The 60,948-nt window shown below is 45.4% G+C and overlaps 1 protein-coding gene across 1 annotated transcript; it reads right to left on the reverse strand.

Annotated features, from left to right (window-relative positions):
- Positions 1-14,565: 14,565 nt before the first annotated feature.
- Positions 14,566-46,616, reverse strand: LOC142314248 (uncharacterized). The gene is made up of 4 exons (XM_075352455.1): positions 46,509-46,616; positions 42,428-43,315; positions 30,810-30,893; positions 14,566-26,759 (listed from the first exon to the last, which is right to left on the reverse strand). Exons 2-4 carry the CDS (start codon positions 43,305-43,307, stop codon positions 21,532-21,534), a joined length of 6,192 nt encoding a protein of 2,063 aa, XP_075208570.1. The 5' UTR covers positions 43,308-43,315; positions 46,509-46,616; the 3' UTR covers positions 14,566-21,531.
- Positions 46,617-60,948: the final 14,332 nt, after the last annotated feature.

Consider the following 60,948-nt stretch of genomic DNA (forward strand, 5'->3'; position numbering starts at 1 on the left):
GGAACGTGCGCACCTTAGGAAGTCGTGCTAGACGCTTCTGAAAAAAGACGGATAGCGCCGAGACTTGCCCTTTAAGGGAGCCGAGCGACAAACCTTTTTCTAACCCAGATTGGAGGAAAGAAAGAAGGGTAGGTAATGCAAATGGCCAGGGAGACACTCTCTGAGCAGAGCACCAGGATAAGAATATCCTCCACGTTCTGTGGTAGATCTTAGCAGACGTGGGCTTCCTAGCCTGTCTCATGGTGGCAACGACCCCTTGGGATAAGCCTGAAGACGCTAGGATCCAGGACTCAATGGCCACGCAGTCAGGTTGAGGGCCGCAGAATTCCGATGGAAAAACGGCCCTTGGGACAGTAAGTCTGGTCGGTCTGGTAGTGCCCACGGTTGGCCGACCGTGAGATGCCACAGATCCGGATACCACGCCCTCCTCGGCCAGTCTGGAGCGACGAGTATGACGCGGCTGCATTCGGATCTGATCTTGCGTAGCACTCTGGGCAAGAGTGCCAGAGGTGGAAACACATAAGGGAGCCGGAACTGCGACCAATCTTGCACTAGGGCGTCTGCCGCCAGCGCTCTTTGATCGCGAGACCGTGCCATGAATGTTGGGACCTTGTTGTTGTGCCGGGACGCCATTAGATCGACGTCCGGCCTTCCCCATCGGTGACAGATTTCCTGAAACACGTCCGGGTGAAGGGACCATTCCCCTGCGTCCATGCCCTGGCGACTGAGGAAGTCTGCTTCCCAGTTTTCTACGCCGGGGATGTGAACTGCGGATATGGTGGAGGCCGTGGCTTCCACCCACATCATAATGCGCCGGACTTCCTGGAAGGCTTGCCGACTGCGAGTCCCTCCTTGGTGATTGATGTATGCCACCGCTGTGGAGTTGTCCGATTGAATTCGGATCTGCTTCCCTTCCAGCCACTGCTGGAAGGCTAGTAGGGCAAGAAACACTGCTCTGATTTCCAGAACATTGATCTGAAGGCTGGACTCCTGCTGAGTCCACGTACCCTGAGCCCTGTGGTGGAGAAACACTGCTCCCCACCCTGACAGACTCGCGTCTGTCGTGACCACCGCCCAGGACGGTGGTAGGAAGGATCTTCCCTGTGATAACGAGGTGGAAAGGAGCCACCACTGCAGAGAGTCCTTGGCCGTCTGGGAAAGGGAGACTTTCCTGTCCAGGGATGTCGACTTCCCGTCCCATTGGCGGAGAATGTCCCATTGAAGTGGACGCAGATGAAACTGCGCAAACGGAACCGCCTCTATTGCCGCCACCATCTTCCCGAGGAAGTGCATGAGGCGTCTTAAGGAGTGCGACTGACCTTGAAGGAGAGCCTGCACCCCTGTCTGTAGTGACCGCTGCTTGCTCAGCGGAAGCTTCACTATCGCTGAGAGAGTATGAAACTCCATGCCAAGATACGTTAGTGATTGGGTCGGTGACAGATTTGACTTTGGGAAGTTGATGATCCACCCGAACGCCTGGAGAGTCTCCAGTGCAAAATTCAGGCTGAGTTGGCATGCCTCCTGAGAGGGTGCCTTGACCAGTAGATCGTCCAAGTAAGGGATCACAGAGTGTCCGTGAGAGTGCAAGACTGCTACCACTGCTGCCATGATCTTGGTGAACACCCGGGGGGCTGTCGCCAGACCAAATGGCAGAGCCACGAACTGAAGATGTTCGTCTCCTATCACGAAGCGCAGAAAGCGTTGGTGCTCCGTAGCAATCGGCACGTGGAGATAAGCATCTTTGATGTCTATTGATGCTAGGAAATCTCCTTGGGACATTGAGGCAATGACTGAGCGGAGGGATTCCATCCGGAACCGCCTGGCGTTCACATGCTTGTTGAGCAGTTTTAGGTCCAGAACAGGACGGAAGGAGCCGTCCTTTTTTGGAACCACAAAGAGATTGGAGTAAAATCCTCGCCCCCGTTCCAGAGGGGGAACAGGGATCACGACTCCTTCTGCTCTTAGAGAGTCCACCGCCTGCAGCAGGGCATCTGCTCGGTTGGGGTGTGGGGAGGTTCTGAAGAACCGAAGTGGAGGCCGAGAACTGAACTCGATTCTGTACCCGCGAGACAAAATGTCTGTTACCCACCGGTCTTTGACCTGTGACAGCCAAATGTCGCAAAAGCGGGAGAGCCTGCCACCGACCGAGGATGCGGAGGGAGGAGGCCGAAAGTCATGAGGTAGCCGCCTTGGAAGCGGTTCCTCCATTTGCCTTCCTGGGGCGTGAGTGAGCCCGCCAGGAATCTGAGCTCCCTTGTCCTTTCTGAGTCCCTTTGGACGAGGAGAATTGGGGTTTGCCCGAGCCTCGAAAGGACCGAAACCTCGACTGCCACTTTTTCTGTTGAGGTTTACTTGCTCTGGGCTGTGGCAAGGAAGAGTCCTTACCCTTGGACTGTTTTATGATTTCAGCCAATGGCTCACCAAACAGTCTGTCCCTAGATAATGGCAAGCTGGTTAAGCATTTTTTGGAACCAGCATCTGCTTTCCAGTCCTTTAACCATAAGGCTCTGCGCAAAACCACAGAATTGGCGGCCGCCATAGAGGTACGGCTCGTAGATTCTAGGACAGCATTGATAGCATAGGTCGCAAACGCAGACATTTGCGAGGTTAGGGACGCCACCTGCGGCACTGCTGGATGCATGATAGCATCCACCTGTGCTAAACCAGCTGAAATAGCTTGTAGTGCCCACACGGCCGCGAATGCTGGAGCAAAGGACGCGCCGATAGCTTCATAGACAGATTTCAACCAAAGGTCCATCTGTCTGTCGTTGGCATCTTTAAGTGAAGCGCCATCCTCTACTGCGACTATGGATCTAGCCGCAAGCTTGGAAATTGGGGGATCCACCTTTGGGCACTGGGTCCAGCGTTTGGGTATGTGCACACGTTGCTTTTTTTTCCGCGCGGAAAAAACCGCACCCTCTGGCAGAGGGGAGAATTGTAAACAATGCTTTTTGAGAAACAACGCATCGAAAACGCATGCGTTTTTCATGCGTTTTTCATGCGTTTTTCATGCGTTTTTTTAGGTGCGTTTTTTAAGACTTGTCAGTGATAATAAAGTTGGTTGAACACAGACCTTTGGAAAAAAAAACCTGTGATGTCATTTCCTTCTCCACATTCTGTTTGGATAAATGGGAGGGCTTGGAATGGAAGGAGCACCATTTGAATTTTGGAAAAGTTGAAATAAACTTCGCGCACCAAGCCCCTTAGGTACCTATACGTCAGAAAACCCCCACAAGTGACCCCATTTTGGAATCTGCACCCCTCAAGGATTTTATTCAGGAGTATATTAAGCATTTTGAATCCACAGCTACTTCACCCAAAATGTTGCTGTAGCAACAATATTCTCACTTTTAGGCCCGCTTCACATGTCAGTGAAAAACACTGACGTTTTTCACTGGCGTGTAAAACACGCACATGTCCCTCCGTGTGCCGTGAATCACGGCACACGTGGGTTGTCTAAGTGCAATCCGGGCTCCGTTCTCCGTGGCCCGTGATTGCACTTAGAGATTAACTCACCTGCACCCGCTCCCGCTCTCCATGGTGCTGATCGCTCCCGCGGTGCAGCATCCGGCCGGCGCTGACCCCCGCAGCAGCTGCTTCCGGGTCGGCTGTGTCGTGCATCATGAATATGCGCGACAATAATGAGCCGGCACAGAAGGAACAGGGAGGACGGGCTGCAGAGGACATCGCTGGAGCCGGGTGAGTTAAAATGTTTTTTATTTTAAAAGCACGTTTTTTTCTGGCACGTGTTTCACGGATCACACCACTGCGTGGTCCGTGGGACATCAGTGATGCCAGAAAAAAATGGACATGTCTCCGTGCGGCAATCACGCACACGCGGGTACGCCGCATGGAGACACGTGCAGTGAAAAATCACTGACGTGTGAGCAGACCCATTCATTATAATGGGTCTGCGTATGTCAGTGATCCTGGTACGTTTAAAAAAAAGCACAAACGTCCCAGAATCACTGACGTGTGAAAGAGGCCTAAGGCTGTGTGGCCATGATCCAGCGACACGGCGTCTAGTACACCGTGTCAGCCTTCCTGCAGCTGCCCATGCCCACGATTTGGGTTCAGGCTGCTGTGGAGCTCTATTCTACCTGCAGAGAACACTCTCGTCTCCGCAGCATAAATTGACATGCTGAGGCTCGGGAAGCCACGCTACCGGTCAGTTTATGCTGCGGAGAAAAGAAGCACAGTGGGCATGGGATCTCCAAAAATCCTTCCACTGTGCTTCTACTGCACAACGCAGCGTTATGGACGCAGGGAAAACACTCAGCGCCCATAACGCTGCAAACCCTGATTGTGGACACACAGCCTAAAAAGCGTCAATGGATGAAGGGATGTCAAATATATAGAACGTCCTACCCCCGCCTGCATATTCTAAGCTGGCACCTTTAGTACCTTTCATGTGGCACTAAAGGGTGCCTAGCTTAGTATTTATCCAATAAAAAAAAAAAAAAAAAATGAAAAAAATGGCGTGGGGTCCCCCCTATTTTTGATAGCCAGTCAGGGTAAAGCAGACAGCTGTAGCCTGCAAACCACAGCTGGCAGCTTCATCTTGGCTGGTGATCAATTTGGAGGGCTCCCCATGTTTTTTTTTTTATTTTTAAATAAAGAATAAAAAAAAAAATAACGTGGGGTCCCCCCAAATTAGATCACCAGCCAAGGTGAAGCTGACAGCTGGGGTCTGGTATTCTCAGGGTGGGAAGAGCCATGGTTATTGGACTCTTCCCAGCCTAAAAATAGCAGGCCGCAGCCGCCCCAGAAGTGGCGCATCCATTAGATGCGCCAATCCTGGCGCTTCGCCCCAACTCATCCCGCGCCCTGGTGCGTTGGCTAACGGGGTAATAAATGGGGTTGATACCAGATGTGTAATGTCACCTGGCATCAAGCCCAGCAATTAGTGATGTCACGGCGTCTATCAGACACCCGACATAACTAATTGACAGTAAACAAAAGCAAAAAAAGACAACAAAAAATGTTTTATTAGAAAAAACACTCCCCAAATCATTCCCTTGTTCTCCAATTTAATAAAAAAAAATGGGTCCGCAGAAATCCATATGGATGTCCCACGTCGCCTCTAGACCTTCTAGAATATGGGGGACACGTTCAGGGAACGTATCCCCCATTTTCTAGGAGGGCAGACCCTCCATTTGAGGAGAGTGGGTGCAAAAATCTGCACCCACTCTCCCCGGGTCACAGCTGCAGAGTGCGAGCAGCCAGCACAGCTCTCTGAACACTGTGCTGGCTGTCAGCTGCTCTGCACATGTGACCGGCCAGCGTGCACTGAAGGAGGAGGAGGAGGGGGCCGCGGGGGATCAGCGCTGAGACCGGACAGGTATGTATGACACCGGGGGGGAATAGGGGGTGAACGGGCAGGGCCTGGGGAACAGTTTTCTGTCGCATGTGTTATTGCACATGCGACAGAAATCATAGGAGCAGGGCGGCCGGTGCGCTACTGTGCGCGCGGCCATGTTGGATTTTCGGGAGGGGGGTCGGGGGTCAGGGCGGGCACTTTGGCGACACCGGGGGCTTTGCCAGGAAGTGAGGTCAACAGGAAACCTCTTGACCTCACTTCCAGGTAAATGCCTGCGTTCTGGCGTGCCGACAAAGGCCGCGGACCGCAACAAAAAAGCAGGTCCATGCGTTGTGGCTGCGTTCTGACCCCACATCATTGATTTCAATGGGGGAGAGAACGCAGCCACAACGCACAAAAGAAGTGACATGCTGCTTTTCTTTCCGCACCGATTTTTGGCATCCAAAACGCTGCGGAAAGAAACGCAGCATGTGCACTGATTTTTCAGCTTTCCCATACACTTTGCTGGGAAAGCTGAACGCATGCAATTTGCCACTGAAACGCTGCGGTTCAAAACGCAGCGTTTCCGCGGTAAAAAACGCATCGTGTGCACACAGCCTTTGGCCACCTCAGAGGGAAAAGGATAACGGGTATCCTTAGAACGTTTAGAGAAACGCTTGTCTGGATGAGCGTCGTGTTTCTGGATTGATTCTCTGAAGTCTGAGTGGTCCAAAAAAGCACTTAATTTACGCTTGGGATACAGGAAATGGAACTTCTCCTGCTGTGCAGCTGCCTCCTCTGCAGAAGGGGCTGGGGGAGAAATATCCAACAGCCTATTAATCTCCGATATAAGGTCATTAACCATGGCGTCACCATCAGGGGCATCCAGATTGAGAGGGGCCTCAGGATTAGAATCCTGATCACCGTCCTCAGTCTCATCACAGAGAGATTCTTCTCGCTGAGACCCTGAGCAGTGTGATGACGTCGAGGGTCTTTCCCAGCGAGCTCGCTTAGGCTGCCTGGGACTGTCATCTGAGTCAGAGACTTCAGCTTGTGATGCTTGAGACCCCCTTGAAGTACGGACTAGTTCCAACTGAGGGGGACCAGAGAGCATAGCCACAGCAGTGTCCATGGTCTGAGGAACTGGCCTGGCCTGCAAGGTCTCCAGGATTTTTGTCATAGCCTCAGACATTTTATCAGCAAACACTGCAAAGTCTGTCCCCGTCACCGGGGCAGGGTTCACAGGCGTCTCTGCCTGGGCTACCACCACCATAGGCTCTGGCTGACGAAGTGCCACTGGGACTGAACATTGCACACAATGTGGATCATTGGAGCCTGCCGGTAGATCAGCCCCACATGCAGTACAAACAGTGTACACAGCCCGTGCCTTGGCAGCCTTGCGTTTTGCGGATGACATGTTGCTGCCTCCTCAGAGCAGTACAGGGTGTCCAGCCAAGAAGCGACCTTACAGTGCCACTATATATATATATGGTACCAAGAAAAAAGTACACTAATATATCACTGAGGCACTAGTGGGGCCAGCACTACTGTGCAGCTTACCGCCCGCTTAGGAGCGGTGTGTGGTCGCCAGAAATCCCTCTAGTCTGGGTCTCCCAGAGCCTGCTGCCTCTCCCCAGCCAGATCACATGTGTAATGGCTGCCGGCGTCCTTGTGGAGAGGGGGGGCGGGCCCTGGGCGTACACCGACGAAGAGCGGGAAGTCTGCTTCCCCTTGTGCCTAGTGAGAGGGCTGGAGCATGTAAATAAGGCTCCAGCCCTCGGCGCTGCCATTGAGCAGCGTCTCTCCCCTACCCTGATTGACAGGGTGGGGGCGGGAACGAAGCGGCGCTAGGCCGCAGAAGCCGGGGGCTAAAGTTAAAAGCGCCGCCGCCGTAAAAGCGCGGTCGGCGCAAAGCCCCCGGCGCACCACAAGTCGCAGCTGCGCCGCCGCTCCAGGAGCGGTCGGCGCAGTAGTTCCCAACACACAACGTCACTCAGCAAAGCTGCAGTGACCTAACCCCCAGCGTACAGCGCCACTGTCCCCGGCGCACTACAACGCTCAGCAAGCCCTGAGCGTGTCCGTGCCTGCCGGGGACACAGAGTACCTGAAAGTTGCAGGGCCTTGTCCCTGAACGGCACTCCCGCTCCCAATCCAGCAGGTTCTATGGGTCTGTGGATGGAGCCCGGCCCCAGGGCTTGGGGGCCGGCAAGATCCCACTTCCACAGAGCCCTCCAGGGGATGTGGAAGGAAAACAGCATGTGGGCTCCAGCCTCTGTACCAGCAATAGGTACCTCAACCTTACAAGCACCAACCGCGGGTGAGAAGGGAGCATGCTGGGGGCCCTATATGGGCCCTCTTTTCTTCCATCCGATAGAGCCAGCAGCTACTGCTGACTACAAACAGTGGAGCTATGCGTGGATGTCTGACCTCCTTCGCACAAAGCCGAAAACTGGTGAGCCAGTGATCCCACTGGGGGTGTATAGCCAGAAGGGGAGGGGCCTTACACTTTTTAGTGTAATTGCTTTGTGTGGCCTCCGGAGGCAGTGCTATACACCCAATCGTCTGGGTCTCCCAATAGAGCGCCGAAGAAAACAATGGTTACTTTCAACTTTTGTTAAAATGTGGATTTTCTTCATTGCACTGCGATAGACAACACTACTTTTCCATCTGTATACAAGTGCCAACTTCACTAGGGAGACGAACAAGAATAATGGTAGTCAGAGACCATGACAGACGTGAACACCTATGGATCCGTGGATTGAATCCGCATAAGTCCGTGTGTTAGGGTGAACACTTAACCAGGGTTCACTTGTGATGCCTACTGCCTGATTCTAATTGGTGTGGATCGAGTGCATGTTTGCAAAATGGGCTCAGTTGCACACCCTTTCACCCACCCGTCTTCTGCCATAGGAGCTCCCTCCTCCGGCCACCTTGCTTTCGGCATCAATGTATATATTTGCTTGTCATTGATTTGCTACATTGGGGTTTAATGCTTCTGTAATTTACCATTGATTATTGATGTTTCTATTTTGAAATTATTATATGGGGTCACTCCGAATCATGGGTTACTGGGTTTGCAGCTTTGTATTTTAATTGTTTTTATTGTTGTTCAATAAAGGTTTTCTACTATTTGTGCACTTTTGGGTTGTGCTTGTCCTATGTGCAACATCTTTCCTTTTGACGCAGCCCTCATTTGTTGCACTCCTTAGTACCCATTTTACATTATATTGCCATATACTTGTGGTGCACTCCTCCCTTCTTTATGAAAAATGAGATCAGACACACAGTCGGATATTCATCTTTCCTCGATTGAGGTCGGCCCAAACACTGCTTTATTTCAACTGAAACATGCCCTCATATAACCTTGGAAAGGGGCATGTCCGGATGTGTTCGTTGGTCAGTGGATTGAACAATGTGTTAATCCATGAGCTGATTGGTTGGCGTCATCGTAGGCGGGTCTATGTCATGTGGGGCCATTTTGGTGATGCTGATAGGCGGGTCTATGATATCATTCTCACAGTGCTCTATGTCCAGAGGTTAAGTATTGCATCTTATGGCTCTCCTCAACCCGTGGAGTATCAACTTTAGATCTTGATTTTTTTGAACAGAGATTGAAAATAAGTTTCAAATTGAAAAGGGAAATAAAAACCTATTTTGGAAACTGTTTCAGCCAATTCATAGGTGTAAACTACATTTTGTGGTCGTCACTCCTGGCTACCATTATGTTAAAGGGAACCTGTCAGAAGAAATTTCGTAATAAACCTAAAAGACTCCCCCCTCTGCAGCTCCTGGCCTCATTCTAGCAAGGTTCCTGTTGCTATTCTGCCCCCTTTGAGAACTAAATAGTTTATAAAGTCTTACTTTTTGTATGCAAATATTTTTTTCTGTAAACGAGGGCGGGCTCTCTTGCGTCCGTTAGTCGCCCTCCTGCTGCTTTACGTCGTCCCCCATCGCTCATTTCCATACTGAGGCTGCCGCCCAGTGCTCCTGAGGTCTCGCGCATGCGCCGTGCCACTCTCGTGGTACTGTGCGAACCGCTGGTGACGTGATGGCGCAGGCGTGAGATTATGGGCGGCGCTGTGATTGTCATCAGCAAGTACCCGCCCATAATCTCGTGCCCACGCTTTCCCCTCTGCCTCCACCATTCTGCGCAAGCGCTGGCCAGATGAACCCACGTTAACCCTTACCCATCTTTCCGTGGAGCAGGAAATAGATGGGAGGAGCGTAGAACACCACCGATTAACAGAGTTCATCTGGCCAGCGCTTGCACAGAATGGTAGAGGCAGAGGGGAAAGCGCGTTAACGAGATTATGGGCAGGTACTTGCTAATGACAATCAGCGCTGCCCATACTCTCACGCCTGCGCAATCACGTCACCAGCGGTCACACTGTGCACAGAGCCGCGAGTGTGGCACGGCGCATGTGCGAGACCTCGGGAGCACTGGGCGGTGTCCTCAGTATGGAAATGAGCGATGGGTGGCAGCGTAAAGCAGCAGGAGGGCGACTAACGGACGCAAGAGAGCCCGCCCCCGTGTACAGAAAAAAATATTTGCATACAAAAAGACTTTATAAACTATTTAGTTCTCAAAGAGGGCAGAATAGCAACAGGAACCTTGCTAGAATGCAGCCCAGGAGCTGCAGAGGGGGAGTCTCTTAAGTTTATGAAATTTCTGCTGACAGGTTCCCTTTAACATTTGATGATTGTCATTGATATACAGATATAATTGATGGATTTATTCTTAAGAAGCATTCCGATGGCTTGGCATGTGGTTTTAAAGGTATTTGGCAGATTTTTGCTATCTCATCTGAGAGCAGCATGATGTAGGCAAAGAGGCCCTGAATCTAACAACATATGACTTAATTACTAAGTGCAGCCATTCTAACACAAAGTTTTCAGATCTAGCAATGTAGCAGAGCTCAAAAAGCTGTCACCATAGGGGAATGGTGGACTAGCTGACCTAGACCAATGATAATCTCTTAAAACTAAAAAAAACATTGCAGGTTAACAGTACACAGTATAAAGAGGCACATTGCTGAAATCTCTCTGTTAACCATTACAGCATACTGTTTTCAGATTACATAGCAAAAACCTGCTGACAAATTCTCTTTGATAACCTTTAGTAGAGTTAGAGAGAAGAATTTTGGATAAAAAGCTGAACACAGCGTTATCTTGTTTCCCCGAAAATAAGAGTCTTAAATTTTTTTTTCTGCCCCGAAAAAAGCACTAGGTCTTATTTTCAGGGGGTGTCTTATTCTCGAGGAGACATGGTTGGGGGTAAGTTTACCTCCCACAAAAAGCAGACCCTCCCCTTCCCAGGATAGTCATACTTACCAGCCCCGGGCGTCTGTATGTCTCCCAGTTCTCCCTGTGATCTCCCAGCACGTATGCTGCACGCCTTGCCTGCATCTGGCCGAAACACATACTTCAAATCACACACTCACACATCAGATAGCATACACACAGAGACACACACACACCAGATTCCATATCATTCCTCCCTGTAATCTCTGTGCAGCACGCTGTCCTCCCCTGCATCTGACTGACACACATACATCAGAACATACACTCACACATCAGATAGCATATATACACACACAACACACACACACATATCAGATTTCACATCATTCCTCCCTGTGATCTCCTGTGGGCGCTCCAGGCAGCTGTGCTGCATGCTCCTCTGCCTCTTGCCGACATTCACACATCAGACAGCATACACTCACACATCCAATCGTATACCCTCATGAAACTGCACATATCGATACAATCGCGCACACGCACTCACAACATCCAGAGAGACCACGTGCTTCCGTCCATGTGATGCAGGACAGGTCCTGGAAGCTCACTGCACAGTGCACAGCATCTCAGGTCTTTACGCGCGCAAAGAAGCAAGCAATATCGCTGGATGTGGTGAGTGTGTGGATGCGATCTGTAGTGTGTGTGTGATCTGATATGTGTGTATATGTGATCTGATGTGTATGTTCCGTCGCACGTCCTTGATACGCTTCCCTGCTCCTGGTCAGCGTCTGGCGAGATCGCGGGGTTTTCGCTCTTCTTTCTTCAGGGGGTGCCCGCTGTCTATAATGAAGTGTCCTGCAGGATTATTTAAACTTTTTTACCGCTGCGCAGACACTTCATTATTGACCGCGGCTAGGTCTTCTTTTCAGGGGATGTCTGATATTTAAGCCACCCTGAAAACTCCTGATAGGTCTTATTTTTGGGGGAAGGTCTTATTTTCGGGGAAACACGGTAGTTGTGCATTCACCAGAGGGGGCTACAGACAAACAAAAATATGTATTTCACTTTTTATGGCAGTAAGTACAGTAAGTCATTACCACTCATGTAAATAACACAACCAATTATTTTTAGGAATCTTTTATTGACTATGTAAATGCACACAATCATTTATACAGTTGTGCTACAAGAAACCAAAATGATTTCAATCTTTGCTAATGCCAAAAGTGTTTACCCTAACCTGATTACATGGACAGCGTTACAGACTGCTCCAAAAAATTTGCTTAGCACAGAAGGCTACAAAGTATAATTACCTTTGGTTTGTTAAGAAAAAAAAAGTATATATATTGCACTCAGTATAATTTACAAAGCAAAAGACGAGGAGAAAAACATGCACAACTAAAAAAAACAAACTATACAATGGAACATTTGCATGCATAGAAATAAATATACTTACAAAAGTAGCTGCATAATGAATCATACAACTAGAAAAATGAAATTTTGAGGCAAAATTGAAAAAAAAAAAAAAAAAAAAGACAAAAAAAAGGCACAACCCCTGTCACCTCCACACAAATATAGGAAGACATTCTGTGTACCAAATTTTATGATTTTTGTTTTCTAAAATACAATGGAATTCAATCAATAGAAAATGTAACCAACAAAAAAACAAACAAAAAACAGAAAAATCTGTGTATTGTGGTAACACCATCACTAAAGTTGATACTTTAAATGCTAGAATGGAAAAATTAAACAGATGTGGCAAAAGCTTACTTAACATTATTCTTTTAATAGACCATTAAATATGCCATCTGTAATTTAAATTCCCCCCTCACTTACAGAAACCACCAATGTGAAAAAAAAAGTACACAAAATAAAACAAACAACTGTTTCGAAATTATACACAATGCACATATTTGACTCCTGTACTTCACTGGATAAAGGCTGAACCATCAGAAAGTGAAAAAAAATACAACTAACGGCAGCTGGCATCATTACAAATTAATCTATACCAAAGGAAGCACACTTTATTAGATTTGCGCTGGTGGTGGCACTTCCAAAACATAAAAGTGGCGGTTTGAAGGAGTCAATGTCCGATACACAATTTCAGGTAGTAATTTCATATAACGATGCAAATCTTTTATCTGAAGAGGAAGAAGTGCCTAAAACATCATTATTAAGCAAAAGTGCGCAAACATTTACTGGGGAATTTTTTGTGACAAACAAAAAGCTATGCTAATGAGTGCTGTATTCCGACGTTTCTCTTACATTGCTTCTTCAGGAGTTTTGCATGCTTTATCATCTACACATCGTCTATGATCCATGCTGCCTGAACCAACTGACTGCATGGATCAGAAACCTGCTGCTTCATTACAAACATTGACTTTCTGCAAAACGCTGCAGCATTTTAGAGAAAAACATAGTTGAAAGGGCGACTAGTCTAAGAGGCAGGTCCTTGTCAGTTTCTTCCGGCCCGCCCAGCTAAACTGACAAGTCTTTACCTATACATACACTTAGCAGCATGGGAAAAGCTGCCTCTTGGACTAGTTATCTCTATCTAAGGGAACTTTACAAAACAACTAGTTTACTTTTTCAACCTGTATCAGCTAAGACACTGAAATCGATAAGGTTCACAAAGTTTAGGATGAGCAATGATTGTCTGAGCAAAAAACTATTTCTAAAAAACCCACGAGAAAAAAAAAAGTATGTAGCTGAGAAGTATTGTCTGCAGTGACTGCCCTTACTTATAAATGTTAATGTTAGGGCATAATATGCTAATAATTTAAAAGATGATGGGTAAATAAACATTATGGGTGAAAATTAAGGAGTCCAGGAATGAAGCGAGAAACTACTCACCACTCACTTTTACATAAAAAAGGTTGTTTTTTTCCCCCACATTAAAAATATAAATCGTTCTCCAACTCCGGCTACAAGTAACATGAACAACTGTAGATCAACAGAGGCTATGAAAGATTTAACAAGAAAATCAGCCTGAATACTGGGTTGTATTAAACTGTACACAAACGTTGTAACAGAATATCGGACAAATATACAGGATAGATCAGGTAAGAAGTAGTATGCCTGGCTGCCATATTTCTGATGTAGATTAGTTCATTAAATGCTAACTGTACATTCCACTCTTTGTATACATCAATAGTACATGTGATAAGAAACTTTGTAATCTTAAATCAGAGAAATCAACTTCCTTTCCCTCTTATCAGCTTCTTCTTTCCCTCACCCTGAACTGGTTATCCAGTGTAAAAAAAAAAAAAAAAAGCAAAGATTAACTCAGTCTCGCTTAAGGTACCGTCACACTAAGCAACTTACCAGCGATCCCAACAACGATAGGGATCGCTGGTAAGTTGCTAGGAGGTTGCTGGCGAGATGTCACACTGCGACGCTCCAGCGATCCCACCAGCAACCTGACCTGGCAGGGATCGCTGGAGCGTGGCTACACGAGTTGCTGGTGAGCTCACCAGCAACCAGTGACCAGCCCCCAGCGCCGCGTGGAAGATGCTGCGCTTGGTAACTAAGGTAAATATCGGTAACCAACCCGATATTTACCTTGGTTACCACCGCACGGAGCTACACGTGCAGAGAGCAGGGAGCAGCGCACACTGAGCGCTGGCTCCTTGCTCTCCTAGCTACAGCACACATCGGGTTAATTACCCGATGTATGCTGCAGCTAAATGTGCACAGAGCAGGGAGCAGCGCACACTGAGCGCTGGCTCCCTGCTCTCCTACTTACAGCACACATCAGGTTAATTAACCCGATGTGTCCTGCAGCTAGCTACATGTGCACAGAGCAGGAGCCGGCAGCACAGGCAGTGAGAGCGGCGGAGGCTGGTATCGAAGGTAAATATCGGGTAACCAAGGACAGGGCTTCTTGGTTACCCGATGTTTACATTGGTTACCAGCCTCTGCAGAAGCCGGCTCCTGCTGCCTGCACATTTAGTTGTTGCTGTCTCGCTGTCACACACAGCGATCTGTGCTTCACAGCAGGACAGCAACAACTAAAAAATGGCCCAGGACATTCAGCAACAACCAACGACCTCACAGCAGGGGCCAGGTTGTTGCTGGATGTCACACACAGCAACATCGCTAGCAACGTCACAAAAGTTGTTCGTTAGCAGCGATGTTGCTAGCGATGTTGCTTAGTGTGACGGGGCCTTTAGACAGGACAGACTGAAGGGTCACAATGGTGTAATGTTTCACATTACCCATTATACTCTATAGGGAGGGGAGCAGAGTGAGGAAACAGGCAAAGGGAGACACAAAGATCAAGCTGAACTTTCTAACAAGTCTTTTACCTCACATCAGAGCTGGATTCACATGTACACTGATCAATACTGGTTCTTGTCTCTCTGTGCTAATAAAAAAAATAGAAAATGATGTGCTGGCATCCATCTCCGAGAGCCATGCTGTGTATGAGAGATATACAGTGGAACCTCGGTTTACGAGTAACTTGGTGTGCGAGTATTTCGCTATATGAGCAAAGCTTGCTGTAAATTTGTAACTCAGTTTACGAGCAAGCTTTGCTGTACGAGCAAATACTCACCGCACACACTTCCGGTTCTGTACTTTCACCACGCTCTGACCCGCTTTTGCAGTCCGCACAAGCACACATTATGCTCACCTTACCTTCCGTTCCCTCACTGGCCTCCCGGTACCTGTAGTTCGCCGGTACAGGATGTGTATCGGGTAACCAACGCAACGATGGCGGAACTTCCGCTGTCAGCCGCTACTCAAAGGCAGCGCGCTGACCAATCAGAGGCAAGCAGTTCATGCCTTTGACGTCAGCGCGCTGGCAGCAGAAGGTCCGGCATCGTCGCGATGGTTACCAGATACACATCCTGGACTGGCGAACTACAAGAACCAGGAGGCGGTGAGGGAACGGAAGGTAAGGTGAGCATAATATGCGCGTTTGTGTGTGTGTGTGGAATGGCACAATAGGGGACCAGGATGGGACATTGAATAAGTTGTGGAACAAATTGTCTGCAATCCAATGATTTCCTATGGGAAATCTTGCTTTGCTAGACAAGTAACTTGGTTTACAAGCACACTCCCAGAACGGATTGCTCTCGTAAACCAAGGTTCCACTGTATCAGATATATCAGCTGGTCATGAACCGCCAGTTCAAAGTGGATTGCAAATTAATAAATGAAGAGATGGAGGTTGCAGAAGGAAAAACTGGTGAACTGCAAGATACCAGTCACATGATTGAAAGGACAGTTAACCTTTAAATACTATATGTATGCTACACATTCAAAAGCAAAGCAGCCAATGCAGATCACGATTTGTGTCATATTAATGGTGTAGGTGTGCAGATTTACAATGGGTCTATTACTTGTAATACACATGAACAGTCAGATCCCTCTGCCAATATTTACAAAAACTATTCCAAAAATGAACTTCAGCAGTGCCACCTGTGGCTAAAGTGGAGAAGGTGCTCCTACATTTTAATATATTATCACACACACTGCAGGACAGAGTAAACTGAACAATAAAGGGACTTTGGCCTCAGTGAGCTAAACATGCAATGACTAAACTATCTGTACAAACTGCATAGGTAAAATTAAACAGTAATGTGCAACATTATGTACCCTTAAAGCATTGGAAAAAATATTTCTAAATTAAGCTATGACAAAAGCATTAACTTACAGGGGCTACACAGTTAAAACAAGTTCTCATCTAGCCATAAGATAATTTGTCAATGGATGGAGGTCCAACCTCAGACTCGCATCAATTGACAGAATGGGGAACGTTAAATATTATGGCACCATTCATTCATATGGGGCTCATCACATGACCATAGAGAATGAATGGATTGACGTCCAACCAGCAGAGCAATTTTATACCAATGGATAAAAAGAAAAAATCCACAATCTGACAATTGGTGAAGATTCCGACAGTAGGAAACCCACCGATCAGCAAGTTATTACCTATCCTATAGATAACATGCTTAAAAGCCCAATGCCAGCGGTGTTTATTTTACTGCTGGAGCGGTGCTTCTAATCAAAGTTTCCTGTACTTAGTCTTATACTTACCCCCGTCGTCTGTACCTTATGTCGCCATCGATCCAGTTGGCCTCCTGCAGATCGTGACCCGCCGGATCTCTTCTCTCTGCTGGAGCAAACTGGAGGTCACTTTTCAATGCAAGTCTATGAGAGCCTCGTTTTTGCTCTCAGAGACTTGCGTGGAGAGTTTGTGATTGCTTCCTCTAACTTCCGACCTGTCAGAAGTTGTGGTCACAAGATGGTGCCGATAAAAGGTGAAAACGACTGTGGTCCAGTCTAATACTAGGGTCAGGGATCATAGATTAGAAGTACCTCTCCAGCACTAAAAACAAAACAGCTGGAGTAGTGCTTTAAGCAGACAACCTTCTTAAAGGTTTTTTTCCAACAACAAAGTTAATTTTAATCAATAGATCTTTGAATAATAAGTTCCACAATTGGTTGTGTTTTAAAAACTCTCACTGTAATGAAATAATCTTATAAATGTGTCCCTGCTATGTACTGTGTAATGGCCATGTCTGACCGTACAGGGACATGGTCTGATTATACCACATCTCTTGTATCCGTCCCGGTCCAGGAGAATACAGATATTTCAGCAGGCGATCCATAGCTGAGTCTTTTTGTGAGGTAAAATGTTTTACCTCAAAGAAAGAATGATCTGTGATCCTGTGCTCTAACGTCTGTATACTTCGTTACTTCCTCCCCTGTCCAGAAGCTATGGTATGGCATGATCAGACCATGTACCTGTACAGTCAGACACAGCCATTACACAGTACATAGCAGGGACACATATATAAGATCTCAGCACAGGGCCATTTTTTTTTTTTTAAACATCCAATTGTGGAAATTATTATTCCAAGATGTATTGATTAAAATTAACTTTATTTGTGGGGAAACCCCTTTAAGTAAAAGGTGCAGCCTCAAGACGTTTATATAAAATTGACGGCTACAAACCCTTATAGTCCATATTAGTACAATGTGAGCAAATTATATGGTGGATATGTATAAAAGTGCAAAAGGGGAAAAACAAAAAGAGAGACACTAAGCAATACTTCTCTCCAGACTGTTATGCCAAGTAGCCATAATATGGCACGTTTATAGGCTCCTGAACATCTACTACAAATCTTCCTTACATTTTACAAGGAGTCGAGGCACATGGAAAATGTATAAAATCATACTGTACATCAGTGCAGTATCATCCTGGTAGATCTTGACATTCATCTCTAGCGAGCTAGTCCGAGCCTAACCAGTGAATGAGAGTATCCATATATATTAAAACTAGTCCATAATTAGAATGCACGATTATGTTTAGCCAGAAGTATGGGAAATAATGACCCTTAGGCTATGGATGAGTTTTTGATGTTGAATTTTTTCACCTATTAGTTGAATTAGGTTGTGTTTTTTATTGTTTTTGACACTTTGTTTTTTGTCTCTTGCTGGTATGTCATGCTTTACATAAAGATGTTAGTTGTTTTTTTTTTTTTTTAATATCTCCTGCTATTTGGCTTTGGTGAAACCATTAATATACCGTATTTTTCGGATTATAAGACGTACTTTTCCTCCCAAAAATTTGGGAGGAAAATGAGGGATGCGTCGTAAAATCCGAAAATAGCTTACCGGGGGGCTGTCTGTGCAGCGACCGGGTGCCTGTGTGCGGGCAGCCGGGTGCCTGTCGGTGCCGGCTGCCTCACTGTGCCTGCGTGCAGATGGCTTCCTAGCTGTCAGTGTGCGGGCGGGTGGCTGTGCGGCAGGTGTCCCAGTGTGTCTGCGGTCCCAGTTTCAAATGACGGTGACGGGAGTCAGCATGTGCGCAAATGGAGCCCTTGGATGAGAGCTCCATCTGCGCATGCGCCGCTCCAGGCGCCCTCATTTGAACCGTGACTGCGGACACTGGTATACTCACCGCACCGGTCTGCTCCACCACTCACCCACCGCCGCTACTGACCCGTCGCGGCTGCCGACACTGACCGCCGCTGCCACCACGGACCCCCTGCGGCTGCCAGCACCTCTGCCTCCAGTGACCCTGCTTTACCACCACTGCTGCCCCCCTCCGGTAAGAGAACACCGGATTATTAGATGGACCCCTTTTTTTTTTTTTTTTTACCTTTTTATCTCTAAATTTTGGGTGCGTCTTATAAAACGAAAAATACGGAACTGCTGTTAGGATCACATGATTTTAATGCGTTTCCGCAATAAAAATGCATGTGCGTTTATCTTTTTTTTTGCAAGTCTATGAGGAAAATCTGGACAAAAAAGCTCTCAGTGCATCAGCAAGAGAAAGTGACATGTTGTGGATTCATAACACGCTGCGCAGACCAGTTTACATAAAGCGAAAGAAGCAAAGTGGGCAGGAGACTTCTATAAATCCCATCCTCTTTGCTGGATGCTGCGTTTTTGACAGAGAAAATACTCAGCATCAAAAACTCATCGTAGGCTTCAGCCTAACAGGTTTGGGTAATTTTCATATGCGTCGCATTTCCAAATTAGCATAATTAAAATGAAATCTAATAATAAAATAACATTTATAAAGCCATTACTAAACGTCAAACGTTATTGTGGAATCATTTACTAGATTTATCCTATGCGCAATCAACTGAAAAGTGACTGGGTTAGTGAAGAAAGGTGTGACAGCCATCTGAAGACTCAGTATCAGCAATCCACCCATAGAATACAGGCTTCAGATCTAAACACATCAGTATGCACATGATTTTAGTCATGATATAGCTTTGGGGTATGTTAACATAGGTCAGATTTGGTGCGGATTTAGGCAAAAACTGTGCCGAAATCTGATGAATCAGATGTATGTGAATAGTTTATGCAATCATGTGATCTCTAAGGATTTTTGCCACAGTAATAAAAACCAAAACCCTAAAGTAATAAGTAGCACGCTACTTTTTGTACATTTCTCATGGAAAAGCAGAATGACGAGACTGAATATTCATGAGGACCTCAAGCATTTCAAAAATACATGTCTGTGGCTGAAATCTGATGATCAACCAAAGAATTCTGCTGTAGACCTTTGTAGGAAAATAAGTGATGAATTTGCAATATGGAAATCTGACCAGAGTAAAGATAGCCTTGGCGTAGGACTGGAAAATGACTGCTTTTACTAGTAATTAGCCAAGGCTGCATTAACACAAAGATTTAATGAGTAAATGGGTTGTCGATCACCCAATAAATGGGTTGGGTGACATATTTTGTGCAGTACAAAAGATCACCATTCTTGTATTGTGTAAACAGGACTTAGGCCTCCATTGTTCTTAGCAGTGCACGTGCACTGAGCAACTTACTACAAATCGTTAAGTGCACCTCAAAACACAACCGCCAATTGGTGAAGGTTTACAGATCTGCGGTCATTTGGGCTGTGTAAGCAGGACCATACACAGATGTCTTGCTCACAATACTGCAAAACTATCTAGTCTTTTCACTGAAGTATCAAGAATCAGAGGCTATATCCAGTGCCAATGCCATGCGCATTTGAATAAAGGACTTACTCATGGATAAGAGGGGAATAAGCAGATTCTTAGCCATAGAAAGAAAAAAACATCCAAAACATGTGGTATCTAGTCAACCTATCCAGCAAGATATTGGCCTTGAAGAATCATATATATATGGTATCTAGTCAACCTATCTAACAAGATATTGGCCTTGAAGAATCATATATATGGTATCTAGTCAACCTATCCAGCAAGATATTGGCCTTGAAGAATCATATATATGGCATCTAGTCAACCTATCCAGTAAGATATTGGCCTTGAAGAATCATATATATGGTATCTAGTCAACCTATCCAGCAAGATATTGGCCTTGAAGAATCATATATATGGTATCTAGTCAACCTATCCAGTAAGATATTGGCCTTGAAGAATCATATATATGGTATCTAGTCAACCTATCCAGCAAGATATTGGTCTTGAAGAATCATATATATGGTATCTAGTCAACCTATCCAGTAAGATATTGGCCTTGAAGAATCATATATATGGTATCTAGTCAACCTATCCAGCAAGATATTGGCCTTGAAGAATCATATATATGGCATGTAGTCAACCTATCCAGTAAGATATTGGCCTTGAAGAATCATATATATTGTATCTAGTCAACCTATCCAGCAAGATATTGGCCTTGAAGAATCATATATATGGCATGTAGTCAACCTATCCAGCAAGATATTGGCCTTGAAGAATCATATATATGGTATCTAGTCAACCTATCCAGTAAGATATTGGCCTTGAAGAATCATATATATTGTATCTAGTCAACCTATCCAACAAGATATTGGCCTTGAAGAATCACATTGAGAAACTACTTCAAGACAAGTCATGTTAATTTAGGACACTGTCGGTGAAAAAAGGCACAACTGACCCAGATGAAAATGGGACCACTTCACTTACTATTTTCTAATAAATATATTTAAGCATGACCATGAATCTTATCGGTCGGAGATCTCAAGCTATAACAAAACAATATCTACCTTTACAAAGACCCTTTAATAGCACCTATGTATTTTCAAAAATGCTGGTGTACTTTATCATTGAAAACCCCCTTCATCCACCCCTCCCTCCAACCAAAGCAAAAAAACCCCCAACATCTTTTATATATATCTTCATTTTATGTGGCAACCAAAACTAGTCATGGAGCAAAACAATATTTCCCCCTCTTTCTAGCACAACTGCAAGATTTGGGTTTGGAAAATCACACCCTCCATGATTCCATTGTATTTTGGGGAATTTTTGTGTTTGCAATATATATTATATATATAAAAGTTTAGTTTGTAGTAACAGGCCTTATGCTGAACAGGACTGTTAAAAGCTTACATGGAATACTGACAAAAAAATAAAATATTAACTGGTACATGTGCTTTTTTTAGCCACAAGTGAATACTATGTCATTTGCAAGCTATCCTGCAGTACTCCATAATGTTCAGGAAGAAGTCTTTAAATATATAGTTTTATGCAATATGTCCACCTGGATTATTTTCTAATTTTATAATCTATTTTGTGCTGCTTTCTCAAGGTAATAAACATTGACCAAATGACGTTTCAGATGCTTTGTGTATTCTTCTGCTTTCTTGAATACGCGATCACAAAAAATACACACAAAGCTTTCATTAGAAACACTAGTCGAGACGGAAGGCACTTCAAGAAGAGGCTGCGATTCCAGAGTCTGTTGAGGGGACTGTAAACCATTTAGGCCAGAGTCATCACTTCTTTCTGAAACATTATCGCTGATCTCACTGCCTTCATGGCTATGGATTCCCTCGTCCTCATCAATGTCCAGAGGTCCATGACTGGAAGCCTCACATTGCATATGCACAGTATCTTTTGGGTCACAAGTGTTTATATTTTGTGTAATTTTTGGAGAGAGCACTTGTTCTGTGTCTCTTGGGTTTGTTTGCCCCGGTTCTGTGTGTTTTTCTAAGCTGCTATTTGATTCAGATTCTTTGACATTTTCGGATTCCTCACTTGTAGTGCCACTACAATGCAAGGTGTTCATCTCATGGTTGCAGTCCACTTCAGAAATGGCTTCAGATCTTTCTGCAGGAGCAGCGATGGTTGAGGGCTGTAAATCAGGTGCACTTTGCATCTCCACAACTGGGCTCATTACGGAATTGGGTTCAGGCTCATTATCTTTATCCATAATTGGGCTTGCAACACATTTCAGTACTGGCTCAATACCTTCATCAGTGACTGGGCTTATTATAGAGGTGGGCTCAAGCTCATTATCACTACCTGGGCTTATTACAGAGTCTGGGTGAAGGACATTATCACTAACTGAGCTTATTAAAGAGTTGGGTTCAAGCTCGCCAACTTGATCAGCAACTGGGTTTATTACAGATTTGTGTTTAAGCTCGCCATCTTTATCAACAACCGGCCTTATTGCAGAGTAGGGTTCAAGCTCACCATCTTTATCAACAACTGGGCTTACTACAGAGTTGGGTTCAAGCTCACCGGTAACTGAGCTTATTACAGAGTTGGGTTCAAGCTCTCCATCTTTATCAGTAACAGGGTTTATTACAGAGTTGGGTTCAAGCTCTCCATCTTTATCTGTAACTGGGCTTACTACAGAGTTGGGTTCAAGCTCACCATCTTTATCAGTAACAGGGTTTATTACAGAGTTGGGTTCAAGCTCTCCATCTTTATCAGTAACAGGGTTTATTACAGAGTTGGGTTCAAGCTCTCCATCTTTATCTGTAACTGGGCTTACTACAGAGTTGGGTTCAAGCTCACCATCTTTATCTGTAACTGGGCCTATTACAGAGTTGTGCTCAAGCTCATTAATTTTCTCCAAGAGAAATTTATCAGACTCAGGTGCACTTTCCAAGGTAGATGGAGCAAATTCCATATTGGGGTCAGAAACAGATCCTTCGGCAACTGTGCTTATTCCAGCTTCATTTACTGTAACCTGGTCACTGCCCTGTTTTACTTTTGTGATTTCTTTGACTTCCACCTGAGTATGATCTATAGGTGATGTAAGACCATTTTCTGCCAGAGGTACATTGTTTTGTTCATCAATAGGTTTCCCGATCTCAATGGTCTCAAAATATTTCTGTATTTTTGACTTACTAGATTTAGTTTTTGAAGTACCCGGTTTGTGTGATATAGCCATCTTCTTGTATTTATTTTTTAAAGTTTTCTTTTCAATAGTTTTCTTCAGAGATACTTTCTGCTTCTCAGATTTTCCAGTTCGGATGGCTTTTCTGGAAACATTGGGGGTATGCTTACTTTTCTGTACCAACCTCCTCTTCTTTACAATTGTATTTTGTGTTTCGTCCATCTGAAGTGGCTTTTCAGATACCATACTTGACTTCCTTTTTGAACCTTTACCAGGGTTTTTATCTTCTCCAGCCCTAGAAGTGGACTTGTGGCTTCGTGTGGTGATCTGTCCAACAGAAGGGATGGCAGCTTGCTTCATTTTTACACATTTCTCCTTATCCACTTTAGGTTTCACATCAGATTTTTTCTCTGGAGGCTCATTTCTAACATCAGAATTTTCCTTTTCTTCTTGTTTACTTGAATTGACTTCTGAACCTGTAGCATCTCCTTTTTTTCTTCTCAATGTGACATTAGAAACATCAATGGGAAGATTTTCAATTTCTTCTTGTTTACTTGAATTGATATCTGAACCTGTAGCATCTCCTCTTTTTCTCCGTTTTACTTTAGAAACATCCATGGTGAGATTTTCATTTTCGTCTTGTTTACCTGAATTGACATCTGAACCTGTAGCATCTCCTTTTTTTGTTCTCAGTTTGACTTTAGAAACATCCATGGGAAGATTATCATTTTCTTCTTGTTTACTTGAATTGACTTCTGAACCTGTAGCATCTCCTTTTTTTGTTCTCCGTTTTACTTTAGAAACATGCGTGGTGAGATTTTCCTTTTCTTCTTGTTTACTTGAATTGACTTCTGAACCTGTAGCATCCCCTTTTTTTGTTCTAAATTTGACTTTCGAAACATGCGTGGTGAGATTTTCATTTTCTTCTTGTTTACTTGAATTGATATCTGAACCTGTAGCATCTCCTTTTTTTGTTCTCAATGTGACTTTAGAAACATCCATGGGGAGATTTTCATTTTCTTCTTGTTTACTTGAATTGACTTCTGAACCTGTAGCATCTCCTTTTTTTGTTCTCCGTTTTTCTTTAGAAACATCCATGGGGAGATTTTCCTTTTCTTCTTGTTTACTTGAATTGACTTCTGAACCTGTAGCATCTCCTTTTTTTGTTCTCCGTTTTTCTTTAGAAACATCCATGGGGAGATTTTCGTTTTCTTCTTGTTCACCTGAATTGATATCTGAACCTGTAGCATCTCCTTTTTTTCTCAGTTTGACTTTAGAAACATCGGTGGTAAGATTTTTGTTTTTTTCTTGTTCACCTGAATTGATATCTGAACCTGTAGCATCTCCTTTTTTTGTTCTCAATGTGACTTTAGAAACATCCATGGGGAGATTTTCCTTTTCTTCTTGTTTACTTGAATTGACTTCTGAACCTGTAGCATCTCCTTTTTTTGTTCTCCGTTTTACTTTAGAAACATCCATGGGGAGATTTTCGTTTTCTTCTTGTTCACCTGAATTGATATCTGAACCTGTAGCATCTCCTTTTTTTGTTCTCAATGTGACTTTAGAAACATCCATGGGGAGATTTTCATTTTCTTCTTGTTTACTTGAATTGACTTCTGAACCTGTAGCATCTCCTTTTTTTGTTCTCCGTTTTACTTTAGAAACATCCATGGGGAGATTTTCGTTTTCTTCTTGTTCACCTGAATTGATATCTGAACCTGTAGCATCTCCTATTTTTGTTCTCAATGTGACTTTAGAAACATCCATAGGGATATTTTCCTTTTCTTCTTGTTTACTTGAATTGACTTCTGAACCTGTAGCATCCCCTTTTTTTGTTCTAAATTTGACTTTCGAAACATGCGTGGTGAGATTTTCATTTTCTTCTTGTTTACTTGAATTGATATCTGAACCTGTAGCATCTCCTTTTTTTGTTCTCAATGTGACTTTAGAAACATCCATGGGGAGATTTTCCTTTTCTTCTTGTTTACTTGAATTGACTTCTGAACCTGTAGCATCTCCTTTTTTTGTTCTCCGTTTTACTTTAGAAACATCCATGGGGAGATTTTCGTTTTCTTCTTGTTCACCTGAATTGATATCTGAACCTGTAGCATCTCCTTTTTTTCTCAGTTTGACTTTAGAAACATCGGTGGTAAGATTTTTGTTTTTTTCTTGTTCACCTGAATTGATATCTGAACCTGTAGCATCTCCTTTTTTTGTTCTCAATGTGACTTTAGAAACATCCATGGGGAGATTTTCCTTTTCTTCTTGTTTACTTGAATTGACTTCTGAACCTGTAGCATCTCCTTTTTTTGTTCTCCGTTTTACTTTAGAAACATCCATGGGGAGATTTTCGTTTTCTTCTTGTTCACCTGAATTGATATCTGAACCTGTAGCATCTCCTTTTTTTGTTCTCAAAGTGACTTTAAAAACATCGGTGGTGAGATTTTCGTTTTCTTCTTGTTCACCTGAATTGATATCTGAACCTGTAGCATCTCCTTTTTTTGTTCTCAAAGTGACTTTAGAAACATCGGTGGTGAGATTTTCGTTTTCTTCTTGTTCACCTGAATTGATATCTGAACCTGTAGCATCTCCTTTTTTTGTTCTCAATGTGACTTTAGAAACATCCATGGGGAGAATTTCCATTTCTTCTTGTTTACTTGAATTGACTTCTGAACCTGTAGCATCTCCTTTTTTTGTTCTCCGTTTTACTTTAGAAACATCCATGGGGAGATTTTCATTTTCTTCTTGTTTACTTGAATTGACTTCTGTAGCATCTTTTTTTGTTCTCCGCTTTACTTTAGAAACATGCGTGGTGAGATTTTCCTTTTCTTCTTGTTTACTTGAATTGATATCTGAACCTGTAGCATCTCCTTTTTTTCTCAGTTTGACTTTAGAAACATCGGTGGTGAGATTTTCGTTTTCTTCTTGTTCACCTGAATAGATATCTGAACCTGTAGCATCTCCTTTTTTTGTTCTCAATGTGACTTTAGAAACATCCATGGGGAGATTTTCCTTTTCTTCTTGTTTACTTGAATTGACTACTGAACCTGTAGGATCTCCTTTTTTTGTTCTCAATTTTACTTTAGAAACATCCATGGTGAGATTTTCATTCTCTTCTTGTTCACCTGAATTGATATCTGAACCTGTAGCGTCTCCTTTTTCTGTTCTCAGTTGTACTTTAGAAACATCCATGGGGAGATTTTCGTTTTCTTCTTGTTCACCTGAATTGAAATCTGAACCTGTAGCATCTCCTTTTTCTGTTCTCAGTTGTACTTTAGAAATATCCATGGGGAGATTTTCATTTTCTTCTTGTCTACCTGAATTGACATCTGAACCTGTAGCATCTCCTTTTTTTGTTCTCAGTTTGACTTTAGAAACATCCATGGTGATATCAGCACAGCTAGAGTGTCTGGATTTTATGTGATACTGCAAATTACACTTCTTCGATGCAGCATAATCACAAACGGGACACATGAATTGTCTTGGATTAATATGTAGCTCAACGTGTTTCTTAAAGTTGCTGCGGTCTGCAGTTTTGTAGTTACAGTGCGGACATATTAAAGGTTTTGGCCCATTGTGGACTTGCCTTGCATGCCGTGTCACTTCGTGCTGATTTGATGCAACATAATTGCACTGCTCACATTTAAATGGCTTTTCACCTATATGAAAACAAAATAATAGTTGTAAGTTGCATGGAAAATAAGACCATAAAACATAGTAATTACACAAACAGAAAACACAATATCACTGTAAAGAAAACCTGTCGGCAGGATTTAGCATTGTAAAGTAAATACATGGCCATAATGGCCCTTAAATATTAAATGGATACCTGCAGTGAAGGAATCCGATTTGTGGTTGTTGAATAATCTTCCTCTGTTTTCATCTGATGACGTCTTCTGTGCATTACCGTGGGACTTGGGGGGTAGGGTCTTCTCCACCTGCCTTCTCGATTTCTTCAAAAGGCCACTGATTATTTAGTGACCTGCCTTCTTTTTGACTGTGCACTGTAATTCTGTAGCAGGTTTGCAGGTCTTCAATAAAATGGCGCCGGAAGTGGCACATGCAGATAGAAATTTCAGCCCAATGACTTCATGATTAAGCAATAATCTCGATCTGTGCATGCGCAAACTACAGCGTCATTTTATTAAAGAAAGTCTGTAAAATCACACTACGCATACACCATGCACCACAATGATGGCATCAGCGGAGCAGAATTTAAAAAAGGAGGCAGGTCACTGAATAATCAGTGGACCTATAGAAGAAACAGTGGAGGCAGGCAGAGGGGAGGAGAAGCAAAAGAAGACACTACCCCTAAGTTCCAACGCGACGGACAGAAGACGTCATTAGATGAAAACTTTAGAGGATGAGGATTACTCAACAACCTCTTTCTTCACTGCAGGTATCCACTTAAATCAACCAATCTGACCATGTATTTATTGTATTTTTCGGATTATAAGATGCACTTTTCCTCCCAAAACTTTGGAAGGAAAATGAGGAGTGTGTCTTAAAATCTGAATGTAGCTTACTGGGGAGTGGTGGATAGGGATCACAGGAGGCAGGGGCAATGCTGAGCGCTGTGCTGCAGGTGCTGTTCTGTGCGGCAGGCAGTTATTTGAAGCCCTCACTGCCGACATCTTCAGAATGGTCAGTGCCTCACCGCCTTAGGCAGCGAGCACCAGCACAGAGCAGCGCCCGCTGCCTAAGGACAGCGCAGCACCCGCTGCCCCAGGACACCGCAGCACCCGCTGCCCCAGGACACCGCAGCACCCGCTGCCCCAGGACAGCACCACAGCCCACAGTGAGCATCTGGGTCTCCCTCCACACTGCCCACAGAATCGCCATACTCCAGCACCTCCCCTGCCTCCTGTAACCCCCGCTCCACCACCGCTGCGGCCCTCCTCCCCGGTATGACACCATCTGATTATAAAATGGACCCCCTTTTTTTTTTAACCTTTTTTCATCTCTAAATTTAGGGTGCGTCCTATAATTCGATGCGTCTTATAAAACGAAAAATATGGTACTTTTTAGTGCTAAATCCTGTTGACAGGTTCTCTTTAAGGTCAAGATACATGGGTGACTATTCACAAAGTTCTATGGCAGGGTTTAACGTACTGATTTCTTGTTAGGTTAACCATTCCTGTATTGCCTTCCAACAGTTGTATCTGGGACAACTCAAAAGAGCAGGCAGTTGTCTTTCTGCCCTGCGTACAACAGATATTTTCAACGTTCCAAGAGAGATACATATTATATACGCGCACACATATACGTACTTCTGGCTATCATGTATGGTTCTATGTATCTCTAATAAAAGTAAATCACAAGTACATCAACATAACATGCAAATATCAGATAGGAATAAAAAATCCATACCCAACTGTTCCAATGAAAGCATTGTTAAGAAGAAAAAAAAAAAAAAACAAAAAAAAAAACAAACAGATTTTCTGTTAAAGACAGTGATAAACACAGCATTCATGACAATTCTAGAATTATTTCTGAGTCTCGTAAAAACGATGACGACATGACATCTTTTTATAGAGCTACAGAAATAAAAGAAACACAACAAAGCAGGAAGGTAACAAAAAACAGGTAAATATTGAAATTCCGGAAGTCTTCACTCATTAAATGTGTAGGTATGAAATCTGGTAAGATTCTTTTTACACTCGTTTACCCAAAAGTCTGAACCAGACATTAAGAATCACAAACTATTACAATGACACAGAATACAATATTGTGACAAATTCTGCCATTTTTTTTTTTTTAAGTGGAAACGATAAAGAAGGCTCTTTTATCAATGATTCACAGTTAATTGTGTTTGTTTAACTGTTCTTTACACGTCTGAGGCCTAAAAACAATTTATAATGATGGTGGACTGTCTCCCACACTAATTACATTAAGATGGTCTCTTCCAATAGTGGAATGTTAGTCCTAATTGGCAAGTTGAGTTCTAATTATCAATTCCGAATAGGAAAATTAGCCAAAACACATTGGGCTTGATGAAGAAACAGGCTGCAGCATTTTCCTCAGTACTCCAGCCTCCTCCATGCTTGACCAGGCTTAATGGTGTGTCCTCACATGTAGCTGTGCCTGCTACTGCCTTTTGGCTCTTCAGTGCAGACCAATCTGTTAAAACAGCCACTGCAGCCCCCCACAACAAAATTGTGGGGTGCCAATGGTCTAATGAAAGCACAGTTGCTGCCATGTTAAGCTTGCAGTTCCACACCTATTGCTGCCTATATGAGCTTCATCAGGGGAAGAAACGGCATCCACCTCTTCCACACATCATTGTATTTTATATACTGTATTTGGTTTGTACCAATACTTTTTTGCTACTGTGTGGTTTATATTATTCCATGGTACCTACCATACGTTTTTGCTACTGTGTGGTTTATATTATTCCATGGTACTGTTGGTTCCTACATACTCTGGCTGGTTCTCTTTATATTATTTCTATTCCAATATAGGAGATCCGTTGGCTGGGTTTATCTACCGCATACTGCTGTCTTGATTACATAGAATTTATGGGTTTGCCTTTTTTACTGACTTGGTAACTAATATAGGTGGATGCTAGTTCTTTTTAGACATTGTTACTATATGTGTGTGTTCTTTTAGAGCTTTTTAGCATTTGTATGATCACTAAACAAATGTTAGGACTTCTATTGTGTTCAGTTATATGTTAGACTCTTTCTCCAATCTGCATGCTTTTTTGTCTAACATTGAGCACTCCTTCTTTGATATGATTGCTGCTGTAAATTTCTCAACCTGTTTTCAACAAAGTGTGACCTAACATGCAACAAAAAAAAAAAGCAAAAATGGTTTTTCAAATTTCTGGCACCGAGAAAGCCCAACTAACAGGTGCCAAAAAACTAAGTTTTCACAGGCTAAACATCCACTAGATTTATTACATAGCATGAAACACCATGATAAATCTAGACAAGGGTGAAGCCAGACGCTCCTGATTCATGAATGTGGAGTTTCTCACCAGTGGCGTGTGCCTCAATGTGCTGCACCAGAAATCTTACTCCAATCACTACCCCGCCCCAGCTCTGCCCATTCTGCAGAGCTAGGAGAAGTTGTCGCCAAGAGTTTTTGACTTTTCAAAACACTTACGCCAGAATTCTGGAGAGAAGGTTTTGATGAATCTGGCCCTGAGTTTACACAGTCTAAAAAGCATTGATTAAAGATGAGCGAACCTGAACTTTAAAGTTTATTGGTCGTACCGACACAGCTTTACGTATACAACCCACCCGAGTGAGCAGTGCTATGCTCGTGGAAAACTCGGCCAAGTGCGAGCCGCTTGAAGTAATTGAATGGCTCGCACTGGGGTTAAAAATCACCATTAATGGCTGTAGTGTGCACAAAAAACCAAGCCCATGCTCTCCCACCCCCAGAAGTGCTCAGTTGATGGCTGCCTGTATGTGGGTGGAGAGCCAAACTGCCAATCAGTGACTTCAAATGAAGTTCAGGTCAAGTCCGGGTCCAGAACAGAACTTTTTCTGAAGTCCAGCTGAACCCGCAGAACCAACCTTCCTGAGGTACGTTCATCTCTAGAAATGAGGACTATGCCTCACTGTATTTTTCACATAATGACAGACATGCACATTATTTTGAAAGTATTAAAGAAAACAGTTCAACTGAATGCCCCAAACTGATTGTGCTAAATGCCAATAGCTATTACTGGCTACTATAGTAAAGCCTCATCTGGAACCAACCTGAGTGAGTCCGCATGTGTCTGGTCAAATGAGTTTTCTGTGAGCTCGAGTACGGACACATAACACACTGATAAGGTCGTTCACCTAAAAATGAAAAATAGAGAATTCAGTTACAGGTAAAAATAAAGAAAATCTCAATTTCAATGACACAACGCAAAAATAAATTAGCCTGGCACGCGTGTGCCCATAATAAGCAGTATTTTCTGCAAATTCAAGAAAATGTACAGAGAATTGAAACTGCTACAACTTTATGATGAACAGAATTTCATTTACAACATTTTGTCGCAAGACTCACAATAAAAGCACAATTTTGATTTCAACTTCTTGAGAGTGCAGTGATCTCTATTGTTGGCATTTACAACATTTTTTGCAGCAATGAATGGGAGACTTCATTGCCAATTTCCAAAGGATGAAAATCTGTCCTAGTGCCAGCCGCACAGCTTGGTACATTTGCACTGATCACATGTACAAGTGTGCTCAAAGGATAGGGAAAAAAGTGTCAGTCAGTAAACCTGCAACGTACAGGCAGCTTTCCTTATAGTTCATGGAGATGGATAGTCAAGTTCCATGGGCTACGGACCGGAAACAGTAACCTCATCGGCATATACGAGCTGCTGAATTCAAGTCCGGAGACCTGTGACCAATCCATACATTCAGATCAGTTCTGAAACAGTGATATGGACCAGCCTAACATCTCCATGAATCTTTCTAACACACCTTGGTTTCAATTCTTCTTCATGTTTAAGGAGCACTCACATTTAGATTTTGTTTTTTTAAAGTGTGTAAATGTGCATGTAATGTATTAATATTCTCACCGCTGCACTCTCTAGGATCCAGTGCCACTCTGCTCCTCTTCTTGGTGACATCACTGCTCTTCAGACTATCCGGATCATTCTATGCCCAAGCTACGGAGAGCGCAGTGTGATATGGATAGGCTGCATAGAGGTGACATCACTGAGAATAGAAGAACAGCGCTGGACACCCGAGAGAGCAGCGGTAGGTGACAATATTAATACACTCGCACTACATTACATGCACATATACACAGATTTATAAAGAAAAATAACTAAAATTATATATGAAATCTTCTTTAAAAAGATTTCCATCTTCTGAAATTCAAAAGGAAATATTCTTTGTACATTCAGAAATAGAAATCCTGTCCTGATGATGTCCTGCTCATTAAAGTAGTTCTTGTGGAACCAGGGATGATCATGGACAAGGAATGACTCATGATATATTCAGGAACATACTATTTATTTAGGAATACTCTTTCAGATTAGGGGCACACACGCAGGGTTGAGACACTTAGGCTATATGCGCACGTTGCGTACTAGCCCTGCAGAAATTTCTGCAGCGATCTGAAGAGCACATGTGCGATTTAGATCGCTGCAGAAATGTCCGTAGTGAGCGCCGATTCCATGCGCTCTGCCTGCAGCTCCTCCCATAGACAGAGCAGGAGCTGCCGGCAAAGCGCAGGAAAGAAGTGACATGTCACTTCTTTTTACGCAGCGCTTCGGCAGTAGCCGAAGCGCTGCGCTCTTAAACGCCACGTGCGCACGGCCCCTGCACAATCTCCATAGACTGTGCAGGGGACGCAGGACGCATGCAGTTACGCTGCGCTACAAAGCGCAGCGTAACTGCATGTATTTACGCAACGTGCGCACATAGCCTTACTCTGGGAGGAAAGGGACTTTTAAGTTCATATTTTTCTTCTGCCCTCTTATTTTGTCTGTATTGACACATTAGGCTAGTCTCACATGTCCGTTTATCCTTCCCTTCATTGGTATTTGCTTTAAAACAATTAAGAAGACCCTGTGTGTTCCTGTTTGAGGTGGAAGTAGCGAAGCCCCACTAGCGTCTGTCTGATTTCTGTTGGTGACATTTTTTTTTCTAGAATAGAAGGAAAAGCCCTGCATGCTGTCTGTTCCACAAATAAACCAGCCATACACCATATAAATCAATGGGGCCCCGCTGATTCCGTTTGAAACGGGACTGCACAGGATGCCAATTCTGTGGATCTGTCCTAAAAGCAACAAAAAGGATAAACGGACATGTGAACAGAGCCTTATTTTACTGTAAGGGTATGTGCGCACTAGGCGTTTTTATGTGCGTTTTTGTCTCAAAAAACGCACCCGCTGCTAAAAACGCAACAAAAACGCATGCGTTTTTACCGCGATTTGGTGCGTTTTTTACTGCGTTTTTGCTCACTGCGTTTTTAATCAGTGCACAATGCCATTAAAGATTGTTGATGAAAAAAAAAAAGGTCTGATGTCATTTCCTTCTTCAAAATGTTCATTGTATGCAGGAGAGCAGACAGCAGCTGCAGAACTAGTGTATGCAGGAGAGCAGACAGCAGCTGCAGAACTACAAGGCTCAGCATCCTCCATCCAGGACTGTATGCAGGAGTTTTTGCCCCCCAAAAAAATGACATGGGCTTCGCCATATTTTTGTATGCTAGCCGGGTACAGCAGGCAGGTACAGGCTGCCCCCAACCCCAGCTGCCTATTTGTACCCGGCTGGGAACCAAAAATATAGGGAAGCCCTTTTTTTATATTTCATGAATTTCATGAAGTAATTTAACAAAAAAAAATGACGTGGGCTTCGCCCAATTTTTGAGTCCAGCCGGGTACAACTAGGCAGCTGGGGATTGGAATCCACAGTGCAGGGTGCCCATGCTTTCTGGGCACCCCCTCTGTGAATTGCAGTCCCGCAGCCACCCCAGGAAATGGCGCTTTCATAGAAGCGCCATCTTCTGGCGCTATATCCAACTCTTCCAGCTGCCCTGATGCCAGGTGGCTCGCTGGGTAATAATGGAGTTAGGGCTAGCTGTATATTATCAGCTGGCCCTAAGCCCGAAATTCATGGTGTCACGCCAATATTAGACATGGCCACCATGAATTTCTAGTAATGATAAAAAAAAAAAAAAACACAGAAAAATATATTTTTATTAGAAATAAAACACAACACAATTAGTGACTCCATCTTTATTGAAATAAAGAACCCCCATCCGCAGTAATCCTGGGTCAGGGTCCCGCGCCGTCCAATCCGGATCCAATGTCATCTGATCGGTTTGCTGGAAGGCAAAGCGATCAGATGATGTGTCAGGTTAAAGGACGTGAATCACATCACACATCAGCTGATTGTATAAAAGCCGATTATACAATCAGCTGATGCATCGGTGCAAAAAAAATAAATAAATAAATAAATACTCACGTCTGTGCTGATTACCGGCAACTCCTGGAGCGATCGGATGAGAGTCTGATCCTGTCCCATCGCTGCAGGAGCTACCGGTAATCAACTGATGAAGTCTCCTGACGGCAGGATCAGCTGATAGCCGGCCGGGCGCGAAAAAGCCGGCGACACCGCGAGAATTACGATCAGCTGATGCGTCCGGTGACTGCATCAGGTGATCCACCGCCAGGTCCTGCAAGCTTCGTACGTGCCCCGGGGAGACTGCACACAGCCAAAGCGGCGGTACCGGGACAGGAGCGAGCATGGCACCGGGACCCTGCAGACAGGTGAGTATATATGACTTTTTTTTTCTACTGTTCACTTTTGTTTTCGCCACTGCCTCCACCTCCCGCCCAGACATGGCGCCGCACGGAGCTGACATGGCACCGGGCGGGTTGTGGACGCAGCGGTGACTGTACCGGGAGGATTCATGCTTCTGTGTTTACCAACAGAAGGAATCCTCTTCCTGTACACGTCACTTTACTGCCCACCCCATGCGTTTATAGCTGCGTTTTTAGTCATAGAAACGCAGCTATATGCGTTTTTCATTGCGTTGTTGAACATCTCATTGAACTCAATGGGTGAAAAACGCAGTGAAAAACGCAGAAATAATTGACATGCTGCATTTTTGTGGTCACCACAAAAACGCAGCTACAAAAAAACGCTGTGTACGGACAGCACTTCTGAAAACCCATAGACATTGCTGGGGAAGCAATGTCACTGCGTTTTCAGCACAAAAACGCGGTAAAAAACGCCGCTAAAAACGCCTAGTGCGCACAAGGCCTTAGGCCATTCTCTCTGGAATATTCTGGTCTCTTTTTGGTCAAAGTGAGCAGCTAAGAAAAGTTTGATATGACCATATTATGAGAGTGCACCTCTGATTTAATTTCTTTCTTGTGCTGTATTGAGATAGATATTTATATAGTGTGTTTTTCGCATTATAAGACGCACTTTTGTTCCCCCAAATTTTGGAGGAAAATAGGGGGTGCGTCTTATAATCCGAATATATGGATTATATACTGCAGGGCCCAGGGGAGGTGGGGGCAGCTCTAGAGCGGTGCTGGAGGCTGCAGGAGGCAGTGTTAGATCTCCTGCTCCCGCTCATATAATATGCACTGCCGCTGTCCATCACCGTGGTGCTGAAACCGCACAGTGGTGATGGGCTGGGGGAGCGTTGCATATTATATGTGCCTGCACCCCTCTTTGATGGCACATGGCCCCCCCTGTGTTAGATATGGCCCCCATGCTGCTGCCCATCCTGAAATAAAAAAAGCTTTATTTACCTCCTCCAGCGCTGATTTCCCGATGTCTCCCCGGTCTCCCTGCTGCTGCTGCGATCAGGCACGTAGAGATGATGTCACTCTGCAGTGCCGATCACATGACGGGCACTGAGAACCAGGAAGTGCAGGAGCTCAGCAGCACGGAGGGAGACACCGGGAGGGCAGCGCTGGGGAAGGCAAGTAAAGAGTTTTTTTATTTTACTATGGGCAGCAGCATGGGGGCCATATCAAACACAGGAAGACGTGTGCAATCCATAGGGGGCCATAGGCAGCACAGGGGGACGTGTGCCATCCATACGGGGCCATGGGCAGCACAGGGGGACGTGTGCCATCTATCGGGGGCCATAGGCAGCACAGGGGGACATCTGCCATCCATAGGGGGCCATAGGCAGCACAGGGGGACGTGTGCCAGCACAAGGGGGTTATATTCAATATAAGGGGACCATATCCAGATTAAGGGGGCTAAATTTAGGATGGGGGGCCTAGAGGGACATATACCCTATATGATTTGACACTGGCATTATAAGGCGGACCCCATTTAACATAAAAAAAAAAATTCTCTCTTTTCCTTCACCAAATTTGGGGGTGCGTCTTATAAAGTGAAAAATACAATATATATTTTTTACCCCCATGAGTACAGATCCATTAGTGCACAAGTATTTTGTGCATGTTAATTGATTTCACCACTCTTAAGCCCCCTTCACACGTCCGTGAAAATCACGCACGTGTTTCACGGACGTGTCAAAGGTGCGTTTTCCCCTCCGTGTGCCGTTTTTATGGCACTACGTGTGTTCTCCGTTATCCGTGATAACACATGGAGAACGAGAAGTTTCAACTCACCTGGCCCTGGCGTCGCTGTCCGTGGTGCTGATCTTCGGTCTCCCACCCTGCCGACTCCCCGCTGCTGCTGTTTCCGGCCGCAGTGAAGTGAATATTAAATGAGCATAATGAGCGGCGGTCGGCAGCAAGTGACAGCAGCGGCAGAGACAGGAGGGCTGGAGAAGGTGAGTAAAGATTTGTTATTCTTTTCTCTGACACGTGTGTTTTCTCCGGCACGTGTCACACGGGACCGCATCCACACTACATCCGTGTTGTCCGTATGCGGGCTGTGTGAAACCCGTGATGCCAGAGAAGAACGGACATGTCCACGTGTGGAACACACGGACATGCGTATGCTCCACACGTACCATGGCAATACACGCACGTGTGCGCAGACCCATTGATTTTAATGGGTCTACGTAGTGCCCGTGTCTCCGGTACGTGCAGGAACGGACCTAACACGTACCGGAGACACATGCATGTGAAGGGGGCCTTACAGATAAAATGTAGTATTTACATGCAGCTGTGCCATTGTGTGGCTTTCTAATTATTAAACATTACATATATAAGGCCAGGGCTGTGGAGTCGGAGTCGGAGCTCATTTTGGTGGAGTCGGAGTTGGAGTCGGTATAAAATGCACCGACTCCGACTCCTAAAATATATAATAAATTGGGGACAGGCGTGTAATGCAGAATGTGCTGAATATTTTACTAAATAATAACATTTAGTATAATGCTTATATTTAAGTGAAAAATGTATTGTAGTACAGTGTGAACATCAGACATTTAATTGTTTTTATGATACAATAATCAAGATATTTGGATAGAACATAAAATATTTATTGGAATACAACTTTAGAACACAAAAAACTAATAAATTGTAAATATGTAATATATATATATATATATATATATATATATATATATACATACATACATACAGTGTATACACACACACAAGATATATGTAATCTACTGTATATATTACATATTTACAATTTATTACAGTTTTTTGTGTTCTAAAGTTGTATTCCAATAAATATATTTTATGTTCTATCCAAATATCTTGATTATTGTATCATAAAAATTATTAAATGTCTGATGTTCACATACACATATTCATGTACTACAATACATTTTTCACCTAACTATAAGCAATATATGTAGGAGCCGGAGCCGGAGCCGGAGTCGGAGTCGGAGCCGGTGCAAGAGAATTTGAGGAGTCGGAGTCGGAGGTTTGGCTTACCGACTCCACAGCCCTGTATAAGGCTTTGGTTATGCTGTCATGTTGGTTATTTCATGGAAAACTATGACATGATTTTAACATGTGAATAAATCATTACTGCTTCATATGACTAGATCCTAAGTATATTAATCCCTATATGACTTTGGATGTATATACAAGTCTTAAGTCGTGTCCCCCAGTAACCGCGGGCTCCGGCGGATAGCCCCTGGTAATCCCCGAACATGTCTGCTGTTCCAATCAGTAGACATGTGCGGCTAACAGGCACGGATGGATCAGAGATCCACCCGCACCTGTTTACCACTTAGATTGTGCTGTTAATACTGATCATGCCGTTCCCGCTGATGGTGACCCTGTGACGCAATCACAGGGCGCCAATGGGTTGCCAAAGTAACGCGGGGTCAGCTGATGACCCCCGACGCTACCATGACGTATTTCCTGTGACAACTGACAAAGCGTCGGCTCTCACAGGAACGCTGCATTTCTGCTGATCAGTGCGATGCTGCTCTGATCAGTAGAAATGAACAAGCAAGCAGACAGTACAGTGATGAAGTCACCTAGGGGGACTAGTAAAGTAAATAAAGAAAATGTTTTAAAAAATATGAAAAAATAAAAGACCTGAAAAAAGTTCAAATCACCCCCATTCACCCCATTGAAAATAAATAAAAAAATACACATATTTGGTATTGCTGCATTCAGAAATGCCCGATTACAATATAAAATCAATTACCGTATTTTTCGCTTTATAAGACGCACTTTTGTTCCCCCAAATTTTGGGGGAAAGTAGGGGGTGCGTCTTATAGGCCGAATATACGGGGGGGGGGGGTGTATATATATATTATATAGATATAGATATATATATATATATATATATATATATATATATAGAGGTGGGGGCAGGTGAACGCTGGGGGCGGCAGAGTTAGATCTCATGCTTTCGCTCATATAATATGCATAGCCACCGTCCATCACCGTGGTGCTGAAACTGCACCGCAGTGACGGGCTGAGGGAGCGGTGCATATTATATGAGCCTGCGCCCCACTGTGATGGCACATGCCCCCCCTGTGTTAGATATGGCCCCCATGCTGCTGCTCATCCTAAAATAAAAGCTTTACTTACCCCCTCCAGTGTTTCTCCCCGGTGTCCCTGCTTCCACTGTGATCAGGCAAGCAGAGATGATCTCACTCTGCTGTGCCAATCACATGACCGTTACCGAGAACCAGGGAGTGGAGGAACAGAAGCATGGAGGGAGACAGGAGGGAGATCAGCGCTGGAGGAGGAAAGGAAAGTGTGTTTTATTTTACTATGGGCAGCAGCCTGGAGGCGATATCTAACACAGGGGGACTTGTGCAATTCATAGGGGGCCATAGGCAGCACAGGGGAACGTGTGCAATCCATAGGCAGCACAGGGGAACGTGTGCAATCCATAGGCAGCACAGGGGAACGTGTGCAATCCATAGGCAGCACAGGGGAACGTTTGCAATCCATAGGGGGCCATAGGCAGCACAGGGGAACGTGTTATGATCCGGAACCATGGAAGACCACCACAAATCATTGCTAAAAGGTGACAAGAGCATTGGCAACTAATCTGGCTGCCATCCCCTTACTAACCATCACAACTAGAAGTAGCCGAGGGGTGAACTAACATCCTGTGCACCGCGAACCCAGCCGGAGAACTAACTATCCTAAAGGAAGGAAAGATGAATAACTCTCTGCCTGAGAAAATAGATAAAGAATAGCAAGCCCCCCACATTCAAAGACTGCGGTGATATAGGAAAAACACAATACACAGGTAGATGACAGGATTAGCAAAACATGAGGCCCCCACTGACTAAAATAGGAAAGGACAGGAAAGGGACTGATGGTGGCCAGAGCTTAAAACACTGCAAAATTCCAAATTCCTGATAGTACAAAAAGGCCCTCAGATCGCACAATCTGAACTCCGTCCTATACCAGGTGCTCTTGTCATACCAATGAACAGAAAACAAGAATCATAACAAATTCAACAAGCCACAAATACATGGACCCAAAGGAGCTATACTCCACACAGAACTGCAGGGAATTCCCCAGCCAAGCAACTGAGGGGAAAATCTCTGCATGCAAATAACTGAAAACAACCACAGCAAATGACAAATCCAGATAAGAGCAAAAGAACCAAATAATAAATAAAGAGCAAGCACTTATCTGGGGTAGATGTGGTGTGGAGCAGAATGAAGCAGGCTGGTGATACAAAGAACAACTGACATCCGGCATAGTCAGCTATCAGACCAGGATTTAAATAAGCAGAGAGTTAGCAAAGGAAATGCCCACTGCACAACACACCTGGTCCAAGTCCAAACCATTCCTGGCCACCAGAGGGAGCCTCCCAGCAGCCAAAACATAACTAACATTCACAACAGGAACGTGTACAATCCATAGGGGGCCATAGGCAGCACAGGGGAACGTGTCCCAGCACAAGGGGGCTATATTCAATATAAGGGGGCCATGTCCAGATTAAGGGGGCTAATTTTAGGATGGGGGGCTATGAGGGACATATACCCTATATGATTTGTTAGACAGACACTGGCATTATAAGATGGACCCCATTTAACATTAAAAAAAAAATTCTCTTTTCCTTCACCAAATTTGGGGGTGCGTCTTATAATCAGGTGTGTCTTATAAAGTGAAAAATACGGTAATCTGATCGGTATACAGTGAGAAAAAAAATTCCAAACGCCAAAATGAAGTTTTTTGGTAGCCGCAAATTTTTTTAAAAAAGCAATAACAGGCGATCAAACACAGCATCTGCATAAAAATGGTATAATTAAAAACGTCAGCTCAAGATGCAAAACATAAGCAGTCACTGAGCCCTAGATCCCAAAAAATGAGAACGCTACTGGTCTCGGAAAATGGCAGAAAAAGCGCTATTCTTTTTTTGGACATACTTCTGATTTTTTTTTCACCCCTTAGATAAAAGTAAAAGTACACGTTTGGTATCTACAAACTCGAACCGACCTGAGGCATCATACTGACACGTTAGTTTTACCATACATTGAACAGGGTGAATAAAATATCCCAAAAATAATTGTGCAATTGCACTTTTTTTGCAATTTCACCACACTTGAAATTTTTTTCCCATTTTCCAGTACAATATGGTAAAACAAATGATTTTATTTAAAAGTACAACTCGTCCCGCAACTGCAAAAACAAGCCCTTTTATGGCAAGATGGAAAAATAAAAGTTATGGTTCTTGGTAGAAGGTGAGGAAAAAATGAAAAATCGCCGGGGGGTGAAGGGGGTTAAAGAATTCTTACAAACAGCATACTGTCAGGAGAGGTCTGTTCCTTAAAAAGGGTATTACCATCTCCAAGACCCTATTCCAATATGTAGTAGGTGTAATAATATTAGCAAATACCTCCAATTAGAAATGAAGTATAGTTCTCCTGATATAGCCATGTCTCAACCTCATGTGCAGGGCATAGCAGCTTAGGTATCCATGGTTACAACCATGAGCAACTGTCACTTTATGAGTGTGCATAACCATGGATACCTAAGCTGCAATGCCCTGCACATGAGGTAAAAGACATGGCTGTATCAGGAGAACTATACTACATATCTAATTGGAGTAGAATTTTTTTTTATTTTTTTTTTATAAATATTTGTCAATTATAATTAAAAAAAACAAGATATAGAATTATTTTTTGCACTGAAGGCTCCATAATTCTATATATTGTTTTTTAATTTTAATTGACAATAAAGATTTTTAAAAAATAAGAATTTTTTTTCTAACAAAAGTGATATGGTTTTCGAAGTCTTTTTTTCTTCTGGATTATTTTGTCCCACAGGAAGTATTTTGAATTATAATGATTTTGAAATGAGATTTAGCATGAGATTTTATTTAATATTATTACACCTACTACATATTGGGATAGGACCTTGGAGATGGGAATAAGCCTTTAACAGCAAGCAGTAATCCTGAAAATGCTGAAGGAGAAAAACAAAAGTATAAGGCTACGTGCGCACACAGCATTTTTTGACGCTGCATTTTTGGCCGCAAAAACACGCACCCGCGATAAAAACGCACCAGAAAAAAATGCATGTGTTTTTACCGCGTTTCGGTGCGCTTTTTGACCACTGCGTTTTTCTTCGTTTTTCTAATGCGGTGAAAAAAGCAGTGAAACGCAGGAAAGAATTGACATGTCCAGTTTGTTTTTTTAGCTCTAAAACGCAGCTAAAAAAGTTGTTTGTGGTGTGGACAGCAAAAATGAAAACTAAGGGGTGCTTTGCACGCTGCGACATCGCTAGCCGATGATAGCGATGCCGAGCGCGACAGTCCCCGCCCCCGTCGCACATGCGATTTCGTGTGATAGCTGCCGTAGCGAACATTATCGCTACGGCAGCTTCACACGCACTTACCTGCCCTGCGACGTCGCTCTAGCCGGCGACCCGCCTCCTTCCTAAGGGGGCGGGTCGTGCGACGTCACACGGCAGGCGGCCAATAGAAGCGGAGGGGCGGAGATGAGCAGGACGTAAACATCCCGCCCACCTCCTTCCGCATAGCCGGTGGAGGCAGGTAAGGAGATGTTCCTCGCTCCTGCGGCTTCATACAGTGATGTGTGCTGCCGCAGGAGCGAGGAACAACAGCGTACCTGTCGCTGCAGCGAAATTATGGAAATGACCGACGCTACACAGATCACCGATTTATGACACTTTTGTGATCGTTTATCGGTGCATCTCGGCTTTACACGTTGCGACATAGTTACTAGCGCCGGATGTGCGTCACTTTCGATTTGACCCCGACGATATCGCAGTAGCGATGTTGGTTGCAACGTGCAAAGTACCCCTAAGACTTTGCTGGGGAAGCAAAAACATGCAGTTTTGAGCCCAAATACGCACAAAAACGCCGCAAAAAAACACCTAGTGCGCACATAGCCTTACAGACAGTTACAGAACTTACATAATGGATGACCGGTATTTACAATGAAACCCCTTTAAAATTGCACATCCCCCCCTTCTATATAGCGCTCACAGTGACAGGTTTACGTAACATACACTTCTGAGCATTACCTGTATGTGTTCTTATATGCTGAATGTAGTTATTTTTGCGATCAGAAAAATAAGAGCACTGTGAGCATGTATAAACAATCCTTGGGAAATGATTTCGAAGGTGTTTCTTCCAGTGGTATTCGCTGACTGTTGTATAGGTACATATGGTGCACTTGTAAACCCGCTCGTTGTCGGCAGCTTTATTGTGATGCTTCAAATGGGCCAAATAGTGATCAAAACGGTTGGTGTTATAGCCACATCTGTCGCATTGGATAGGTCCTTTTGAAATGTCCACTTCCTCAGGGGAACCAGAGCCCGAATCCGGCACACTTTTGTTAGAGTCATGATCAATGAACCTCTTGGCACTATGGTCCCTAATATGATGAACAAACTCTTCCTCAGATTCCGCCTTATACTGGCAAGGTCTGCACCGAAAAGGCTTGCTTTTTAGACATTTTGTTTTGTCTTCAGTCCTGGCAGGAGGGCTCTTATTTTTCTTTTCTGGTTCCACTTCCAGCCTAGTTTCTGGGCCGGTGGGTTGTTGGTCGCACAGTTTCTCCTCCTGGACTGCAGAAGGTTCCTCATCCATAGTATCAAGCATGTGAGACTCACCGGCTAGGTCTGACACTTCTAATTCCATTCTTTCCCCATCACTATCTGAATAGCTATTATCATAAACAGTTGTCAGTTCAGCCATTTGCCTGTCCTCATCCATGGAATAATCATAGCAGCCATTATTCGCTTCTCCAGTCAGGGCAACATTAGCTAGCATGATGAGCCGAGGAGCTGCCATCTCTGCTTTAGAAAGGTCATGTAAGCCATACATGTCGCCAATGCCATAGTTGACACTGTTACAGAATATATTGTTGCCACTAGGTTGGGTAACCATTTGTGTAGCCATGGTGAATACTAAAAAGGAAACAAAAAAAGAATTAGGAAAACAAAAGCCAAAGACAGAACATATTGTCTCATAAATCACAAATACAATCCGGAGAAAAACCAAGTGTCCACAACATTACTAGTCACAGGCATGTCAGCACTAAAGGGGGCTTTACACGCTACGATATCGTTAATGTTTTATCGTCGGGGTCACGTTGTTAGTGACGCACATCCGGCGTCATTAACGATATCGCAGGGTGTAATACTTACCAGCGACCTTAAGCGACCTCAAAAATGGTGAAAATCGTTCACCATGGAGAGGTCGTCCCAAACTCAAAAATCGGTAAGGGTTGTTTATCCATGTTGTTCATCGCTCATGCGGCAGCACACATCGCTATGTGTGACACCACAGGAGCAAGGAACGTCTCCTTACCTGCCGCCGGCAATGCGGAAGGAAAGAGGTGGGCGGGATGTTACGTCCCGCTCATCTCCGCCCCTCTGCTTTGATTGGCCGGCCGCTTAGTGACGTCGCGGTGACGCCGAACGTCCCTCCACCTTGAGGGAGGGATTGTTCGGCAGTCACAGCGACGCCGCCGACCAGGCAAGTGCGTGTGACACAGCCGTAGCGATAATGTTCGCTGCAACAGCGATCACACGATATAGCATGTGCGACGGGGGCGGGTACTTACATGCTCGATATTGCTAGAAATTGCTAGCGATATCATAGCATGTAAAGCCTGCTTAAGGGCCCAGCACAAGACATTTGCAGAGTACATTTCACTGGCATACCCCATGATAGTGTCCGAGTAGCCCATTTGTTCCTGCAGCATAAAAAAACGTTGCCTGCTGCGCTGGGTCCGACAACCGGCTCCCTCATAATCATAAGAAGGGGGTCTGGAGACCCCAGTTTGAAAGGAATGGTGCTGAAGCATGTGCCCTGCCATCCAATTCACAGTCTATGGGACTGAAAGATATACAAAGGTTGGACGAAGACGCTCCCGTTCTCCCGATCAGTGGGGGCACCAGACCAACAAAAATACTAAGTCACATACTTAATTCAAATCTTGATTACTTCCCATTAGCCCATGTGTATGAGGTTGAACCCCTCGCCATGCAGTCTGCGCCTGCACATTTGTGAAAGAATGGCTCGTTCTAAAGAGCTCACTGCTAGGCCCATAGTACAGAACATTGCCCCATGCATCGCTGACTCATAACTGCAGCGTTCCAAACATCCCCTGGTGTTACTATATCAGCACAAATACTGTGTGACGGGAGCTTCATGGTATGGGTATAACAGGTGGGGACACGCGGGGGGGGGGGCACGCAAGGGTCGGGTGATTAGTGTGGCGGGTACACAATGGGAGACAGTCGCCGTGAAAGGTACACAGCCGGGCACCGTGGACAGCACACGGCCAAGCACCATGGAGAGCACACAGCCAGGGGCAGGCATCGTGGAAGGCACACTGTAGGCGGCTGTGGGGACTGCAGCCATCCTGCTCTCTCCTAAGCAGTCAGTTAACATTACCACAAGCCCATGATGTCTGACTTGTGTCACAAAAAGGTAGTGGCCACATACCAGGGAGGGCACACGACCGGGAGCAGGCAGCGAACAGGGCACATGGCAGGGAACAGGCACCATAGAGGACACAGTGAGGGAGGCTGGCACCGTGGACGACATACATCCAGGGGCATATATAGAGTGGAATGCTTTGGCACTCAAATATTTGAGTGCTGAAGCATTCCACTATATATATTGACTATTTTTTGCTTCAGAGCACCACGTTACTGACCTTGTGAGACAAGTCATATCCTATTATATACATCCGGGGGCAGGCACCGCGGAGGGCACACTGTGGGAAGCTGGCACCGCGGAGGGCACACTGTGGGAAGCTGGCACCACGGAGGGCACACTGTGGGAAGCTGGCACCACGGAGGGCACACTGTGGGAGGCTGTGGAGACTGCAGCCATCCTCTCCTGTGCAGTCAGTAAACGTTACCACCAGTCTGTGCTGTCTGACTTGTGGCACGTAGATAAAGTGGCCATATACCAGGACAGCACACTGTGGGAGTCTTTGGAGACTGTAGTCATCCTCCTCTCCTGTGTAGAGATGAGCGGACCCATGGAAGTTCGAGTTCTGCTGGTCAAGCTCAGTTTTTTAAATTCGCTTTTGGACATGGACTTGACCTGAACGTCATTTGAAGTCACTGATTGTCAGTTCTACATGTGATCATGCTGTTGTTACCCCCAATTAGAGCCGATCCAACACTGCAAGCGGCTCGCACTGGGCTGAGCACAGAGCGTACCCGAGCACAGCGATGCTCGCACAAGTGGTTTGCATTCATAAAGCACCCAAACTTTGTTTTCTTGGAAAAGTCCGAGTTCATACTGAACTTCAGGCTCACTCTTCTCTACTCCTGTGCAGTCAGTAACATTTACCACCAGCCCATGCTGTCTGACTTGTGGCACGTAGAGGAAGCGGTCATATACCGCGGGGGGCACACTGCTGCGGGCAGGCACCGCGGAGGGCACACAGCTGCGGGCAGGCACCGCGGAGGGCACACGGCTGAGGGCAGGCACCGCGGAGGGCACACGGCTGAGGGCAGGCACACTGTGGGGGGCACACAGATGGGGCAGGCACCGTGAAGGGCACACGGATGGGGGCAGGCACTGCGGAGGGCACACGGATGGGGGCAGGCACTGCGGAGGGCACACGGATGGGGGCAGGCACTGCGGAGGGCACACGGATGGGGGCAGGCACACTGTGGGAGGCTGTGGAGACTGCAGCCATCCTCTCCTGTGCAGTCAGTAAACTTTACCAGCAGCCCGTGCTGTGTGACTTGTGGCCTGTCCCGGGAGGGCGCCGTACTAGCTCCCCGGACTCCAGCACACATCCTGCAGATCAGCCCCGCGGGAGGAGGCGCCGTGCCCACAGTGGATGCAGGCGGCCTCCCCACCCCCACCAGGGTCACACCCAGTGTTGTTGGAGTCGGGGCCGAGATCAGCCCTGGACAGCGCCTTTCCTGGCGCTCTCCAGCAGCGGTCAGGCACCACGGCACCGGCAGGGTCCGCACCGCTACGTGCAGCACGTACACCCAGCGCGGGGCACAACAAGGGGCAAACTTGGCCTAGACTACGCAGCCGCGCTCACAAGGAAAAGTTTCGTACAGTCGTGAAACCTCCACCTCACGGTCCCGCCCGGTCCCAGGAGCGCGGCACACTCACCTCGCACTCGGAGCGGCGTCCACCGGATAGGCCTACTGCTCGGAGCTTCGGGTACGAGAGCCTCCGCTCTCACATTCCTACACACGCCGCACACACTCACACTCTCCCCCTCCCCTCTGTGTACGGCGGCGCGCACGCCTGATGCGTGCGCGTACACGAGGCCGCTACACCTGAGGAGCTCGAGCACTGGCGGCCGCGGGAGTACAGTGGTGTACGGGGGTCCGTGGCGATGGGAGACCGAGTCAAGTTCAGAGCTCCGACAGCAAAAGAGCAATACGGCCTGTCTCATGGCGGCAGGGTGCTGAATTCCGACTTTCCTTGACTATATCTTCATCAGAGAGGCATCTCCCCTGATGAAGATATATTCAAAGAAAATCGAAACGTAGGTAGACTTTTGAGGTTCTCACAGTGACTCGGCCCTAAGTCTACTTATACTGGCTGACATGTTGTAGCAATGTTTATTTGCTTGTACAGTATATTTGTTTAAGGGATTATTGGTGTGCTTGTACTGACGTGTGTGTGTGTATATATATATATATATATATATATATATATATATATATATATATATATATATACAGTGGCGTAACTACCGTGGTCGCAGAGGTCGCGACTGCGCCCGGCCCGGCAGCTTAGGGGCCCGCGGCCGCCCGACAGATCATCAGCCAGCTCCTTTCTGTGAGAGGAGCTGCGCTGATCTAGGGCAGACCATGCGGCCGGTATATGACCCGGTGCCGCCACCGCCGCTGACATCGGGCCCCCCTCCCCCATCATTGCGCACAGGAACAATTTAGCGTGGAGCGGCCAGTACAGCTCCACGCTCCATCACCCCCCCCCCCGTGCGGTGACGTCACTCCTGTGCGTCGGCTGTGCTCAGAGCGCAGGTAGGGAGGACGCCGACGGCAGCAGCAGGGGAACGGAGAAGAGCTGAGGACGCAAGAGAGCTGAGGACGGAGCAGCGCTGGAACGAGGAGAGGTAAGAAGAACTTATTTTTATTTATTTTTTATTAAATCAGCGTGTATACGGTGGCCATGGAGGGCTGCATTATACATGGAGCATATGGAGGCAGCTTGCATTATACATGGAGCATGGGGAGCTGGCTGCATTATACATGGAGCATGGGCTGGCTGCATTATACATGGAGCATGAGGGGGCTCCCTGCATTATACATGGAGCATGGAGGGGCTCCCTGCATTATACATGAAGCATGGGGGGGTGCCTGCATTATACTTGGAGCATGGGGGAGGCTGCCTGCATTATACATGGAGCATGGACTGGCTGCATTATACATGGAGCATGGGGGGGCTCCCTGCATTATACATGGAGCATGGAGGGGCTCCCTGCATTATACATGAAGCATGGGGGGCTGCCTGCATTATACTTGGAGCATGGGGGAGGCTGCCTGCATTATACATGGAGCATGAGGGGCTGGCTGCATTATACATAGAGCATGGGCTGGCTGCATTATACATGGAGCGTCTGCATTATACATGGAGCATGGGGGGCTGGCTGCATTATATGGAGGTCTATGGGGCTGCATTATACAACATGATGGACACCTTATACATGGACTATATGGGTGCATTATACACATTATACATGGAGGAGTATGGGGCTGCATAACACAATATGAAGGTATTATTGGGCTGCATTATAATACATATAGGAGTATGGGGGCTACATTATAATATATGGAGGACTATGAAGGCTACCTTATACATGGACTATGGGGGTGCGTTATAAAACATGGAGGACTATGTGGTGCAGTATAATATATGAAGTACTATGGGGTGCATTCTAATATATGGAGAACTATGGAGTGAATTATAACATATGGAGAACTATGGGGTGAATTATAATACATGGAGAACTTTGGTAAATTTATTATAATTGGAGGGCTATAAGGGCTACTTATACATGGAGGACTGTGGGGTGAATTATAATACATGGAGAACTATGGGAAATGCATTATAATATATGGAGGACTATGGGAAAGCATTATAATACATGGAGGACTATGGGGTGAATTATAATACATGGAGGACTATGGGAAATGCATTATAATACATGGAGGACTATGGAGCTGCATTCTAATATATGAAGGGTTATGTGGGACCCTTTATACTATATAGAAGGCTATCCAGGGGCCATTATTGTATTTGGAGAACTATATACGAGGGGGGACAAAGATACAAGCATGGGATGGGAACGTTTTGTGCTGAGGGAAAAGGCTCTTTCCCTCAGCAACCTGCTTTCCTATGTTCTGCTATACATCTCTCAGCACCCAGCTTTCCCATGTTCTGATATGGGAAAGCTGGGTGCTGAGGACAAGATGGATTTCAGATCATGGGAAATCTGGGTGCTGAGGGTAAGAGCCAAGTGTCAGCGTCATTATCCCGTACCCTTAGTGTCGGTGTAGGTGGAGGGGGGGCCCAATTTTGCACCAGGGCCCCTCAAACTCTAGTTACGCCACTGTATATATATATATATATATATATATATATATATATATATATATATATATATATATATATATATATATATATATATATATATATATATATATATATATGTATGTATACATATAAAGGCTGATTTCCACGCACTGAGATTCTAAACACCATACTGTGTTTTGGGTGTTTGCTTTGGGAGTCCCTTTAATATCTGGGCTTCCACATGGACTTTAATTATATTATGGGTATTTAGGTATCCCAGTAAGGGTCTCTGTCTACCTTTGGACCCCACACATGTGTTCAGCATTTGATCCAACATGTCCCATTATAGATTATCATTGACTCCATGGGGGTCCTGTCTTTGATTTTTTTTAACATGTTTTTATGAACTATGGATGTTCACCTTGTGTCTTGTATTATGAATTAAAGGGAACCTGTCATCACTTTTTTTGGCTATAAGTTGCGGCCACCACCACCGGGCTTTTATATACAGCATTCTAACATGCTGTATACAAGAGCCCAGGCCGGGGGTATAACATAAAAAACACTTTATAATACTTACCTAACGGTCGCGCTACGGTGGAATTGGGTCACAGAGGCGTCTCCGTTATCCGGTGCCGGCGCCGCCTCTTTCGGCCATCTTCGTCCTCCTTCTTCTGAAGCCGCGGTGCATGACGCGTACAACGTCATACACACTCGCTGGCATTCAGGTCCTGAGCAGGACCAACGAGTGTGTATGACGTAGACGCATCATGCACACAGGCTTCAGAAGGAGGGCGAAGATGGCCGAGAGAGGAGGCGCCGGCACCGGACAACGGAGATGCCTCTGTGACCCAATTCCACCGCAGCGCGACCGTTAGGTAAGTATTATAAAGTGTTTTCTATGTAGTCACAGCGGCCTGGGCTCCTATATACAGCATGTTAGAATGCTGTATATAAGAGCCCAGTGGTGGTGGCCGCAGCTTATACGGTAGCCAAAAAAAGTGGTGACAGGTTCCCTTTAAAATTTTCTGTATTCATTCGCACTATAAAAACTCTTTTTCTCATTTCTTATGACATGTTTTTGAGTTCGTGCCTTTTGTGGGGATTCGGTAGAATCAAGACCCACGCCATTTTCTGTACGGTGCTGTGGAGCATTTCTCTCTTAACTACTTACAGTGCTGGCCAAAAGTTTTGGCACCCCTGCAATTCTGTCAGATAATACTCAGTTTCTTCTTGAAAAGGATTGCAATCACAAATTCTTTGGTATTATCTTCATTTATTTTGCTTGCAATGAAAAAACACAAAAGAGAATGAAACAAAAATCAAATCATTGATCATTTCACACAAAACTTCAAAAATGGGCCAGACAAAAGTATTGGCACCCTTAGCCTAATACTTGGTTGCACAACCTTTAGCCAAAATAACTGCGAACAACCTCTTCCGGTAACCATCAATTAGTTTCTTACAATGCTCTCCTGGAATTTTAGATCATTCTTCTTTGGCAAACTGCTCCAGGTCCCTGAGATTTGAAGGGTGCCTTCTCCAAACTGCCATTTTGAGATCTCTCCACAGGTGTTCTATGGAATTCAGGTCTGGATTCATTGATGGCCACTTTAGTAGTCTTCAGTGCTTTCTCTCAAACCATATTCCAGTGCTTTTTGAAGTGTGTTTTGGGTCATTGTCCTGCTGGAAGACCCATGACCTCTGAGGAAGACCCAGCTTTCTCACACTGGGCCCTACATTATGCTGCAAAATTTGTTGGTAGTCTTCAGACTTCATAATGCCATGCACACGGTCAAGCAGTCCAGTGCCAGAGGCAGCAAAGCAACCCCAAAACATCAGGGAACCTCCGCCATGTTTGACTGTAGGGATCGTGTTCTTTTCTTTGAATGCCTCTTTTTTTTTTTTCTTGTAAACTCTATGTTGATGGCTTTTCCCAAAAAGCTCTACTTTTGTCTCATCTGACCAGAGAACATTCTTCCAAAACATTTTAGTCTTTCTCAGGTACATTTTTGCAAACTCCAGCCTGGCTTTTTTATGTCTCAGGGTAAGAAGTGGGGTCTTCCTGGGTATCCTACCATACAGTCCCTTTTCATTCAGACGCCGACGGATAGTATGGGTTGACACTGTTGTACCCTCAGACTGCAGGGCAGCTTGAACTTGTTTGGATGTTAGTTGAGGTTCTTTATCCACCATCCGCACAATCTTGCGTTGAAATCTCTCGTCAATTTTTCTTTTCCTTCCACATCTAGGGAGGTTAGCCACAGTGCCATGGGCTTTAAACCTCTTGATGACACTACGCACCGTAGACACAGGAACTTTCATGTCTTTGGAGATGGACTTGTAGCCTTGAGATTGCTCATGCTTCCTCACAATTTGGATTCTCAAGTCCTCAGACAGTTCTTTGGTCTTCTTTCTTTTCTCCATGCTCAATGTGGTACACACAAGGACACAGGACAGAGGTTGAGTCAACTTTAATCCATGTCAACTGGCTGCAAGTGTGATTTAGTTATTGCCAACACCTGTTAGGTGCCACAGGTAAGTTACAGGTGCTGTTAATTTCACAAATTAGAGAAGCATCACATGATTTTTCAAACAGTGCCAATACTTTTGTTCACCCCCTTTTTTATGTTTGGTGTGGAATTATATCCAATTTGGCTTTATGACAATTTTTTTTTCATTGAAGACAAATTAAATGAAGATTATAATACCAAAGAATTTGTGATTGCAATCATTTTCAGGACGAAACTGAGTATTCTCTGACCGAATTGCAGGGGTGCCAATACTTTTGGCCAGCACTGTATATCATGTAGCTGAAGTGCAGCACAGATTGATCTCAACTAAAAGCCTAGATACTTTGATCAGGAATAGAACAGACATTTATAGGATATTTCATAACTTTCCCAAATTCCTATGAATAAATATTCAGCACATTCTGCATTGAACCGCAGAACCCAATTTAGTATATATTTTAGGAGTCGGAGTCGGTCCGTTTTATACCGACTCCACCAAAATGGACACTGATTCCGAATCCACAGTCCTGCCTAAGACTTAAACTTTTGTCTCATCAGTTCACAGAGTATTCTCCCAAAAGTCTTGGGGATCATCAAGGTGTTTTCTAGCAAAACTGAGATGAGTCTTTATGTTGTTTTTGCTCAGCAGTAGTTTTCGGCTTGGAACGCTACCACGCAGTCAATTTTTGCCCAGTCTCTTTCTTATGGTGGAGTAATGAACACCACTAACCTTAACTGAAGCAAGTGAGGCCTGCAGTTCTTTGGATGATGTTGTGGGGTCCTTTGGGACATCTTTAATGAGTCGTCGCTGCGCTTTTGGGGTAATTTTGGTCTGCTGGCTATTTCTGGGAATGTTCACCACTCTTCTATGTTTTCAACATTTGTGGACAATGACTCTCGCTATGATTCACAGGAGTCTCAAAGCTTTAGGCTATGTTCCCACGGGACTCTGTACCCGCGGATTTTGCTGCGGAAAACCTGTGGATTTATCTGGATTTTCTAGATAAATCTGCAGATTTTAGCAAGTACAGACACTCCCCATGTTATCCTGTGGGACATGGGGAGTGTCTGTGTCCATGCTGCGGTATGTGCGGCTGCGGAATATGCTGCGGATGTCTCGCAGCCGCACATAACTGCATGTAAATTATTCCTGCGGAAATATCTGCGGAGATCCCGGCCCTCCACTATGGAGATAGAGGTCAGGACTTCCGCAGGTAAGTCACACGAATGTCCGCATGTTTACCGCAGATATTTCGCTGGAATCCCGCAGCAATGTATAGCTGCGGATTCCGAGGAGCTTCTGCGGGAAACCTGCAGATATATCCGCGGGTACAGAGTTCCGTGGGCACATAGCCTTAGAAGTTGCTTTATAATCTTTTCCAGACTGATAAATCTCAATTAGTTTGTTTCTCATTTGTTCCTGAATTTCTTTGGATTGTGGCATGATGTCTAGCTTTTGAGGATCTTTTTGTCTACTTCACTTTGTCAGACAGGTCCTATTTAAGTGATTTATTAATTGAGAACAGGTGTGGCAGTAATCATGCCTGGGTGTGGCTAGGGAAATTAAACTCAGCTTCCCAAAGATGTGATAAACCACAGTTAATTTATGTTTTAAGGGGGCAATCATTTTTTCACACAGGGCCTTGTAGGTTTGGATGTCTTTTTCCCTTAATAATAAAGACCTTCATTAATAAACTGAATTTTTTGTTTCCTTGTGTTATCTTTGTCTAATATTTAAATTTGTTTGGTCATCTGAAACATTTACGTGTGACAAACATGTAAAAGAATAAGAAATCAGGGCAAACTCTTTTTCACACCACTGTACATGCGCTGAGTTCAGGCTGGTAAATGAGCGCAAACATCAATGTTAACCTCTTCACAACCACTGACATATCGGTACGTCATGGAAGGGAAGTAGTTCCTGACCAATGACGTATAGGTACGTTAGGGCGATCGCACAGGGGTTGTACCCTCCACAATTGCTGCCAGGGACTATGCTTTCCCGACAGCCGAGCCCCGGTTCCCACAGCCAGGAAAGGTCTATGCGCCGTCCCTCTTTGTTAAACTCCCTATATGCTGATATCGATTGCAGGAATTAGGGGATTGGGAGAAGGATTGCGATCCCTCTCCCCTCTGATCAGTGCCCCTGCAATGTAATTGTGATCCAAGGTCTTCATGACGACCTCTGTGTGATCTGACTACGGAAAGCCTGAGTGATCATGCTGCACCAGGTGCAGATTGTGGGCACATACCCTAAATCTCTGAAAAATGTGATTCAGACAAAATTCCCAACTTAAAATTCACTGTAATGAGGCAGAGGGAGTCCCTTAGACCTCACGTCTGGCCTGTGATCCGGGTGTATCCATCTTTTTTGACGCCTCTTTTTAGACATGCACAAAAGCGCAGTTATGTACAGTTTTGTGCACCTTTAAAAAGACGGACACCGCTAAACAGATTCCAAACGGAGTTTGAAGTAACTCTGCTGCCTCATTAGTGAATGGATCCATCAGGAGTTTCACCTTAGTCACATATTTCAGAGATTTAAGGGAACCCCAATGTAAGTGCCCAGCATAGAGCACAGGAGAAATGTGATGTGATCCAAAATGTTTTGTACCAAAATCACCACCAAATAACATTCAACTCACCCCACAAAAACACAAATCCCCACTCAGGTCTGTCATCTGTTAGCGGAAATATAGAGGGCTTCCACATTACTTTTAGCACGAAGGCTCTGGAAAAGTGCTCTGGTTCCCTCCTCAAAAAAAAAATCAAACAAAATCTGCGCTCTCAAATCTAAATGCCCCCCTCCCTTCTGAGCCCCACAATGCGCCTAAACCAGAGTAAACGTCCCCATGTTTGGCATTATTATTAAGGAGAGCCCGCTTAATTTACGGGGTTACGTTTTCTAGAAGCACAAGCTGGGCACAATGTATGTGCACTACAATGTACTGGGCATGACAAGGACTTATTTGCAATTTTTAATTCTGCAGCATTCACTGCATTTGATGCCATTGGTGTTTTCCAGAGACTAAATCGTCACTACACCTGTAGAGGAATTCCCAGAGGGGTATAATTTCCAAAATTTGGTCAGTTGAAGGGGTTTCTTATTTTCTGGCACTTAGCGGCTTTGCAAATGGAGTCCGCAAACTATTCTTGGAAAATCTGTGCTCCAAAATTCAAATGGCGCTTCTTCCCCCCCAAGCACAGTGATTTGGCCAAACAGTACTGTACAGTCACATGTGGGGTATTATCACGGTCATGAGAAATTGTGTAACATATTATGGGGCCTTCTTTTACCTTTCCCCTTGTGAAAATTGGAAATCTGGGGTTAAAACAACAGTTTAGTGGTAAAAAAGTAATTTTTTTCACCACCCAATAGATTAACATTTTGTGGCAAACCTGTAGTGTTAATATGCTTACTGCATCCTTCAATGAATTCATTGAGGGGTGCATTTTGTAAAATGGGGGGGGGGTTCTGCTGTTATGGCAGCTCAGGGGCTCTCCCTATGTGACGTCGCACCAGCAAACCATTCCAATTAAATCTGCACTCCAAAATGGCACTTCTTCATTTTGTATTTTGCCTCAAAAGTAGTTTTCAACCATATATGGCAGGGGTGGGGAACCTTTTTTCTGCCGGCAGCCATTTAGAAATTTCTTCTACCATTATTCGGGGGCCGCACAAAATGATCAACTTGAAAATTACCCTGCTATGTTTGGTCAAACAAACCACTGTGGTGACTGTAGCTTCTTCTCGCAGCTGTGATATTAGGCAATATTGATCTTGCTGCTTCTCACAAACTTTTTTCCAAGTTTGCATCAGTTGGGACTGTTGTATATGTGACGACATGGACTCTCATGGGTTAAAGTTTCTTAAAATTCATCCAGACAGGATGATAGATTGTTTATAGACGGGGGATAAGTCCCTCATTGTTTTTACAAGACTCTTGTTGACTCATGTAATTGTTTTGGCCACTGAAAGCCAGACATATTGTTCTCTTGTGAATTAACTCATGTTTGCTTACCTTTTGTTTCTCCAGACCCTTCCAGTAATCATTGGAATATAGTTGTGTATTGCTAATGTAATTACCTTAGTAGTCATTATCTAGTCTGTGCATTCCAGACTACATGTATACCCTCAGTCTTTCTGTGGCCATCATTTGGATGAACATTGTCCATGCAGCTTGAGATTCATCCAATGGGAGAGGCGATCTTGTCCAATCAATCGATGAGGACGCAGTGTGCCCAGAGGGAGGGCGGTGGCTATAAGAGAGGACTTTTTTAAGCCACCAGGTGGATGAAGGTGGATGAATGCTTATGGACCCAGTCTAAGCTCTTAGGAGCTGGCTAGGGGATCATATACAAGATACCTTGTGGACTCAGTCTAGGGACTTTGGCTCCAACTTGAGCATCACTTGGCTACATGGCTTCAATCTAGGGGCTTCGGTTCCGGTTGGAGACCATATCCACAGTCTAGGGATTTCGACTCCGGCTGCCAGGATTATATCATCATACCAGGACTACCTAAGGAGGACACTCAGGTTGGGACAGTTCAGTCACCTGCTACAGACTTTGCAGACCTCAGACAGCTTCCTAAATCTGGCATTATTTCTTTCTCGGTGGGTGCCCGCCAAAAGCGGGGTGCTGCTGGATTGGAGTAAATAGCCCTGGGACCTCTGAGGCATGGACATTCTAAATCCCTGGTGAGCCAGCGGAAGGGTAAGACTCTGTTGCCTGTTATATTTGTGTTTTGCTGGTTATGTGTTATGTGCCGTTAATTGTTTGGGGATCCAATAAAGTCTAATTATTGTGGTTCCCTCACCCTGTGTTGTCTGAGTAGTGTTACGCCCACGGTTAAGGAGCCCGGCGTTCAGTTGGGATGAGCCCTGAGCCACGCTGTCTTTCTAAAGGCGGCGGGTTTTAGCGGACAAGAGCACCCACTGAGCCCCGTGTCTCCACAGTATACACATCACATAGAAGACGCTGATGGCAGATACACTGGGTACACATACATCACAGGAGGGGCTGGGAGCATTTACATCACATAGAAGATGATGGGGGCATATACATCACAGGAGACGCTGGGGGCATATATATCACAGGAAACACTGGGGCATATACATCACAGGAGGGCTGGGAGGAATATGTATCACAAGAGAGGCTGTGGGCAAATACATCACGGGAGGGCTCTGACAAATGTACATCACAAGACAGGCTGTGGGCATATACATCACATGGGAGGGCTGAGAGAAATATATATCACAGGGGAGGGCTGGGAGGATTATACATCACAGGAGAGGCTGTGGGCATATAGATCACAGGGGATGGCTGGGAGGAATATATATCACATGGGAGGTCTGTGAGAAATACACATCACAGGGGAGGGCTGGGAGAAATACACATCACAGGGGAGGGCTGGGAGGAAAATATATCACTGGGGAGTCTTGGGGGCATAGATATCAAAAGAGACGCTGATGGCATATACATCACTCAGTAGGGCTGGGAGGAATATACACCACAGGACGGAGCTGGGAGGAATATACATCCCTGGAGAGGGCTGGGAGGAATATAAATCACAGGAGACCCTGAGAGCATATACATCACTGGGGAGGGCTGTCAGGAATATACATCGCTAGGAAAGCTGCGGGGCATAGATGTGGCTGTGGTCCATAGACATCACTGGGGGGTACATACATCACTGGGTGTATATACATCACTGGGGGGCACAGACATTGCCAGTTGTATGGGGGTATATACGTACCTGGGGGGCACAGCCAGCACTGTGGACACAAACAGACCTGGGGATATGATAGGGGTATAAACAGAGAGCGCTGGGATACAGAGACCACTGGGAAAACAGAGAACCCTGGTGGAGGCTGGGAGCACAAAGAGCCCTGGTGAAGGCTGGCTGGGGGCACAGTGAGCCCGAGTGGAAGCTGGGGGCACAGAGAGCTTAGGTGGAGGCTGGCGCACAGGGAGCCTTGGTAGAGGGTGGGGGCACAGACAGCACTGGGGCACAGAGAGCCCTGATGAAGGCTTGGGGCACAGAGAGATCTGGTGGAGGCTGGGGAACAGAGATCCCTGGTGGAGGCTAGGGGCACAGAGAGCCCTGGTGGAGGCTGGGGGCACAGAGAGCCTGGGTGGAGGCTTGGGGCACAGAGAGCCCTGTTGGAGGTGGGGTGCACAGAGAGCCCTGGTGGAGGCTGGGGGCACAGAGAGCCCTGGTGGAGGCTGGGGCACAGAGTTCTGGTGTAGGCTGGGGGCACAGAGAGCTCAGTTGGAGGCTGAGAGCACAGAGAGCCCAGGTGGAGGCTGGGGCACAGAGCGCAGTGGGAGAACATGGAGAGCCCTGGGGGAACAAACAGACCTAGGGGGCACGAAGAGCGCTGGGGGAACAGACAGACCGGGGGGCGGGGGGGTGACAGAGAGCCCTAGGGGGCACGGAGAGCCCAATGGCATGCTGCGGCAGCCGCTATTCTCCTGTTGGATGTGAGCGCATAGCGCTCCGTCTACAAAGTACATCCACATACACAGGCACTGACCCGCGTGAGGACGTACTCCTCCAGAGTAAGCATCGCAGCGTTGCGTGCGGAGTTTAAAGGGCTGGCAGACAGCAAGACGCTGTCCTGACCACACGAGGCTCTCTATAAAGATTTTGCATTGACTGTGAGGTGTCAGTCAGAGTAGGGGGGCGTGTCGGAGTGGCCTGCACAAGAGTTTGTGTCCCAGCAATGATAAGGGTCCTGCTGATAAAACAAACAGCAAATAAACAAAAGATTGGACTGTGACAAGACAGACATGCCTGAACTTTCTTTGTTAACCCTTGCAGAATGCTGGCTTCAGCTTACATAGCAAAAACCTGCTGACAGATTCAATTTACATCTTTGGTGCTTGTTTCTGTGCCGCCCCGGCGTAAACCGGGGTGCTCGGATCCGGGATGGTCGTGGCTCGAGGGGTCCGGGCGCGGGCGCGGCACAGCACTCCGATTCTTGTAAAGGGGATATGTACAGGGGAGAAGTTCGTGACGCCACCTGTGGGTTGCGGCGGTAATGGGAGTACCGCCGCTGTTGGAAGGAGTACCGGGACGGATGGAGTAGGGCAGCAAGTTGTCAGTCCCTCCGCAGGTAGGGAGGCCCCGGCCTCTGGGGTGATTGCTGGGATGATTGGGAGCGCTGGGTGCAGGGGAACAGAGTACTCACTGTCGGTAGTCATGGTTCTGGATGAGGATTATAAGGCCAGAATCACACTTGTGAGAGACTCATGCAAGTCTTGCATCACATTACCCGACATGGCCTGCAGCTCTCCGGACAGGAGCATCTCAGCTGCAAAGAAATACATGCAGCTGACCCGCTCCTGTCAGGAAAGTGTGTGGCCACGCCGGGTGATGCGATGTGAGACTCGCGCGAGTCTCTCGCAAGTGTGACTCCAGCCTAAAGTAGATACTCACACCGTAGATAAACCAGAATCTCTGTGCATCACAGTCACTACACGGGAGCTCGTCCAGGTGTCCGCTCCCAACGGTGTCGTTTGATAGCCCGGACCTTTTCCTCCGTGCACAATTTTTAGTGTTCATTGTGGCCCCTTGGCGTGAAGCTGTTGGGGCCCTGCTACCCGTGTGTATGGCAGCTGTGCTCTTGATGGCTGGCACTTGGGATTTTAGTTGGGTTGCTTTACTGGAAAACCCTATCCCCCGCGTTGTGCTGATGCCTTCAATCTCTGAGCTTTTAGGGAAGTTCATAAAGATACTCTCCCTCCCAGGTTAATTATCAGGACGGCTAAACCTGCTCCCGACCTAGGGCCCTGTACCCCGCCGTGCTCAGTACCGGTAAGGTCTTTTGAGCTTGATGATGCCGACAGTCCTCCTAGACTCTGTCCGTCGCACCTCTTTCCAATGTCACTGCTATCGGTCCCCGACTCCTGTGGTCCCGTACCACCGTCTGCGACCCAACCTTGGTCTCGCTCCCCGAGAGCTACAACTCCCCAGCTCCTCACTCTTTGAGGGCTACTCTCGAACTGACTTCCTTCCGCCCACCAGTCTGCCTGACCCCTAGGTGGGCGGCTCTATTCCAGCCTAACCAATCCCACTGGTGTGTCTGACAGGTCATGGTGTGAGGTGTGATTGGGATTATTGATGCTGATGAAGCGACACCGGTTATTGGGAACCTGAAACCACGGAGGTTGGGACCTACAACCTGGGGGACAAGATGCAGTTCCCTGTAGCACCCTGATACAGTCAGGGGCGCTACATTTCTAGCCTCTTTAAACAGATTGAGGAAGAATAATGGGCACAGAACAGTCACTGGTAGATCAATCCGTCTTCATATACTGTAGAATCATATTATCAGCATCACTTCTGCCGTTTGCAGCGGGCGATATGCTGCTGCTAGCAATGATTTTTGTTCCACCATAAACAATCCAATCACCCGATGAATGAGGAGCATTTTGCTCGATTGTTGGGCGTTTGCCGACCTGTTTACATTTATGAATTTCTGTTTGTGCATCTTGGATTTATAAATGTGGATACTACATACACACAGTATGTGACACAATCACTGTATGTTACACATACACATAGCACACACCCATGTACACACATATTGTTACACACACACATAGCTCACACGCATGTATACATTGAGCACACATATGTTTACACACATAAAACCCATGTATGTGCCAAGCGCACACACGTACTGTATGTTATACACAAATAGCACACATGAGCACACACATTTATGTGTACACACACTTAGCTCACACGCATGTCTATACCGAGTACACACACATATGTATATATACACATAGCATACACGCATGTATACACCAAGCACACACACATATGTATACACACAAAGGACACATATGTATGTATACGCCAAGCGCACACATACACATATTACACACATAACACACACATATACGAGCACACCATATATCTGTAAACACACATATGCACATACACTCATATGTTACACACTTAAGCACACACACATATATGCATCGAGTGCATACACACCCATATAAGTTACACAGCGCATACACTCATGTATACATGGAGCACACACATACAATCACACATGTATACACACACATATCACACACACACAATGTATACACCGAGCACATACACATGTATACACGCACCTGCATGTATACACCAAGCGCACACACATACATTACACATACATTATACACACATGTATACACCGAGCACACACATATACAGTATGTTGCACATACGCATGTGTACACCAAGCACACACACCTATGTATACACATGTATAGCCAGGGCCGCCATCAGGGCATTACTAGTGGAACTGGCGTACCGGGCCCGGTGAAGAGAGGGGGCCCGGACAGGCCCGGGGTAATTACTTAGCTTTGTTAAGCCCCGGGCAGGCCAGGCTCCCCTCTTCATCGGGCACCAGTCACAGCCGCAGCAGAGGGGCCGACCGTGTAATTTCAGCCACTGCATATACGGCTAAATTGCAGGCGAA

The sequence above is a fragment of the Anomaloglossus baeobatrachus genome, chromosome 1 (assembly GCF_048569485.1).
Source record: "Anomaloglossus baeobatrachus isolate aAnoBae1 chromosome 1, aAnoBae1.hap1, whole genome shotgun sequence".
In the NCBI taxonomy this organism is placed as follows: domain Eukaryota; kingdom Metazoa; phylum Chordata; class Amphibia; order Anura; family Aromobatidae; genus Anomaloglossus; species Anomaloglossus baeobatrachus.

Excerpts from the sequence above, each read along its gene's own strand:
- LOC142314248 (XM_075352455.1), bottom strand. The coding sequence starts at position 43,307 with ATGGCTACACAAATGGTTACCCAACCTAGTGGCAACAATATATTCTGT. Across the intron at positions 30,894-42,427 it reads GCATATAAGAACACATACAG|GTGAACGACCTTATCAGTGT; the intron begins GTAATGCTCAGA and ends TTTCATTTTTAG. Across the intron at positions 26,760-30,809 it reads ACACATGCGGACTCACTCAG|GTGAAAAGCCATTTAAATGT; the intron begins GTTGGTTCCAGA and ends GTTTTCATATAG.